Here is a 72,089-nt window from a genome sequence, read left to right as displayed (position 1 = left end):
AACAAGTGGCTTACACAATATTGAGAAGGTTATGAACGTACCAGCTTCGATACCATGTTAAACACACATGGACAGCACAGGAGATATGAAAGATAAAACATGCAGTACAATTTTATTAACAAGAGATTTACATTTATAGTACATTATGTGACTCTTGGGTTTCAGATCCCAAGGTCTCTTGGACTGCTTAGTCTATTCGGCTTCCACACTAACCCGTTTAGGATTAGGTGTCCAACAGAACTGAATTACACTGTAACTGAGAAAGAATTCTTGGCCGTGGTCCATGCACTGAACAAATTCCGACATTATATCACTGGATATCAAACATTTGTGCATACTGATCATGCTGCAATTAGATATTTAATGAATAAACCAGATGTGAATGCTCGTATTATTAGATGGTTACTTTTGTTGTAGCAGTGTGATTTGACTATCGTTGACAAACCAGGTAAAGAAAATGTTGTTGCTGACTTTTTGTCTAGATTGGATTTACCTGCAGGAGAGGATGGAACAGTGGATGACGAGATGCCAGATGAACATCTGTTTGCTATCTCAATACTCTCTCCATGGTTTGTTGATATAGCAAACTACCTTGTCTCAACACAGTTCCCTCCGCACCTATCCTCAAGGGAGAAGAGCAGGATCGTAAGGAAGAGTGCCTCATTCACTTGGATCGGGGGCAACCTGTTCAAGCTTGGCCCTGATCAGATCTTAAGGCGTTGTGTAAGGGAGGAGGAAGTCTTTGATATCCTCCTAACCTGTCATGACGAGCCTTGTGGAGGACATTTTGCAGCCAAAAGGACTGCCTTCAAAATCCTGCAGGCAAGCTACTATTGGCCCACGCTTCATCAAGATGTCAGAAGGTATATCAGCCAATGTGACCGATGCCAAAGGATGGGGAAACCGAATCCAAGGGACGGAATGCCTCTCCAACCTCAAGTGACTCTTGAGCCATTTGAGAAGTGGGGTATGGATTTTGTGGGTCCAATTACCTATTCCTTCAGCCTGTGAGAAAACATGTTGGACCAGTTGCATGCTTTCCCTTCACTGGCCAGTTGGTCCAACGTGATCACCTAACTCTTCAGGAAGGTCCCCATGCTCGCTTGGCCATACAAGCGACATGCAAATATGATCAAGTATTGATACGACTTCCGCAATATCTTCATCTTGCAAATCTGGCTGGATGTCATCCAAAATTTGGCCAACTCTTTCACCCAGATCTACAAGATATCCCTGGAGTTGGCATTGCTACTGGGTATGCTGAAGGGTGTCTCAATGGTGAGCACTGGCTTCGACATATGGTACATTTTTTGATAATCTCGTGCCCTGAAGGTAGTAATCTCCATCCCATTGACACTTCTCAATGTCATCGTCTTAGGATCAGTGTGTGAAACGATCCAATGTATCATGTCCGCACATGGGAACGCGGGGTACCTGCATGCAATCTGGTACAAGCCGGACTTGTGAATGTTCACATAAACATGGCGGTCTTCGAGGTCTTCCCAAAATGTGTCTAAGAATGCATCATTGACCTCTTGTCATTTCAGCTTGATGTCTTTGCCTACGATTATCTTAGTGTCTTCGTAGATTGGCAAACTTGTAGACACTCGCTCAACTTTTTCTCCAGTTGCGCTTCCGTCAGTGTCCTTTGATCTTGATCTCTGGGAGGCCATTGATCCTGAACTGATGAGAGATGGAAAAACACCTGCTAGATCTAGCGACATGGTGACATGCATGGAAAGAAATATGCCAGCTAAAACCAAAGAAAACTTGAGGAACAACATGCAACATACCTAGGGATTGACTGGGAAGGATTACATAATTTTCACTGGGAGGCGGGGAGACTGGCTGCCGGAACTATGCAAAAGGCAGTCTGGGCTATGTGGAGGTTGGCTAACTGCTGGAATTACGCAATGGACAATCCAGATTGGCCTGCTAGGTGCTGGGATTGTACAATGCGCAATTCCAACTGGCAAGTGTTGCAAACCCAGGTACTGCATTGCGTAATTTTCTGGGCCAACAATCACTGCCTCTCATAATTGCGCAAGGCAAGACTAGAGGATGGTCACTAGCCAGAAATGTGCATTTTGTGGGAGGAAGGTAGAGCCTTACCTCTTAGAATTATGAAATGTTGTCTTGGTGAGGCGGAGTTCAGGCCAAGGCTGCTCAAACCCGCCGACAGGAAACTGGAAGTAAATGAAGATGTGAATGCATGGTGACACTGAGTGTAAGTAGAGGTGAATGATCATGCATGCAAATAGTGAATGCAAGATTCAGAAAATGGAACAACATGCATGTGTGTGAGACGAGTCGCCTAATCGACGACTGTTCGTGCAAAATAGTGTCATGCACACGACATCTGTCAGATGCTAACAAAAACTGAAACGATCCTTGTAAAAGCTAATATGCATGTAAACGACAAAAAGAATTTAGAGAAATCAAGAAGACAACAGTCATATAAGCCAAAACACAAAAAGCGACATAAATGTTGCACAATACAAGTTAAGCGGACTTACCCGGAAATAGCTGAGCTAGATGTGTCGAAGTCTCTTGGATGTGATGTGGGATGTCAGAGCTCCAAGATCGATGTGAAGAATGAGCTCTGAAGTGTCAAATAAATAAGTTTGAGGCTCATGATGCCACAAATCTAGGAAAAAGTGACACTTGGAGGAAGGTTTCTAAAACAATCTTTGCATGTAACCTCCAGCTGCTAAAAATAGCTCCCTAAAATCTAGGGATTCTTTTTGCATGTTGTTTTTTTCTATTTCAGGAAAAATCAGCCCATGCATGCAAGTCAAATTTTCTCAGTCCCAAGTGGAATCGATCAAGCCGAAGGCACATGCAACAACCTGCTTGACTGAGGGGAAATATTGCACAGTTTCTGGGAGGAAGTTGGTTTGGCTGTCCAAAGGGATTGCGCAATTTCTAGATGGAACAACTGACTGCTGCCCAAAATTGTGTAATTTCTAGGTTGAGTAGTCTTGTTGGGTTAGGTTGTGTAGTTTTCACTGGGAAGGTTGACTGAAAGGATTGTGCAGTTTCACTGGGAAGGTTGACTGACAGGATTGCGCAGTTTTTGAGCCCAACAGGCTCCTAGTCAGATTTGTGCAATTTCTGGAGGGAAGGCTAGTTCCGCTCTAAAATTGCGCAATTTCTTGAGGGAGGTTCTCAGCCAGTAGCTGGACCAAGTTTGGAGTAGAAACCTATGAGGGGAGTGCAGCAAGCTATCATGCATAGGCTATCATGCTGCTAGAAAACCACTGAAGCTCATGTACTTGACAGTGCAAGACATGTTGTTGAGGATGTTTGGTAGGGAGGCTCCAAAACGAAGCTAAGGCAAAATTTCGAAGGGTGGTTATAGCCACTACAACACTTGGCGACACATTGTTAGAACTCCATCTCTTTGAATGGACCTTGTTCGTGAAACGCAAGTCTAACACCTCTGAAAGTATTGTTCAGTTCTCTGTTTGTCTTGGTTTCCGCACTTGCTTGATTATAAGATGTAGCATCTGCGAAGCTCTTGATTGGTCTACAAACATTCCAATCCAAGCCAACACATTTTTTTCGATTGGGAATGAGGGGTATATTGGAGCACAAGCAATATAGTCGTTAAAATTTTAGTTTCATCTCTGGTATTGCTCTGTTGCCAGTAGACCTGGACAATACCCTGGCGAAGTCACACAGGAACACAAGCATCCCTATGCTGCCAACGAGCCTGGTTAGTACCCTGACAGAGTTATTTTCATCACCTCTCTGTGTAGGAAGCCTTTGTCTTCTTTCACCTTATTCATTTTCATTTTTTCAAAAATTTTCACTTTTCATTTTTTTATTTTTTTCATTTTCATAATTGTGCATAGCACTTATTCATTTCAGAGGCAGAAGAGGGATCCCGACTTATTGAGAGCATAAGAGGTTGTTCCTTCAGAGAAGTAGTTTATATATACCTCTAACGTGCTTGTTAAGGTTTTCACCCTCACCTTACTCTACTTGACTGAGCTGCCAAGGTTTAACCCAAAAACAACCGACTAGAGTCGGTGACACTAGTTACAACATAAGCATTATGTTTTTAGCAAGGTTCACTTCCAACAGTACATATTTTCCATTGATGTATCATGGACTAAAGATAAAAAGTTCTTCATACAGAGGTAGGATGACAAATAACCAAGTATTGATAACTGCACAAGTCCTCTTGTACTTTAACCAGCTTGTTTCAAGAGTCACAAACGATTTCATGCGAAACTATCCTATGAACGTAAACAAGCAAACGAACACACACAAAAAGTGAAAGCAGAAGTAAATACGAAAGCAAAGCGAGTAAGCACACAAGAAATCAAACAGACAAGCATGTAAAACATGTAAGCAAACAAGCATTCAAGCAAACAAAATTCAAGCAAACAAACTAAAAGCAAACACTACTCCTACTCCTAAGCTAATGGCGCATGGGCCTGATCACATGAAGTTATACTTCCAATGCACCCACCAGCGCATTGGTCGACCCATGTTGGTGAAGCCATGGTTCGCGAACAACATGGCTATGCGAACCAGCAAACATGAAAGATATAACAATGAACACAAATACACTCCAAGTTTAAATGTGTCCACATAACATACATGAGTGCAAGTGCATGAAATGCAGTCCGTGGACTTATCACGGTGTTGTGTGACACTATGTGTAGTTGTTAAGCATACGCATACTCTTGACTGTGACATGCAAGCAAACGAAAGAAACAAAGACAACTTGCGTTGTGCACATGTGCTTGCTATTCAAGATTCTTCCAATGCATGAGCGATGGGATCGTGTAGTTCAAGTGGAGGAAGCATGATCTGTGTGTGAGATTGATATTCAATGCATACAAATGAGTGATGAGGAGCCTTGGGTATTTCAACAATTTCCTGATCAGAAGTGAAACTAACCTCGGGATAGCGAGGGCCTGACATAACCATCAACTCAAGCTGAAGTGCCTCAACAGTATGTGGGGTTTCAACTTCGTCGATAGATAGATCATCATAAACAGGTGGCTTCAAAAAATCAACTATGATAGAATCATCATCGTGATCGAATATGGGAGTAAATAGATAACGACAGCTACGATCAGAAAAATCAATGATTTCATCGGCATCCTCATGATCTGATGAATCAAACAAAGTGCTATATGAGAAGCTTAAAAATTCACCCTCTGTGTTTTTGGAAAAAGCAGATGAAACGTCAAGTGGATTTTCAATGAATAATTTATCCTCTCCATTGTCGGATGATGGACTGACATCCAGTTTGTGCTGTGAATGATCAACAATGGTTGCATCCAAAGGCGGAGATACACATGTGAAATCGTGGATGGCAGATTCACCAAAGAGGTCAGGAAAACATGGAGGAGGCTTGGACAGAAGAAAGTCATCCTTCATCGAGTGTTGATGCTCAAGCTCCAAGTCATACTCCTCATGGATGACAATGCATGTTAGTTGTGCAACACCAACTCCATCAATGGCTTGATCCTCGTTCACAACAAGTGTAGAGTCCATAATGGAAGAACACAAGACAGTGTCATCCATAGGATCATTTGAGTACAAAGACGGAGGTTGAGGTACCAAATGCATGTGACAACTCAATGGACTCACAACCAAATTTGCGTGAAAATTGAGAGAAGTGATGTCTGGAGGATGTGACGGTTGAACAGATGTGTGTGTGTTCTCTCCCGCGTCACTCTGAAGTGGTGGAGCTGTTTGATGAGGGGACGGTGGAAAGTCACTTGTGACAATGGTCGTTTTTGTCTGTGATTGTTCAGCTCCATCACTGAAGTATGTTGAGCGGGGCTTGGGCTCGAACTTCTTCTTGGGATTCACTGATTTGTTAAGACAATATTCGAATCTATCCCAAAGATGTGGAAATTTCATCTGGCTTTTCAGAGCTTCAAAATGCAAGTCACGGAAGCGCTTCCAAAAATCCATAGGCGATTCATGTGGGGCCTTCCATTGCTGTAACATTTTTTGGTCAAGAGGTTCTAGATAAAAATGATGGAAAGTAGATTCAATGAGATAACAAAACTTCTCAAGTGAGTGCATGCTGCCAGCAGGAAAACTACAGCACCACTGTTGTGGGATTCACGAAGTGTGTATGCAAGCAGCAGGTTGGCCTCTTCATCAGAACATTCATCTGCCTTTTCAAGCATGGGAAAGAATTCTTGTAAGAACACAAGCCAAGCCACTTCACCTTCACCATCATACGTGAATTCAGACAAGAGATAATAAAACTCCCTCGTGATGTTGAGAGGTTCAGCATGCGAAAAACATTGCGGAGGGGTGAGTATGATAGAATCCATGATAGATGTGAAAAGGTTCAAAACAGGATGAGAGGACACAACTTGTCATCTGGCCCCCCTTCTAGTGCCAGAAATGTTGACGGTGTTGGACCCACCAACATGTCGGGGGATCTCCCCGATAAGAAGTCCCAACTAGGCCTCAGATCGTTTGGTGTAGGAGTCCCAGCAGTGGGTCGTAAAATATCGCCTTGACCGCAATTGCGCACAGAGGCAAGTAAAATGTCCCTATTGGTAGCAAGGGTGTGACATATGCAGCAAGTCAAGGAAGGTGCATGAGCAGTTCTAACACACGGATGGTGATGTGAATGCACCCCTTGGAAACCTGTGAAAACATGGAGTTAAGAAGGGAACACACGAGAAAAGATGCATCACAAACTAGAAGGAAAGTAAGCTAGCAATCCAAAGTGATGGTTAAACCAACAACACATTTCAGTAAGATTCATACATACATACATAGGAAAGCCATACATGCATGCGTAAGAAAACAGATACATATACCATTTAGAGTAAATAAGATAGTTGAAATACAATACGACATATGCATGAATGTGTTGGCTCTGTTATATTAAGAAGTGAAAGTTCCAGTCATACAATACAACCATGACCAACCACTAGTACCGACAGCGGAATTTTACAGTCACTATCGCTTGCTCCTCCAAAGAGATATACTAACGCTACACCATGGAGAAGCCAAGGATCGTTACAATACTCTCCAACCTTTCTCTAAGATACACCTACCAGAATCTTAGCTGACCAAAATCCTATACAATGAGTTATGAGGTACTATAAATAGCAAATGGTGGGGTGACCCTTGACATTTCCCTTTGTGACTGTTCATCTACCCTCATGACTCTTCATCTACTCTATCACTGTTACATCCAACTATCGACACTTGAACTTCCACTTGACAAGACGTTACATACAATCTGCACATGTACCCATGTGAGACAAAATAGGCCTGAGAAAGCCATGCAAGACATCACTATGACTCAGACAACTGTGGGAAGACCAACTTTTCGACATCCTCATGGTGGTTGATGGTGGTGAATGGCCAAGATTGGTAGTTTGCAATGGTGTCCGTGCACTCTGTGGTGACATCTTTCTAGAAACGAACTCTTGCCTCCATCACATCCGGGTACATTGCTCGGACTCCTTTGTCCAACTCATCTGATAACATGCACATCATTGTCTTGAGTGCAACCATACCAACGACATACTGATGCATGGTGTTTGCACTAATCACCAACTCTATGTTAATGGCTATGTGCATTAACTCGTCAAAGTATGAGTCAAGCTCCACTTGGACTTGTGCCTTTGTCTTTGCCTCAATGAGTTTCCCAATAGATGTGATCACATGTGCGCGCACAACAACATCCATACTCCTAAATACCCATGCATGGGAAGCCTGCAAACTAGTGATGAGCTGCGGGAGATCTTCATTGTTCTATATTTGACTCTAGATGCGTGCCTTAAGCTCAACCTCTGTGGGCTTCATCATCTTTGGCAAGTGTAACGGGGCTCCCTTGTATCTCATTGTCCATGTTTGCATGTTGTCAATAGCAGTATGCACGTTTGAAAAGATATGCGCTCTCCTAGCACATCATTGCTGCCAACTGTTGAGATGGACAACTACCTTGTGCACGGTACCAAACTTGGAATATAACGCCCTCATTACTGTCTCAAGGGAAAATACTTCATCCAGTATTTCCTTCTTCAACTCTTCTCAGGCGGATGTTGTAACCAATTCTCCTCCCTACTTGGCCGTCTGTAACTCCTTAATCATTCGCTCATTCTCTACTATCAGGAAGCAAACACTCGAGCTAGTGGCTTTGGCATATGCTCTGGTATCATTGGCCAATGCTGTTGGATGCTTGCGCACGTCAGACACGATCACTCATTCCTCAAACTGCACAGGAGATGTGTTGTCATCCGGAGTAGACACTCTGAGAGATTGCACAACTCTATGTTGCGACTCGTCGAATGGTATGTTTTGCATCTCTCCTTCCAGATTGTCTCCAAGGATCTTAGTGTCTCCTTGGTCGCCTGGGACTTGCTCGATTCCAAATCTAGTGAAGCTGGTAGGTCGACCTCTTGATGGTAAGGGATGAGGTCGATGTCTCTTTGTAACTCTTATTGCTCCATATACATATCCATCTTCTCAAGTGCTTGTTCAATCTCTTGAGCGAAGTCTTGCTCCTGCGACTACTCAACCTGTCTGCTTGGTGCCAGTTGTACAGATGAGTCTACTACCTGTACAAGAACAATTTCATTTGTCTATACATATTGCGCCACCTCCTATACCTGTTCTTGTTGCACTTCCTTCTCCTATATGTGCAGTTCTGATCCAGGTGGATATTGGTGGCCACCTGCCAAGTCCACCTGGACCCCCACCATTGTTTCTCGCAGCGTTTTCAGTTTCCTTAATTATAGCGCAGTTTACTATTTTTAGCAGTTTTTCAGGTCCTAAACTTCCGGAGCCGTTTTGAGGCCTTAAACGATGTTTTTTGGGAAATCTAGCTCCACGGCTTTTTAGATAAAAAATCATCTTTTCCATCGTAGTCCTCGGAGAGATCTCATGCGCGTCAAACGGAGATCGTATGCCAAAGTTACGACCCCGGGAAGTTGATGTACCAATTTACCCAAACGGGGCCCATAGTTTGGCGTTTCATCTTCTAGGGTTAGGTTTTGGAATGTTAAGGGTTTTCCATTGTTTCTCAACAATAAATAAGCCTTCGAACCTCATTGTAAGACAGTTCAGAGGCATGTAGCCGACACATCTCTTCTCAGAGATAAGCTACCATCGCCCTAGCTGGGTTGTTTCCATTTCTATTTGTAAGCATATTTCAGTATTTTACAGTAATGAAATGAAGTATTATTTCCGCTGCATATCTGTCTTTATGGTTATCTCTGTATTTTATTGCGTTCCTGTGTAAATCCGGATCAGTGGTATCAGATCGGTCTGCTTTTTCTCTGTTTTTCTTTGCGTGTCCCCAACGAGGTAGGGATATAAGGAGTTAGGGCTTGAACTGGTCGAACCTTTGCGAGACCAGCCTCGCAAATCTCGACGGCCTCCCATGGCGGATGAGAAGAAAGACGAGGGGGCAGGAGATCCTATCAAAATCTTGCTCGAAGAAGCCCTCGAGCGACAACGGAACGCGATGATGGATAGTTTTGCCCAGATCCTTCAGCGGCTACCTAGAGGCGACGCATCGGCTTCCAGCAGCTACTCTGGAAATGCCATGCCCTTTAAGGTACAAGTTAATTTTGAAATCCCCATATTCGAGGGTCAGATAGACGCGGATGCCGTAGATAAATGGTTAAATCTGCTAGAGGGTTATTTTTCTGTTCATGAATTTTCGAGTAGGGAAAAGATTGTTTTTGCCCTTCTCAAAGCAGCCCCCCACATCAAAGACTGGTGGGAAACCTACTGCGAGCAGAAGGATGAAAATTCCGGCTCACTATTTTCAGCCGCACCCACCTGGAATTCATTCCGGGATGCCATCAAGGAGCAGTACTACCCTGTCGGAAGCTATGAGGATGAATACATAAAGTGGACCACGCTGCGCCAGGGAAGGGACCAAGACGTGCCGGAGTTCACCAATATTTTCCATACCCTTCGCACAAAGTTGGGAATCAAGGATACGGAGCAGCATTTGATACTCAAATAACGTGGCTGCCTGCATAAGTACATCCAGGAAGAAATAGAATTCCTGAACATCTCCTCGCTTGGCACAGCATATCGATATGCCGTCAAGATCGAGCAGAACTTTAAACAAAAGAAGCGAGACTTTGGATCTGCGAATCAGAAGCAAGGGAAAGGTGCCCCTAAACCACAGAACAAAGGACAAAGCCAAGGCGGGGCATCCCAAGACAACCCGCCAAAGCTGCAAGCAAAGAACAGTGTCGTGAAGCCGAAAAAGGACACGGGAAAATGGTGTGACTTCCATAAGAGCTCCACTCACAACACAAGTGAGTGTCGGGCCAAGCAGTCACTGGTGGCTGAGCTAAAGGTTTCAAATCAGATGCATGTTCCGACTCTGAGTCAGAACCCGACAAGGGGAATGACAAAGGGAAGCAGATCATTGATGCAGATCCCAATGCCACTGTTGCTACCGCCAAGGTCCAGAAAAATGAACCCGAAGATCCAGAGGAGGAGGAGCGTCTCTTCCACTCCCAAATGTGGGTAAAGGGCTCACCGCTACAGTTCATTGTCGATAGTGGGAGACAAAAGAACCTCATTTTGGCAGAGGTCGTGAAGCGGTCTTACCGACCACAGCACATCCACAACCGTACACCATCGGGTGACTTCACCAAGGACGGGATCTTCGTGTGAGCCAGCAGTGTCGCCTTCCATACAACATCAAGCCCTTCACGGATGAGGTATTGTGTGACATTGCTCCCCTTGAAGTTTGTGATGTATTATTAGGGCAACCATACTTGTGGAAGCGACATGCTGTGTATGAATCAAGGCCCCGTGCTGTTATTATTACACTGGGAAACAAGTTGTACAGGATACCAGAGGTAGCACCATCTACCGCCATCTCTTTGATTACTGCAAAACAATGCAGTAAGCTCATTTCCAAAACTGGGAAATTTGTTTTCCTGATGATACGCCCTTAAGGAAAGAAGAAGACGGTGGCCACAGCCTCCAGACAGGGCCCCTCTGCACGACAACTACAGATGGACAAGGTCGTGGAGGAATACGAGGACATCTTCACCTCCCCCGTAGGGGTCCCTCTGCACTGTCAGGTCAAGCACTCCATCGATCTGACCCCAGGTGCGCGCGCTACCCAATGGACCAATTTATCGGTGCTCCATTCTAGAGAACAATGAAATCAAGAGGCAGATTCAGGAGCTGCTGCAGAAAGGTCACATCCGTCCGAGTTCATTGCCTTGTGGGAGCCCGATCGTGTTGGTACAAAAGAAGGATGGGACTTGGAGACTCTGTATTGACTATCGGGCGCTGAACAAGATCACTGTCTGTAATAGGTACCCGATCCCACGGATAGATGACCTCCTGGACCAACTAAAGGGGGCAAAATATTTTAGCAAGATCGATCTAAAGTCAGGATATCACCAGGTACCAATCGAACCCTCTGATGTGTGGAAGACTGCCTTCAAAGCCAAGGAGGGCCTTTTCGAATGGTTGGTTATGCCTTTTGGATTGACGAATGCTCCTGCAACCTTCATGAGGCTAATGGATGACATCTTGCGGCCATTCACCAACTCATTTGTAGTGGTATACTTGGATGACATTCTGATCTTCAGCCAGAGTTGGGAAGAGCACCTCCACCACATCTGACAGGTTCTCCAAACACTGCGGCAACACAAGCTATGTGCCAATTTGGAGAAATGCACTTTTGGCATGACCCAGGTTCAGTATCTGGGATACATTATTGATGAACAGGGGGTGCATGTGGATCCAGCCAAGATCCAAGTCATTCGGGATTGGCCATCTCCAACCACTCTGACAGAGCTCCGCAGCTTTCTAGGTCTTGCCAACTTCTACCGCAGATTCGTGTTGGGGTTCTCTCATATCACTTGGCCCTTGAGTCAAGTCACCAAGGGAGGAGCGAAAGCAAAATTCTTTTGGTCTGAATCTCAACAGAAGGCATTCATAGAGTTGAAAGATCGCCTCTGCACGGCACCAGTGCTCGCGTTACCAGATTTACAACAACCATTTGAGGTCGAGACAGATGCCTCTGACTATGCTATTGGGGTAGTCCTTACTCAACATGGGCATCCAGTGGCATATCACAGTGAAACACTTTTAGACACAGTCCGAAAGTATCCCACTTATGATAAAGAAATGTATTCCATTGTGCAGGCCTGCCGACAATGGAAGCATTACATTTTGGGGAAGGAAACAGTCATCCACACAGACCACCGACCCCTCCAGTTCATACAGACCCAAGGGAAATTGCAGAATGATCGCCATCAGAAGTGGTCTACATACCTGCAGCAGTTCCATTTGAATATCAAGTATAAGAAGGGTAGCACCAATAATGTTGCGGATTGCCTCAGTCGACCACCGATCATGGCATTAACCACTGTGCTCAACTCTTGTGGGCACGAGACTTCTGATTGGCCACTTCTCTACAAAAGTGACCCAGAATTTGGCCACACATACCAGACACTCTTGGAGGGTCGGCATGTTCCAGATTTTCACCTCCAGGATGCCCTGTTATGCCACCTGGGTCACCTTTGTGTTCCTTCAAGCGAGCGTGCCAAGATGATTTGGGAAGCACACTATAGTCGGACTGCTGGGAATTTCGGGGTCGAGAAAACGGTGGCAGTACTGCAAACGTATTTCTATTGGCCGAATCTTCGATAAGATGTCGGGAAGTATATCAGATCATGTACTGCTTGTGCCATTGCCAAACCGACCATCAAGAAGCGAGGCCTCTATAACCCGCTGCCAAACCCTAGTCGACCTTGGGAATCCATCTCCATGGATTACATGTCAGGCCTTCCTTCCACTAAGCATGGAAATGACTGTGTTTTTGTGGTCGTCGACAGGTTCTCGAAGATGGCCATTATGGCAGCCTGCAAGAAGAATATCACAGCAGAAGCCACTGCTAAACTCTTCTTTGAACGAGTGTGGGTGCACTTTGGGATCCCACAGTCTATCATCTCAGATCGGGACAGTCGGTTCCTCAGTACATTTTGGTCCAGTCTCTGGTCAATGCTAGACACCAAACTCACTAAGTCCACAGCCTTCCATCCTCAAACTGATGGCCAGACAGAGGTTGTCAATAGGATGATTGTACACATTCTGCGCATGTACAACTCAAAGCATCCATGCACATGGGACGAGAGCCTCCCCTATGTTCAGCACAGCTACAACCGAGTTCTTCACAGCTCGACTGGCCACAGCCCTTTTCAGGTGGGCTTGGGATTCCAGCCACTATGCCCCATTGATGTGGCCATGCCACTTGCAGCTACTCACACAGATTCAGCTCATGTCTAGTTCGAAACAGACAAGGCAACCAGCTTCATTGAGCACATCCAACATATTCGCCAGCAGGTTCATGACATTTTGGAGAAATCAAATGCCAAGTACAAGCAGCGACATGATCAACATCGGGTGCCACACAAGTTTCAGGTGGGCGACAAAGTCTGGTTGCATTTGCAAAAGGAACGCCTTACTGAAGCCTATCGAAAACTGAGACAACTCCGATATGGTCCTTACACCATTACTAAGGCTGTGGGAGACAATGAATTTGAGCTCAGCATTCCCCCATTCCTTGGCCTTCACCCAGTGTTCAATGTGGACCGCCTTCGACCTTACTTTCCACCATTGCTAGACACATCTAACATTGCAGAACAGCTCACACCCACAGAAATAAATCCAGATTGCATGGAACAAGCTGCAACTGATCGGATCATGGACACACAAATCAAGAACACTCGCCAACAGAATATCCAATTGTATCGAGTTGTCAAAGCAGGCCAACTCCTTCACCAGGGCAAGTGGCTCACCAGGGATCAAGTTCAGCAAAAGTTTCCTCATCTCACGGAGGAACTCAACGCAATGGGGACCATTGCTTCCTAAGGGGGGAGGAATGATCCAGGTGGATATTGGTGGCCACCTGCCAAGTCCACCTGGACCCCCACCATTGTTTCTCGCAGCGTTTTCAGTTTCCTTAATTATAGCGCAGTTTACTATTTTTAGCAGTTTTTCGGGTCCTAAACTTCCGGAGCCGTTTTGAGGCCCTAAACGACGTTTTTTGGGAAATCTAGCTTTGCATCTTTTCCATCGTAGTCCTCGGAGAGATCTTTCCAACAGGATATCATGCGCGTCAAACGAAGATCGTATGCCAAAGTTACAACCCCGGGAAGTTGATGTACCAATTTACCCAAACGAGGCCCATAGTTTGGCGTTTCATCTTCTAGGGTTAGGTTTTGGAATGTTAAGGGTTTTCCATTGTTTCTCAACAATAAATAGGCCTTCGAGCCTCATTGTAAGACAGTTCAGAGGCATGTAGCCGACACATCTCTTCTCAGAGATAAGCTACCATCGCCCTAGCTGGGTTGTTTCCATTTCTATTTGTAAGCATATTTCAGTATTTTACAGTAATGAAATGAAGTATTATTTCCGCTGCATATCTGTCTTTATGGTTATCTCTGTATTTTATTGTGTTCCTGTGTAAATCTGGATCAAGTTCCTGTTCCTTCTGGAGTTGCTCCTTCAACTCATGCAACTCCTTCATTTTTTCCTCCATTCTCTTTTTTTCTCTCTGCCTTTGCGCATTCCTCCTGTCACATTGTTGCCTCTTCACCTCTATTTCCAAATATGCTTTTTGTACAAGTGGGTCTGCTCTTAACTTTCATCTTTGTTCTGCCTCCGCACTGTTGAAAATATTCCTCTTGCCTTTGTCGCACGTCGATATGTTTACCGCTACTGTTGTTGTTTCTGGTGCTCTCCTAGATGCTGCTTTACTAACCATTCCACAACGATGCTGACAGGTTCATTGGACCTGGAGAAGATGTAACAATATCTCCATGGGTCTTCCTCCAGCCAATGACATGCCCCTTGGATCCACTGAAACTGTAATCTCGTGCAGTGATATTTCACAAAACAATGCGGATCATACGGATTGAAGCTTCGGACATCGAAAGGATATTTCTTGATCTCCTATGCTTCGACATCCGCATGCTTGAAATTTCGTATCTTGTATAACCCGCTTCACAACAGAAGAGTGGGCTAAGGTGCCTTCTTATTCCAGTGCAACCTACCTGACAGGCCTACCGAGATGTGGTATGATACTTCTTGCATGATGAGATTTTCCATGGAAAAATTTGGCAAAACATGTGGAGGCTTCTCCGTGCCGTACATCTGTATGAAGGTGTCGGACGATGACGCATACCAATCCTCTATATCAATCAGTGCCTCCATTGATGCCTTCGACATGCAAGGTGGATCATGCTCAAATATCATCTTGTACACCAAGGTGACAACATGATCTCAAAGTTGTGTGATAACTCCTATGAAGTTGCATTCGGAAAACATTTTATAATAAGTATTCACAGAGATTTTCGCCGATGTCCATGCCCACTTCAAGCCCGGGAACTCCTAATGGGCATAGATTGCATCCAAGATGTAAGCAGACATGTATATTTCTGCTTGCTGACCTTTGGGTGGCTGTCGAGCTCCTGTTACCTGTTCCTTCAGCCTGTAAGCCAACATGTCGGACCAATTACATGCTTTGCCTTCACTGGCCAGTTTGTCCAATGTGATCACCCAACTCTACGGGAAGGTCTCCATGCTCGCTTGGCCATACAAGCGACATGAAAATATGATCAAGTATTGATACGACTTCTGCAATATCTTCGTCTTGCAAATCTGGTTGGATGTCATCCAAAATTTGGCCAACTCTTTCACCCAGATCTACAAGATATCCCTGGAGTTGGCATTGCTACTGGGTATGCTAAAGGGTGTCTCAATGGTGAGCACTGGCTTCGACATATGGTACATTTTTTGATAATCTCGTGCCCTGAAGGTAGTAATCTCCATCCCATTGACACTTCTCAATGTCATCGTCTTAGGATCAGTGTGTGAAACGATCCAATGTATCATGTCCGCACATGGGAACGCGGGGTACCTGCATGCAATCTGGTACAAGCCGGACTTGTGAATGTTCACATAAACATGGCGGTCTTCGAGGTCTTCCCAAAATGTGTCTAAGAATGCATCATTGACCTCTTGTCATTTCAGCTTGATGTCTTTGCCTACGATTATCTTAGTGTCTTCGTAGATTGGCAAACTTGTAGACACTCGCTCAACTTTTTCTCCAGTTGCGCTTCCGTCAGTGTCCTTTGATCTTGATCTCTGGGAGGCCATTGATCCTGAACTGATGAGAGATGGAAAAACACCTGCTAGATCTAGCGACATGGTGACATGCATGGAAAGAAATATGCCAGCTAAAACCAAAGCAAACTTGAGGAACAACATGCAACATACCTAGGGATTGACTGGGAAGGATTACATAATTTTCACTGGGAGGCGGGGAGACAGGCTGCCGGAACTATGCAAAAGGCAGTCTGGGCTATGTGGAGGTTGGCTAACTACTGGAATTACGCAATGCACAATCCAGATTGGCCTGCTAGGTGCTGGGATTGTACAATGCGCAATTCCAACTGGCAAGTGTTGCAAACCCAGGGACTGCATTGCGCAATTTTCTGGGCCAACAATCACTGCCTCTCATAATTGCGCAAGGCAAGACTGGAGGACAGTCACTGGCCAGAAATGTGCATTTTGTGGGAGGAAGGTAGAGCCTTACCTCTTAGAATTATGAAATGTTGTCTTGGTGAGGCGGAGTTCAGGCCAAGGCTGCTCAAACCCGCCAACAGGCAACTGGAAGTAAATGAAGATGTGAATGCATGGCGACACTGAGTGTAAGTAGAGGTGAATGATCATGCATGCAAATAGTGAATGCAAGATTCAGAAAATGGAACAACATGCATGTGTGTGAGACGAGTCGCCTAATCGACGACTGTTCGTGCAAAATAGTGTCATGCGCACGACATCTGTCAGATGCTAACAAAAACTGAAACGATCCTTGTAAAAGCTAATATGCATGTAAACGACAAAAAGAATTCAGAGAAATCAAGAAGACAACAATCATATAAACCAAAACACAAAAAGCGACATAAATGTTGCACAATACAAGTTAAGCGGACTTACCCGGAAATAGCTGAGCTAGATGTGTCGAAGTCTCTTGGATGTGATGTGGGATGTCAGAGCTCCAAGATCGATGTGAAGAATGAGCTCTGAAGTGTCGAATAAATAAGTTTGAGGCTCATGATGCCACAAATCTAGGAAAAAGTGACACTTGGAGGAAGGTTTCTAAAACAATCTTTGCATGTAACCTCCAGCTGCTAAAAATAGCTCCCTAAAATCTAGGGATTCTTTTTGCATGTTGTTTTTTTCTATTTCAGGAAAAATCAGCCCATGCATGCAAGTCAAATTTTCTCAGTCCCGAGTGGAATTGATCAAGCTGAAGGCACATGCAACAACCTGCTTGACTGAGGGGAAATATTACACAGTTTCTGGGAGGAAGTTGGGTTGGCTGTCCAAAGGGATTGCGCAATTTCTAGATGGAGCAACTGACTGCTACCCAAAATTGTGTAATTTCTGGGTTGAGCAGTCTTGTTGGGTTAGGTTGTGTAGTTTTCACTGGGAAGGTTGACTGATAGGATTGTGCAGTTTTCACTGGGAAGGTTGACTGACAGGATTGCGCAGTTTTTGAGCCCAACAGGCTCCCAGTCAGATTTGTGAAATTTCTGGAGGGAAGGCTGGTTCCGCTCTAAAATTGCGCAATTTCTTGAGGGAGGTTCTCAGCCAGTAGCTGGACCAAGTCTGGAGTAGAAACCTATGAGGGGAGTGCAGCAAGCTATCATGCATAGGCTATCATGCTGCTAGAAAACCACTGAAGCTCATGTACTTGACAGTGCAAGACATGTTGTTGAGGATGTTTGGTAGGGAGGCTCCAAAACGAAGCTAAGGAAAAATTTCGAAGGGTGGTTATAGCCACTACAACACTTGGCGACACATTGTTAGAACTCCATCTCTTTGAATGGACCTTGTTCGTGAAACGCAAGTCTAACACCTCTGAAAGTATTGTTCAGTTCTCTGTTTGTCTTGGTTTCCGCACTTGCTTGATTATAAGATGTAGCATCTGCGAAGCTCTTGATCGGTCTACACACATTCCAATCCAAGCCAACACATTTTTTTCGATTGGGGATGAGGGGTATATTGGAGCACAAGCAATATAGTCGTCAAAATTTTAGTTTCATCTCTGGTATTGCTCTGTTGCCAGTAGGCCTGGACAATACCCTAGCGAAGTCACGCAGGAACACAAGCATCCCTATGCTGCCAACGAGCCTGGTTAGTACCCTGACAGAGTTACTTTCATCACCTCTGTGTGTAGGAAGCCTTTGTCTTCTTTCACCTTATTCATTTTCATTTTTTCAAAAATTTTCACTTTCCATTTTTTTATTTTTTTCATTTTCATAATTGTGCATAGCACTTATTCATTTCAGAGGCAGAAGAGGGATCTCGACTTATTGAGAGCATAAGAGGTTGTTCCTTCAGAGAAGTAGTTTATATATACCTCTAACGTGCTTGTTGAGGTTTTCCCCCTCACCTTACTCTACTTGACTGAGCTTCCAAGGTTTAACCCAAAAACAACCGACTAGAGTAGGTGACACTAGTTAGCACATAAGCATTATGTTTTTAGCAAGGTTCACTTCCAACAGTACATATTTTCCATTGATGTATCATGGACTAAAGATAAAAAGTTCTTCATACAGAGGTAGGATGACAAATAACCAAGTATTGATAATTGCACAAGTCCTCTTGTACTTTAACCAGCTTGTTTCAAGAGTCACAAACGATTTCATGCGAAACTATCCTATGAACGTAAACAAGCAAACGAACACACACAAAAAGTGAAAGCAGAAGTAAATGTGAAAGCAAAGCGAGTAAGCACACAAGAAATCAAACAGAAAAGCATGTAAAACATGTAAGCAAACAAGCATTCAAGCAAACAAACTAAAAGCAAACACTACTCCTACTCCTAAGCTAATGGCGCATGGGCCTGATCACATGAAGTTATACTTCCAATGCACCCACCGGCGCATTGGTCGACCCATGTTGGTGAAGCCATGGTTCGCGAACAACATGGCTATGCGAACCAGTAAACATGAAAGATATAACAATGAACACAAATACACTCCAAGTTTAAATGTGTCCACATAACATACATGAGTGCAAGTGCATGAAATGCAGTCCGTGGACTTATCACGGTGTTGTGTGACACTATGTGCAGTTGTTAAGCATACGCATACTCTTGACTGTGACATGCAAGAAAACGAAAGAAACAAAGACAACTTGCGTTGTGCACATGTGCTTGCTATTCAAGATTCCTCCAATGCATGAGCGATGGGATTGTGTAGTTCTAGTGGAGGAAGCATGATCTGTGTGTGAGATTGATCTTCAATGCATACAAATGAGTGATGAGGAGCCTTGGGTATTTCAACAATTTCCTGATCTGAAGTGAAACTAACCTCGGGATAGCGAGGGCCTGACATAACCATCAACTCAAGCTGAAGTGCCTCAATAGTATGTGGGGTTTCAACTTCGTCGATAGATAGATCATCATAAACAGGTGGCTTCAAAAAATCAACTATGATAGAATCATCATCGTGATTGAATACGGGAGTAAATAGATAACGACAGTTACGATCAGAAAAATCAATGATTTCATCGGCATCCTCATGATCTGATGAATCAAACAAAGTGCTAGATGAGAAGCTTAAAAATTCACCCTCTGTGTTTTTGGAAAAAGCAGATGAAACGTCAAGTGGATTTTCAATGAATATTTTATCCTCTCCGTTGTCGGATGATGGACTGACATCCAGTTTGTTCTGCGAATGATCAACAATGGTTGCATCCAAAGACGGAGATACACATGTGAAATCGTGGATGGCAGATTCACCAAAGAGGTCAGGAAAACATGGAGGAGGCTTGGACAGAAGAAATTCATCCTTCATCGAGTGTTGATGCTCAAGCTCCAAGTCATACTCCTCATGAATGACAATGCATGTTGGTTGTGCAACACCAACTCCATCAATGGCTTGATCCTCGTTCACAACAAGTGTAGAGTCCATAATGGAAGAACACAAGACAGTGTCATCCATAGGATCATTTGAGTACGAAGATGGAGGTTGAGGTACCAAATGCATGTGACAACTCAATGGACCCACAACCAAATTTGCGTGAAAATTGAGAGAAGTGATGTCTGGAGGATGTGACGGTTGAATAGATGTGTGTGTGTTCTCTCCCGCGTCACTCTGAAGTGGTGGAGCTGTTTGATGAGCGGACGGTGGAAAGTCACTTGTGACAATGGTCATTTCCATCTGTGATTGTTCAGCTCCATCACTGAAGTATGTTGAGCGGTGCTTGGGCTCGAACTTCTTCTTGGGATTCACTGATTTGTTAAGACAATATTCAAATCTATCCCAAAGATGTGGAAATTTCATCTCACTTTTCAGAGCTTCAAAATGCAAGTCACGGAAGCGCTTCCAAAAATCCATAGGTGATTCATGTGGGGCCTTCCATTGCTGTAACATTTTTTGGTCAAGAGGTTCTAGATAAAAATGATGGAAAGTAGATTCAATGAGATAACAAAACTTCTCGAGTGCATGCTGCCAGCAGGAAAACTACAACACCACTGTTGTGGGATTCACGAAGTGTGTATGCAAGCAGCAGGTTGGCCTCTTCATCAGAACATTCATCTACCTTTTCAAGCATGGGAAAGAATTCTTGTAAGAACACAAGCCAGGCCACTTCACCTTCACCATCATACGTGAATTCAGACAAGAGATAATAAAACTCCCTCGTGATGTTGAGAGGTTCAGCATGCGAAAAACATTGCGGAGGGGTGAGTATGATAGAATCCATGATAGATGTGAAAAGGTTCAAAACAGGATGAGAGGACACATCTTGTCATCTGGCCCCCCTTCTAGCGCCAGAAATGTTGACGGTGTTGGACCCACCAACATGTCGGGGGATCTCCCCGATAAGAAGTCCCAACTAGACCTCAGATCGTTTGGTGTAGGAGTCCCAGCAGTGGGTCGTAAAATATCGCCTTGACCGCAATTGCGCACAGAGGCAAGTAAAATGTCCCTATTGGTAGCAAGGGTGTGACATATGCAGCAAGTCAAGGAAGGTGCATGAGCGGTTCTAACACACGGATGGTGATGTGAATGCACCCCTTGGAAACCTGTGAAAACATGGAGTTAAGAAGGGAACACACGAGAAAAGATGCATCACAAACTAGAAGGCAAGTAAGCTAGCAATCCAAAGTGATGGTTAAACCAACAACACATTTCAGTAAGATTCATACATACATATATAGGAAAGCCATACATGCATGCGTAAGAAAACAGATACATATATCATTTAGAGTAAATAAGATAGTTGAAATACAATACGACATATGCATGAAATGTGTTGGCTCTGTTATATTAAGAAGTGAAAGTTCCAGTCATACAATACAACCATGACCAACCACTAGTACCAACAGCGGAATTTTACAGTCACTATCGCTTGCTCCTCCAAAGAGATATACTAACGCTGCACCATGGAGAAGCCAAGGCTCGTTACAATACTCTCCAACCTTTCTCTAAGATACTCCTACCAGAATCTTAGCTGACCAAAATCCTATACAATGAGTTATGAGGTACTATAAATAGCAAATGGTGGGGTGACCCTTGACATTTCCCTTTGTGACTGTTCATCTACCCTCATGACTCTTCATCTACTCTATCATTGTTACATCCAACTATCGACACTTGAACTTCCACTTGACAAGACGTTACATACAATCTGCACATGTACCCATGTGAGACAAAATAGGCCTGAGAAAGCCATGCAAGACATCACTATGACTCAGACAACTGTGGGAAGACCAACTCTTCGACATCCTCATGGTGGTTGATGGTGGTGAATGGCCAATATTGGTAGTTTGCAATGGTGTCCGTGCACTCTGTGGTGACATCTTTCTAGAAACGAACTCTTGCCTCCATCACATCCGGGTACATTGCTCGGGCTCCTTTGTCCAACTCGTCTGATAACATGCACATCATTGTCTTGAGTGCGACCGTACCAACGACATATTGATGCATGGTGTCTGCACTAATCACCAACTCTATGTTAATGGTGCATTAACTCGTCAAAGTATGAGTCAATCTCCACTTGGACTTGTGCCTTTGTCTTTGCCTCAATGAGTGTCCCAATAGATGTGATCACATGTGCACGCACAACAACATCCATACTCCTGAATACCCATGCATGGGAAGCCTGCAAACTAGTGATGAGCTGCGGGAGATCTTCATTGTTCTAGATTTGACTCTAGATGCGTGCCTTAAGCTCAACCTCTGTGGGCTTCATCATCTTTGGAAAGTGTAACGGGGCTCCCTTGTATCTCATTGTCCATGTTTGCATGTTGTCAATAGCAGTATGCACGTTTGAAAAGATATGCACTCTCCTAGCACATCACTGCTGCCAACTGTTGAGATGGACAACTACCTTGTGCACGGTACCAAACTTGGAATATAACGCCCTCATGACTGTCTCAAGGGAAAATACTTCATCCAGTATTTCCTTCTTCAACTCTTCTCAGGAGGATGTTGTAACCAATTCTCCTCCCTACTTGGCCGTCTGTAACTCCTTAATCATTCGCTCATTCTCTACTATCAGGAAGCAAACACTCGAGCTAGTGGCTTTGGCATATGCTCTGGTAGCATTGGCCAATGCTGTTGGATGCTTGCGCACGTCAGACACGATCACTCATTCCTCAAACTGCACAGGAGATGTGTTGTCATCCGGAGTAGACACTCTGCGAGATTGCACAACTCTATGTTGTGACTCGTCGAATGATATGTTGTGCATCTCTCCTTCCAGATTGTCTCCAAGGATCTTAGTGTCTCCTTGGTCGCTTGGGACTTGCTCGATTCCAAATCTAGTGAAGCTGGTAGGTCGACCTCTTGATGGTAAGGGATGAGGTCGATGTCTCGTTGTAACTCTTATTGCTCCATATACATATCCATCTTCTCAAGTGCTTGTTCAATCTCTTGAGCGAAGTCTTGCTCCTGCGACTACTCAACCTATCTGCTTGGTGCCAGTTGTATGGATGAGTCTACTACCTATACAGGAACAATTTCATTTGTCTATACATATTGCACCACCTCCTATACCTATTCTTGTTGCACTTCCTTCTCCTATATGTGCAGTTCCTGTTCCTCCTGGAGTTGCTCCTTCAACTCATGCAACTCCTTCATTTTTTCCTCCATTCTCTTTTTTTCTCTCTGCCTTTGCGCATTCCTCCTGTCACATTGTTGCCTCTTCACCTCTATTTCCAAAGATGCTTTTTGTACAAGTGGGTCTGCCCTTAACTTTCATCTTTGTTCTGCCTCCGCACTGTTGAAAATATTCCTCTTTCCTTTGTCGCACGTCGATATGTTTACCGCTACTGTTGTTGTTTCTGGTGCTCTCCTATATGCTGCTTTACTAACCATTCCACAACGATGCTGACAGGTTCATTGGACCTGGAGAAGATGTAACAATATCTCCATGGGTCTTCCTCCAGCCAATGACATGCCCCTTGGATCCACTAAAACTGTACTCTCGTGCAGTGATATTTCACAAAACAATGCGGATCATACGGATTGAAGCTTCGGACATCGAAAGGATATTTCTTGATCTCCTATGCTTCGACATCCGCATGCTTGAAATTTCGTATCTCGTATAACCCGCTTCACAACAGAAGAGTGGGCTAAGGTGCCTTCTTATTCTAGTGCAACCTACCTGACAGGCCTACCAAGATGTGGTATGATACTTCTTGCATGATGAGATTTTCCATGGAAAATTTTGGCAAAACATGTGGAGGCTTCTCCGTGCCGTACATCTGTATGAAGGTGTCGAACGGTGACGCATACCAATCCTCTATATCAATCAGTGCCTCCATTGATGCCTTCGACATGCAAGGTGGATCATGCTCAAATATCATCTTGTACACCAAGGTGACAACATGATCTCAAAGTTGTGTGATAACTCCTATGAAGTTGCATTCGGAAAACATTTTATAATAAGTATTCACAGAGATTTTCGCCGATGTCCATGCCCACTTCAAGCCCGGGAACTCCTAATGGGCATAGATTGCATCCAAGATGTAAGCAGACATGTATATTTCTACTTGCTGACCTTTGGGTGGCTGTCGAGCTCCTGTTACCTGTTCCTTCAGCCTGTAAGCCAACATGTCGGACCAATTACATGCTTTGCCTTCACTGGCCAGTTGGTCCAATGTGATCACCCAACTCTACGGGAAGGTATCTGTGCTCACTTTTCCATACAAGCGACATGCAAATGTGATCAATTATTGATACGTCTTCCACAGTATCTTCGTCTTGTAAATTTGGTTGGTTTTCATCCTGAATTTGGCTGGCTCTTTCCCTAGTTATTCAAGATATCCCTGGAGTTGGCATTTTTGTTGGGTATGCTAAAGGGTGTCTCCATGGTGATCACTAGCTTCGACATATGGTACATCTGCTGATAATACTGTGCCCTGAAGGTAGCAATCTTCACCCCGCTAACACTTCTCAATGTCATCGTCTCGGGATCAGTGTGCGAGACGATCCAATGTATCATGTCCGTGCATGGGAACGGGGGGTACCTGCATTCAATCTGAGACAAGCCGAGATTGTGAATGTTCACATAGACTTGGCGGTCTTCGAGGTCTTCCCCAAATGTGCGTGAGAATGCATCATTGACCTCTTGCTATTTCAACTTTATTTCTTTGTCTACGATTAGCTTGGCGTCTTTGTAGATTGGAAAACTCGTAGACACTCACTCAACTACTGCTCCTGTTGCACTTCTATCAGTGTCCTTTGATCCTGCTCTCTGGGAGGCCATTGATCCTGAACTGCTGAGAGATGGGCAAACACCTGCTAGATCTGGAGACATGGCAACATGCATGGCAAGAAATCTGTCAGCTAAAACCAAAGCAAACTTGAGGAATGACATGCAACATATCTGGGAATTGACTGGCAAGGATTGTGTAATTTTCATTGGGAGGCTGGGAGATCGTCTCTTGGAACTACGCAAAAGGGAGTCTCGATTGTGTGGAGGCTGGTTGATTGCTGGAATTACACAATTTGAAATCTAGACAGACCTGTTACATGTTGGGATTGTGCAATGCGCAATTCTAGCTGGCAAGTGTTGCAGGCCCAGGTTCTGCATTGCGTAATTTTCTGGACTAGCAGTCACTACCTCTCAGAATTGTGCAAGGAAAGACTAGAGGACAGTCACTGGCTAGAAATGCACATTTTCTAGGAGGAAGGCAGAGGCTTCCCTCTCATAATTGTGCAATGTTGTCTTGGTGAGGCAGAGTCCAGGCCAAGGTTGCCCAGACCCAAAAATGGGCAACTGAAAGTAAATGAAGATGTGAATGCATGGCGATACTAAGTGTAAGTAGATGTGAATGATCATACGTGCAAACAGTGAATGAAAGATTCAGAAATGTAACAACATGCATGTGTGTGAGACGAGTCGCCGAATCGGTGACCGTCAGTGCAAAACAGTTTCATGCATGCGACAACAGTGAGATGCTAACAAAAACTGAAACGATGCTTTTACAAGATAATATGCATGTAAATGACAACAAGCGTTCACAGAAATCAAGCAGACAACACTCACACAAGCCAAAACACAAAAAGTGATAGAAATGTTGCAAAAGACAAGTTAAGCGGACTTACCCAGAAATAGCTGAGTTGGATGTGTCAAAGACTCCTGGATGTGTTGTGGGATGTCAGAGCTCCAATATCAATGTGAAGAATGAGCTTTGAAGTGTCAAATAAATAAGTTTGAGGCTCATGATGCGCATGCCATAAATCTAGGAAAAAGCGACACTTGGAGGAAGGTTTCTAAAACGATCTTTGCATGTAACCTCTAGCTGCTAAAAATAGCTCCCTAAAATATAGGGATGTTTTTTCATGTTTATTTTTGCTATTTCTAGAAAAAGCAACCCATGCATTCAAGTCAAGTTTTCTCAATCCTGGGTGGAACCGGTCAACCCGAAGGCACATGCAATAACCTGCTTGACTAAGGGAAAATTTTGCGCAGTTTTTGGGAGGAAGCTGGGCTGGCTATCCAGAGGGATTACACAATTTCTGGGTGGAGCAGCTGACTGTTGCCCAAAATTGCGCAATTTATAGGCTAAGCAGTCCTATTGGGTCAGATTGCACAGTTTTCACTGGGAAAGTTGACTGACAAGATTGCGCACTTTCTGAGCCCAGCAGGCTGCCAGTGAGATTTGCGCAATTTCTGGAGGGAAGGATAATTCCCCTCCATAATTGCGCAATTCCTTGAGGGATCTACTCAGCCAGCAGCTGGAACAAGTCCGAAGTAGCAGCTTGTGAGGGGAGTACATCAATCTATCATGCAGAAGTTGTCATTCTGCTAGAAAACCTTTGAAGCTCATGTACTTGACAGTGCAAGACATACTGCTGAGGATGGTTGGTAGGGTGGCTCCAAAACAAAGCTAAGGAAAAATTTCGGAGGCCGTTTGTAACCACTACAACAGAAACCTATAATGGATCTTGAACATTTTGAAACATAGGGTTAATGCATTGCACTGTGTCCCGAAGAAACATTATGATGAGGGAGTACGACCTTGTGCCTTTGCATAATCCATGGTATGCAGAGTAGTGCAAGGAAGTCAATTTACAAGTATAGTGTGATATGGGCAGAGGAGTGTGAATGGAACAGGTTCTAGTGCACTTATGAAGTGAAGATGTATAGACAAAGTTGTGGACACTTGTAGCAGTGTATGCTTTTGACAGTATGAAGGGTAGCTACGATGGTGAAGTTAGTGAGGAGAATCTAAGATTGATGGTGTCAATAACAATATTAAAATGAGGTTGCCTGCGTTGGAACATAGATCTAAATGGAAAAGATAGAGTCTATATACTATTATACTGGCATGTTGTGTTTGCAGGGGTAGTTATAGTGTAGCTAATATGTTTTGTACGGTTAAAATGTTTGTATTGCAGAGTGAATTGCTTAAGCATAATGCATGTGGCTGAGTACATTTTTTATGGTGTTATTGAGCTTAAGTTTGAGTTAGAGTGTTGTCTTCTATAGTTATTAGTAGAGTATTGTATCATTGAGAGAGGGTTGAGTCAGAGAGAACTTTAGACTATGTAATGTTGCTAAGTGATTGTATGAGAGAGATTGTTTGTAGTGAGGTTATTTGTATTGAGTTATTGTGATTGAGGTTGAGATCATTATGTTGGTGATCATATTGAATCAGAATCTATGGTAGAGAAATGAGAGGTTTGTGATATGATAATGCATTTTGAGCTTATATGCATAGTTGTTGTGTTTTGTATGCAGAGATCATATTTATTGCATAGAGGTTTTTGAGAGGAGAGTTTTAGACAGATATTTGTATTCAGTTGATGCTACTGAGCTTTGTTTGATTTGGTATTGGTAAGAAGAGGTTTTGTATTATGTTGAAAGTTTTTATTGAGCTATAAATTCTAAGTGGGTCCAATTTAAAAATGGACGAAATATGGCCTATGATATTTTGAGTTCATTGCAGGTGGATCCAGTGTGAAATTTTCTGAAATGACGTCCACAAGTATGTAAGGGTTGGAGACTTCAATAAGGGAGTGGTATCTTCCTTCCAGGTGGTGGCTAAATAAATTATACAAGGAGTGGTAGCTTCCTTCCAGTGGTGGGTGAAGAACTCGTATAGGGAGTGGTAGCTTCCTCCCGGTGGTAGTCGAAGAACTTGATCATGGAGTGGTGACTTCCTTCTTGTGGTAGCTGGAGAAAAAATTGGAGGTGGCAGCCTCCTTTAGGTAGGAGATTGTGCATTGGTAGAAACCTGCACTGATGTAAGATGTAAAAGAATATTTTCTTTATAATAAGAAGAAGAAGACAGAGACAACAAGAACAATGGTTTTCCCCAATTAGGTTTTCCACCTAATATATGGTGTCGTGTGTGCTTGATGATGTGCTTGTTGTTGTACTTGTTGACGTTTATTATTTATGGCTTATGATTGATAATTTTCATGTATAAATATTCTCATTATGTTTATGCATATTATGCTAATGGTTTGCAAAGAGGAGTAAAATACGATAAAAATTGATTCATCATGAAAAATTGATTCACCCCCCTCTTAGTATTTATAACAAAGTATTCCAATATCACCATAGTTTTATTGAGTTAAAAGGTCAGGAAGCTTCATAGTGTGAAAAATATTTTGAAATTTAGATCTAATCTAAGTATAACCAAGAAAATATAAGTGAAAGTATTTTTAATCTTCAACTCTCTTAGTGTCACAAAGGTGACAAAATCTTTCATCCGATGTTGTTTAGTGAATTGATCAATGCGCAATTTCACTATCAAGCTCATGAGAATTTGTTATTATTTTAGAAATGTTTATTTTCTTCCTTAGACTAGTCAAGATATAGAGGTACTTTTGATTTTCAATATTTGGATTGATCATGTTCTTATAATATATTAGTTTCCTTATCCACTCTAACTCTTTATCACCCCGCAATTTCTCCTTAAATTTTGATGTAATAATATGTTTAATATTATCCTTATTCTAGACAATGGTCTCCTCACTTATCCCACAATCGTCTAGCCAGGACTGGTCATCCTTGTGCCATCCCCACTTTAGCTGAAGGTTATTTTAGCTAGAGTTAGAAGAAATTTCAGAAAACCTCTTCTTGCATGTTTTTTAACCTCTTCGTGTACATAAGATACCTAGTCATAACCATGCTTACAATGGGGGGAAGGCTTCCTTCAATGAGGAGGATAGTATATGGTGTATGTCCTTTAATATTGAGATTGTAGGTTATTAAACACTTTTGGATGTGTTCTATCTTCCTCAACAAATCTCTAGAGATATTTCATCCCCAAACCTAACATCGATATAAAATACAAGGGTGATGAGAATTTCAAAGAGGAGTTTTTTTTAATCCCATACCTAAAAATATGTTGACTTACAAATATTTTCAGTCCATAATAAGATTTTTTCCTCAATTTATACTTTTCTTAGTGATATAATTCAAATTGAGCTTGTGATGGATATCCATTTCTCGATATTTGTATGAAGGAACATCCTCCAAGCTTTTGTTTTCATATATGAAGGTATCGCATGTGATTTTTTTGGATTTAATTTTCATGACTTTCATTTTTTCACTATTAACAATCATACTCATCTCAACACAAATCTAGGGGGATTCTTAGATGCATTTCAAGATCGTAAGGACTCCTCACCAAGATAATAATATCATCAACTGATTCAAGTGGAAAGTGGTATTTACCCATGATATTTTGATCTAAGTGGAAAGTGGTATTTACCCATGGTATTTTGATTTGAGTGGAAAGTGGCATTCTCCAATGGTATCCACCCATATTAAAAGGATGTAACTCAAGGAGGCATCAAAAACACTATAAATATCGGGCTTCACCTTTCAAACGGAGATATTCTTCTTCACATTGTAGCGGTATAAGGCTATTTCTCCCAATCAATAAAGAATTTGGTTTTTATCATATTGCCTTATTCTCTCTCTTTATTTTCAATAATTTAAAAAACCATGTGTGCCATGTGGCAGTGCCTTGTTGACGTGGCAATACTTTAAATGGCCATAATTATTGATCCGAGAGTCGAATTTCGATAAAATTTATATCACTGGAAATCCCTCGATGAGCTGAAGGCGATGGTAATATGTATTTTGAGATTTAATAAATTTGGTAAATAAGAAATTTATAAGACCATGTTTCCATGATAGGATTATGGAGGTTAGATTTAATAAAAGTAACACCTTCTAGTGCCCAAGAATGGTACATGGATATGGATGAGGATGTTACAAAAAAATTAAAATAAAGGTCACAAAACTATGCCACATTTTTGGTCATCAAATGGACATGTGCTAGTGTTGGTAGAAGAGGAAGTGTACATAGACTTGGATGCAAAATCATTGTAACTCCTCTTAAGATGGGGAAACAAAGTGGTAGTTGCTATCTTCCTAATTTGTTCATCTATGTTGCAAAGAAGTAGTATTTCCACAACTTCCCTCGTGGAATTCCTATTGATGGGCAAAGTACTTGTGCATATCAAAGCCAACCCTAACACTAACATCATTTCTTCTCCATACAAGTGTGTTACTTGTGAATCCAAAACATTATTAATATCGATGTGAATCTGATTTCTAATCCACTTAACAATGTTTGAGTCATCTTCAAACTCTATATCATTGGATTTCGTGTTGTTCACAAGCTCCAACAGGATCACACCCAAGCTGTATGTGTCACTTTTCTTATTCACTTTACAATTGTAAAAATACTCCGCACACATGTCCTTCAATTAAATCATTTCAACTAGAATTGTTTATTTTTTGTTGACTGACACATTAGGTTAATACACACATATATTCATAGACACTAATTGTTTGACTGTAAGTACTCACATGGGGAAATATATCCATATAACCCAACAACCATTGACATTACATTCTCCTGATTCGGCTACTCTATAGTTCTAGCTAAACCAAAATCAGTAATGTGGGCCTCTAATTCAAAATCCAACAATATATTATATGATTTGATATCCCTATGTATTATTGGAGGGGAACAACCATGATTCAAGTAGGATATTCCCTGACCCAAATACATAGGCACACCGACCTTAAAACATATTTTCACACACAAAGGTATATAACCCAATTCACTAGCATAGTTATCATACACACAATTACATTTACAATTGGGGGGTCTAACTAGGGGTATTACATTCCCCTCCCATTTATTTATGTATTGTCCTCAGTGCATTTAGATAGATTTTTGCTTAAAATTATCACTAATTGCAAGTATTATTGTTTCCCAGCATCTTCAGTCTCCCGCTGGCATCTTCAGGATTGTAACATAACCATTCAAGTTACAATTCTAAATGGATTTGAAAACTTTATCTTAGAATGCCTTAAACCTACTGTCCATTCTGACTCATCAACAAGATCTGAAAATCATTTGCATGTTCCATATTTACAGTCAGTCCATATGGCATGACCATCATCATACCTATAAAACAATGGAGTGAAAGAATTAGCACCTTTAGCCTTGGAATTTAAACACAATCTCACAAGTAATCAAAATTGATATTAAAGTTTTCAGGACTCCTTTGTTGGCAAGTGCATTGGAAAAAACCCAAAACTAAGCACTTTTAACTCCATGGTTCTAGATTTCTCACTGAATGATGTACTTAATTACCACCATTATTTGTCCAAATAAATTTTCCCTAGCTACCATCTAGAATTGATTTAAATAAGACTTCTTGTAATAATATCCTAAAGACATAGGTTGTTTCAACTTCCTTGCTTACAAATATTACACATGTTCTCTTCTCTCTCTATCCTATTTGGATTTCGACAAACAACCCACTTGTTGAAGTGTCTCAACTAGAACTCTTAGAACTTTCTCTTAGCATAGCTCACAAGTGTCACCACTCATTTTGGAAACAATTGATGGTAGGACTACACTTTGAATTCTCTTGACTTACAGTAGGTCTTCAGAACATACCCTTATTTTGCTTTTAAATGAACCACTTCCAAGAATCACATATTTGCTCCACACTACATAATTTGGAGAAACTCAAAAATCCTTGCATAAAGAAATTTTAAATGCTATAGTGCAATTTTTAGTCAATGTCCCAACTTCAAGGGTTGAGAAAAGCTTAATTACTTGATAGAAAATTATATTGGAGGAGCTATTCTAGATTAAAAATTTTACTCAAAGCTATCCTCTTGAGATTTATGATTTACTTGGGCCTCCTCTTGAGAAAGGCCAAACACAGTGTGCATGTGGGAGTAACATTTGGTCCCAATGATTTTCCATCTCAAAAATAAAAAACCTGCCTCGGTTATGGTAAAATTTCTAGAATTTGCAGGTAATCTTAGCAGAAATCCATTGACTCAAAGTCTAACAAGCTATATGCAAGTAAGTTGTGCTTATATTCGTCACTTTGGTGCAGAAAAACCATGTTGGAAATATAACCTAGAGGTGAGATTAGAGAGTATACTACAATAATTTAACAAGAAAACACCCAAAACAGTGATGCCATCATAGTGCACCTCACCGTGAAATTGCAAGGAAGCTATAACAACCAACCCTTCTTGGTGGAAATTCAAGATGCTCCAAGATAAACAAGCCTCCAACATGTCATAGGAATACAATTCCAAACATGAGATCAACATTTATCATAAGTCTCTGTGGACCTGAAAGTTCCATTGCTTTCAAAACCAATGATGAATCTTCATCGATAAAGTTAGAATGCCTCTCGGATATGATTTCCATCCCCTTGTATTTTAGGAGTTCCAACCTTCTGTGAAGCTTCCCACCTTTCTGCCAATCCATCACCTTCCAGCATACTAATTGCTTAGGACATCTTCTGGAAATGACCAAGGTTAAACTGAGTGCATAACAGTGCTACTTGCACCATCTCCTCAAGTTCAACTCTGTCATAATTGGGTTTAATATTCTTGTCTATCAATATGTCAATCCTACTCTCTGCATGTATTTTTTTTTACCCAATCGATCATCACTCCTTTCTAGTTTGTTGCTCGACCAAAATCCAAAGCATTGTGCCTCGTTATGGGTTCCAATAATAATATGCCAAAACCAAATACATTGGTCGTCTAAGAGGATTGGTATTTTGAGAGGTACTCAGGGGCTATGTGCCCAACAACACCCCTAAAATTTGTAGTCACATGTGAATCCCTGTGATAAAAAAATTTTGTTGATCCAAAGTCACCTGTAATAGCGTCAAAATATTCAACTGAGATGTTGGATTATTTCACATCACGATGAATTATCTTGGGAACACACTTCTCATGTAGGTACATAAGTCCCCTAGCATCTGCCAAGGATATCATGTTCCTTGTATCCCAATTCAATGTATGTTTTCCATGAATAGTATCTCTCAAATGAGATGCAACACTTTCGTTTAGCACGTGTGGACAAACCGATAGTCTTTCTATGGATGTCATACAAAATCCACATAATCTCAGCGAATTCCCATGCACAACCAAGATAATCATCTCAACTTCTATCTGAAATTGGACTTCTCCCCCTATAGCATTAGTATCTTTCAATCTCTTTATGGTTACAAGAGTGCCATATTGTAGGCATCCCTAGTACACATTCCCAAATCCTCTTGAAATTATAATATTCTTGCTATTAAAATTATTAATTGCAACCTAAAGATATTTGAAATGGAATCTCTTTAAATTTCCCAAGACAAATTCTGGATCAAGCTTCTCATTCACATAATAATAATAATAACAACCCTTGTTGATTGTGTCTTTCTCTCCACTAAAGGAAAATTTCAATTACAAAACCAAGACTCGCACCTAAAGCTCCAGACTTTCTATGCTTTCTAGAAACTCCAAACTGCTTTGTAATAGTTTCTTATTATTAGTAGTCAAAGACATGGGTGTCAGAGCTTCTCCAGGGCAAAGGTGTACAACGCCTAGCCCACATTGTAAAGGGTTTGTGAAATCTAGTCTCAAAATTATTAAATATGATTTCATAAAAGGGTTTATTTGCTTGTTGTTGATGCATATTTTAAATGCAACAATATACAAAATTCAAATATGATTCTTAGTAAATTTTTGAGCAAAAATAAATTCCCTTTGATATCAATCACATAATATTGATTGGTGGGTGTTGTGACCAAAGTAATATGGTAGAGACTTCAATTATTGTGGAGTATAGTCTTACTCTGTATCTTGATAAGCATAATGACTTAATTGATGCACACTAAAATCTAAAAAGATTAATTTAATCATTACAAAAAAAACTATCAAGAAGATTATTGAACTTACCCTTCTGGAGGGGTTAGCTCCATTGATGTTGGCTCTTGCAATGTTGGGTCATCACCCTTAGCCTTGGAATCACTAAAATTAGACCAGAATTTTCTCAACAAATGGAATGCAACGAGTGCGGTAATGGAAAACTAAAAACACCACGTGATACCACTACATGGGCTTTGATATTGATCGTATTGGGATGTGTGTTGAACCTGCCAATGTTCGAGCACTTTCTGAATGGTTGATTCCTCCATCGTTGCTGCCTCAAAGAGTTTTCTTGGGGGCATGAATTTTTATCGACCCTTTATTCATCATTCTCTCACATCCTCCCCCTCCATTAGTGATCCAACTAACCTATTTTTTCTTGGCCACAAAGATTGGATAATTTTTTCTAGTAGTTAAAGGCAACACTTTGTTCTAAGCTTGTTCTACACCTGTGAGCCGAGCAACAATCCAAGCAATAATACAAAGCCATATGCATTTCCCATTTGGGCGGTGGGCATTTTTCTTAATCTTTCCTTTGTATTCTCTCTCAGTCGTCTGTGGAGGTCCTTTGTTCATCGTGGAGAGAGGAATATATTTGCAGAATCAGTGGTCCATGGACTTGTATGGATTGGCCATGGTTTGCTAGTCAACATGTCAATGTTCATGGATTTTCTTGGAGTCAGAGATATAGATTAAAGGTGTGACTGGATTTTTGAATATAGTAAAGTGGTGCACCGTGTGATGCATCAATAAAAGTAAAATTGACATCATCCCCCCTTTTCCATCACATGTTCCATAACCGCATCCTTAATTGCAAGAAAGTATACGATAAAGTGTCAGACGTTAATTATTCAACTATAGAAGCTAACCTAGGGCAATATATCCATATGAGCCATCAAACGCTGACATTACATTAACATCCCTATGTATTATTGGACAGGAACAACCATGATGTGGGTAGGAAAATCCCTTAGCAGCACCAAAAGCAATCTTATAACAAGTAGGCCAATCCAATGTTTCCCTTTACTATGAATTCGTTCATATAGGCTACCGTTTGGCATGAATTGCTACACTAACAGATCGTAATCTGAACTAGATATGCAACAAAGTAGATTGGAAACGTTGACATGCCTAATCTTCCCTAAAGTCTCTGTCTTTGCTTGATATTCTCTGTCTTAGTTCTAGTTGTTCAAGGTCCTTTTCACAGAAACAATATCATCATTTTCCAGTTTTGCCTAAGGATAATGACTAAAATCGTGAGAAGAGATGTTGTGACCATTCTCGATCTTATGGCCATGATGATCATTCATGCTCACAATTTCATAGAGGTCAAAGCCATGGGAAAAGTTGGAAGGGAGGGAATACTCTCTACTAAGTGATTGACTCAATATGCAATGTGCATATATTATTGAGGACTTATTTACTAACTTTGAGTTACTTCCTCAAGACACTGACTTAATGAATTTTCCCTTTGAAAATTTCAAGGAACATAATTTACTAAATTTAGATGAAACTCTCCCCCGCGCTCCCCCCTCCCGGTTCGTTTCACTGATATTCTCTATTGAGGACTTTTTAGTTTGTTTCTCGGGTGTATGCAATAATTTTATCAGGGATGCAAACCTTTCAGTATACCTCGGCACAATTTACTTCCCTAGAGGGTTTTTATTTGGCATGCAAATGATTCTGGAAGTCTAATGTAATTATGAGGTCAAAAATCATTGTTCATCTCATTGTAAACTCTTAGAATATGGCAACTTGAGCATGTCTGTTGAATAGCCCAAAATTTTGTATTTTATATGAGCACTAATAAAATCAAATTTTATATCTATATATATATATATATATATATATATATATATATATATATATATATATATAACAGACACACATTTTAGTGTCCAAGAAAAAACAGTGATATCTTTATTTGAAGAAGAAAGGGTGAGGTATTATAATGTAAGTGACGAGGAAACACAAATCCACTTTACACACTGTACTACACCATAAAACCTAGAATTAAATCAATTCATAAGCTTGGGGTTTAATAGAACATCACCAAAAAAAAATTATACATCACAGTGCATATTCACCAACAAATATCAAAGCCAGAAATAGAGTGTATAACCAAATAATCCTTTTAGAGTCATAAACACTATAAACCAACCAGTGTCCAAGCTAAGTATATGTGACAATGTCTACATACCATATCATCCAAATAAGGTCTAGACAAACCACTTTTTGTGAGGTAGAGATGAGATTGCATCATCTTTAGTGAGTTATGTCAAGAACTTAAAAACTTTGAATTTTTGAAATCAAGAATAACATAACAGTATAAAAATGAAAGAACAGAAAAATAACACGTGAGAGATTATATATATAAGAGTTGTAGATTACATTTTAACATGAGATGAGAGGAAGTATTGTTGAAATTCCACAACCTTGGGTCTAAGTTAGAGTCTTAAAATCACTAACGCTACCAAACCAAGAATCTCAACCATAAACTACTTTTCACAATGGAAACATAAAGCAGTAAATCATATATGCACAAATATACACACTTTTTAACAAAATTGTACAATAATATACATTCACCAATCTTTGTTATATTAAACCAAATCTGAATAATACAATTGTCTATGGTATACAAGATACAATGACAAACTTTGATGCAGCTTCTATGTCGTATCTCGTCCTTCCAGTCCTTCGCACCCATACTGCTCACCAGTAGTGCCTTAGTTCATCAAGACCACTACACATCGAGACTCCAGGAGGGCTTCCACCTAACAATGTTGCATGTCACTTCTACTGCAAGTACATAGGCTCATAAATCCGTTCTCTGGGTAGGCCTAATTCCTGAGCTCCAATTTTCATTCTAGTAGCCTCTTTCATCCATCAAAGAGATACTCTTTAGGCTACAAAATTCACCCAATCACGTACCAAACAACGTTCTTCTTGTATGCTACTCTAGAGCTACTTTAGGTAGCCAACACACTACCCTCCAATCAGATCAATGGCACCCAATCCAATCATTGTTGATTATTCTCCTATGAATACTCTTCACCTCTTTAAAAGACCCTCCACATGACATCAACAAGCTACAGTGATCACGATCCAAACTGGTCAACTCCTTTGACCAACATCCCTCCACAAAACATTGTTGTCATTTGTTTGGATTGTTGTTTTTTGTACTCTTGGTTAGGGCACTTACTATAGCCTTAGTTTCACCCCACAATCAACAAACTATCCCTTTAAGGGATGTTGTTCACCTTGGATAGCCTCCTCTACACCCATGTTGCCTCCTTAAGGTACCTGCCGCCCTTGACAGCTCTCACGCAGCCTCTAACTGTGTGCTATGGCCTGTGGCCTAGCACAATAGCTTGTTATAGCAACATACCTCTTAAAATGGTACCAAAACAAGTCTAGAACAGCAGTGTATTGTTCCTTCAGTCCTTGACCTAGCTACCTACCCTCTAAGCCCTTGAAACAACCCTCAAATCCTATGTCAACCCTTGGGCAGTCACCCAACCCAGATCCGCACTTGCCTCAGCCACTCAACCTCTTGTAGCAGACTTTGGACCCTATCTTTCACGTTGTCCAAGACCCTTCTTGTTGCAGCTATATTAGAGCCTTCCTTCTCTCCATCGAGTTCTTGTCTTGGAGGATATGTTTCTCTCTTGGATGATGAAAATTACATGCAATCACCCTCTTTTTATAGCCTAAAGAGGGGCTCCAACAAATAGATGAAGAGACACATCTATTGGACTAATTTTTACATCAATCCTACATGACTTGAAAACAATAATTACATGTCAACTTCAAAAAATCATTTCTCCACTTCTACAACTTGGAATTTGATGATTCTTGAAGAGTTGGATTCTCCTTTCTGCCCTCTATAATCTCATGCCATCACATGTAGAAATGTGCCTCTGTAGTTCCCCCCAACACGATTGGGTGCAAAACCTCATCCTTGGGTTCCAAGCCCAGAAGTGACCCTTATGGTGTTTTTCCCTCCAAACCATGAACCCTAGGGCTTGGAGCACCTCCCAAGCTACACAAATCAACACTCCCTCTTAGCGAGGGAGGTAATTCCAAGACTAGGAAGTACTTCATCATTTTCATCACTAATCACAACACTTGCCCAAATACTGGTGCTCACAATCGCAGCAATCCCTGTACAGTGAACTATGCCCTTCTTGGAAGTTTGGTTTTCACTATTGGAAGCACCCTACTTCTTCTTCTTATCCATTAATGTCTTCCACTCTCTCCATGATTCCTTCTTATAAATTGTAGAAGCACCTTTCTCCCCACTGACCACATGCTCTTCTTGTACTACAAGGTCTCCCTATGAAACTGCAAGCTCCATCTCGAACAAGGATCCCTTTGAGAGTCTAGAACCTAGACCTTATTGTGAAGGTGTACCTTCTTCTCGGGAACTTGTACCTTCTCCTTTGAAGCCTACTCTTGCTTCTCTAGAACCTACACCTACTCCACCTGCCTCTTTCCACGATCCACAGGCTTTCCTGTCAACCTGTAGAGTCCATGCTCTCTAACTCCAAGCACGATCCCCTTGGAGCTAGAGCCTCTAGGCCTGAGTCTTGCCTTCCCATCCTGGAACAAGACCTCAAACACCTTCCTCTCGATCATCGAGATGGAAATCAAGCTATATCTGAGTCCTGGTACAAATAGTACATCCTAGACCCGGATCACACATCATGTCTCCTCCATTCTGAATGGCACAACTCCCGATCCTTGGATCTCCAACTAATTCTTGTCACCCAACACCATGTGAAACTTCGAGTCCCATTCATCTAGGGTCTCAAAAACCTCCTGTGACCCTATCATATGTTGCACCATTTCCCGTGTACCATTCATCCTCATCGACTATACCCTACGAGAAATGAGAGATCATAGGAAAGTCCTTCTCCTCCAATCTCTAAGAGAGATCATCTATCTCAACTGAAGTGGCAACACCGACAACTTGCCTTCCTTTCCTCTTCGCATCATCTCCCTTATTCTTCATCGAACATGTTGATGAATAATGACCCATCTAGCCACAGTTGAAACACTTGACTTTACTCAAGTCCTTATTTTTCTTATCCTTCATTCACGCTCCAAGTGCCACGTGATCATCTAAATCCCTCTTCTTCGAATGAAGATCCTCGTCTCACAAATCTTCTTGAATGAATTCATCCCACAGCCTATCCCATTCAAGGCAATCCTTACCATATCTCCATCTGAGGTAGACACATTGATGGCAGCAAGCTCATCTTTGACTTGAGACAATCTCGTCATATACGAGGTCACGCTTTCACCCTTTATCATCTTGGTGGACTTCAACTTATCCTCCAATACAAGTACCCAGTTCTCGTTCCTATTCTGGAACAAATTTTGAAGAGCCATCAACATCTCATGTGTATTGTTCTTCCCAAACAAATGAGGTATTAGGGCATCCTTCACACCATCTAGGATGATCAATCTCGACCTCACATCCAAATATTCATATATTTCCAACTCCTTAAGGTCGGTTGGCTTTTGGATCTCTTTCTTGGTGAACTCCTAGAGCCTATTGACCTATAAGACCAACTTGATCCTTTCCTTCCAAGTACTATAGTTAGACAACCCCTCCAACCTGTCCTCATACCGAAGACATGCCTACAACTTCGACATTGTAGTGAGCCCTTCACTTACAATGTGACTAACTCCCTCTCACGCTATACTTTGATGTGCACAACTCTGATTTACATACTTCCAAATTAGCTCAAATAGGATTTGATACCATGTTGAATTTCCACGACCTTGGGTCTAGGTTAGAGTCTTAAAATAACTAACACTACCAAACCAAGAATATCAACCATAAACTACTTTGCACAACAGAATTATAAAGAAGTAAATCACATATGCAGAAATATACACACTTTTTAACAAAATTGTACAATAACATACGATCACCAATCTTCATTATATTAAACCAAATCTGAATAATACAACAGTCTATGGTATACAAGATACAATGACAAACTTTCTTGCATCTTCTATGTTGTATCTCGTCCTGTCGGTCCTTTGCACCCATACTGCTCACTAGTAGTGCCTTAGTCCATCAAGGCCATTACACATCGAGACTCCAGGAGGGCTGCCACCTAACAATGTTGCATGTCACTTATGTTGCAAGTACACGGGCTCATAAATCTTCTCTATGGGTAGGTATAATTCTAATCTCTAATCTACCTTCTATCAACCTCTTTCATCCATCATAGAGCTACTCTTTAGGATACAAACTTCACCCAATCACACACCAAACAATTTCCTTCTTGTGTGTTTCTCTAGGGCTACTTTGGTAGCCAACACACTTCCCTCCAATCAGATCAATGGCACCCAATCCAATCACTATTGATTCTGCTCCTAGGAAGACTTGTTTCCTCCTTGGAAGACCCTCCACATGGCATCAACAGGCTACAATGATCATGATCCAAACCAGTCAACTCCTTTTACCCAACATCCCTCCACAAAACATTGTTTTCATTTGTTAGCATTTTTGTTTGTTGCACTCTTGGTTAGGGCACTTACTGCAGACTTAGTTTCACCCCACTGTCAACAAACTAGCCCTTTAAGGGCTTCGGTTCACCTTGGAGAGCCTCCTGTACACCCACGTTGCTTCCTTAAGGTATTGTCCACCCTTAACAACCCTCATGCAACCTCTAGTTGTGTGCTATGGAATGCGGCCTAGTACAACATGTTGTTGTAGCAATAGACCTTCGAAAATGGTACCCAAACAAGTCAAGAACAACAGTGTATTGTCCCTTCAGTCCTCGGCATCGCTGCCTGCCCTCTCAGCCCTTGAAGCAACTCTCGGATCCTGTCTCAGCCCTAAGATAGTCACCCAACCTAGATCCACACTTGCCTCAACCACTCTGCCTCCTTCAGAAGACTTCGGACCCTAGATTTCACGTTGTCCAAGACCCTTCTTATTGCGGCTAGACTAGAGCCTCCTTCTCTCCACCAAGTTCTTGGCTTGGAGGATATGTTGTCTTGGAGGATGATGAAAACAACCTGTCATCACCCTATTTTTATAGCCTAAAGAGGGGCTCAAGCAAATAGATAAAGAGACACATCTATTGGACTAAGTTTTACATCAAGCCTATATGACTTTAAAACGAATAATTACTCGTCAACTTCAAAAATTCATTTCTCCACTTCTACAACTCGAAATTTGATGATTATTAAAGCGTTGGATTCTTCTTTCTGCCCTCTATCGTCTCATGCCATCACATGTAGAAATCTGCCTCTGGAATTGCCCCAAACATGATTGGGTGCAAAACCCCATCCTTGTGTTCCAAGCCCACAAGTGACCCTTGTGGTGATTTTCCCTCCAAACCCTGAACCCTAGGGCTTGGAGTACCTTCCAAGCTCACAAATCAACAAGTACATGATTTTTTAGCATCCTCTCTAAGTTGTATTGCATTTCAGCATTTCAGACTCTAGTAAGGATTTAAAATATTGTATCCTTATTGCCATAAAAAAAGTAATAAATTTGTATGTCTTCTATATAAGGAATCCCACTGCAGAACCAGAGAAAAAAATAACCACATTGTATTATTTTTCTTGTTCATCAATTTCAATCACCCAATAACCAGGTCAAGGTATGTTCTCATCTAGAATTGCACTAGGCCCAGTATTCATGGATTCCCCGAAGTATAAGCTTTTTAATGCAAATTCTCCAGACCATTCCAACCAGCCAGCAGGATGAATGAGGTAACCTTAAAATGATTGTATGTTGTTAATTTTAGTTAACAATGGTATGTTCTATGCTTTAGCACAATTACATCAATGTTATTTAGCAGCGCAATTAAAATTTCCAATTTAGTTTCCAATAGAAATCACATTAACCATTAATTACATTGACAATAACTATAGATAGAACATGAAATAACAAAATGCAGAAGACAAGCCAAGACAAGAGGACACTAGATTTGGTAGATGTTAGGGAAAAACCCCAAGATGGGGAAAGCCCTTTGATCAATTCTTCTTATTATTATATTAAATGTTCAACAGAGAGAGAGAGAGTACAATAACATCAAAATTTACTTGCCAAACGATGATTAAATCAGCCCTGTTAAATCTAAAACTTTCAACAGCAGTCAATATCCATAACCAGAAAGTGAACGCTGGTCAAAGTAGCAGAAAAATGTCCTCAAAATAGCTTGGTCATACCTAGTGAAACTCATCCTGAATAGGTGGTCAAATTCAGCCCAAAACAATCCCAAAGTTAGATATCAAACTTGGTCAAATTTTGCCTTGGAAATTTGTGATTAACCTACAATTTATCTTTGCGGTCAAAGTGCTCAGATCACCTCAATTTTTGTGCCAAATTGTACAACCTGCCCAAACAAAAAACTGCCCAAAATATCAAACTTAAATTCTGCCTGGAAAGTCAAAGTCAACACTGGTCCAACTGTAGGAGAATTCTGAAAATTTTGGCCTTGTAATTATGTCCTAAAATTCATCCTCCTTGCCACACGTGTGAGAGAAAAGATATGCCCAATAGCTATACGAACCAATGAGAGAAGGAGAGAGAAGAATGTGTGTGTGAGTGAGGTTCCAAATGAGGTTGGAGGTCACTCTTATTTATACAAATCATTGAGGGTGAAGTGACATGACTCTTGGGCTTAATGAGCCTACATGATAATATGGCCAACCTTGACAATTTGCACATGTGTGGACTTAAATTCAAAAACACATTTTTGCTTGTCCAAATTTGATGATCTTTAGGTCGATTTTGGTCCTCTCGAAAATAGGAATTCAATGCAATCATCATCTCCATCAAATGAGTTGTCCAAAGTAGAATTTGGCCCTAGTTTCCAATTCTAACACTCCCTCTCAACTAGGGAGAATTCCACCTGCCAATCCATCCATCATCATCAATCATCATGCCATCTTGATGTCATGAACCATATCTATATCTCTTCTCTACTATGTTGAACACTAATATAGATAATTAAGAATAATTGTTCGAGAGTGAGTCACAAGACCTTACCATTCTCCACTAACAAAAATTAGTCCAGAGGTAGAACGTTAATCAGACTTGATCCGATATCAATTTGTTGAGCATCATGCATCCTAGATGTAGGGAGTACGGTAGTACATGATGCATCCATCTGTAGTGATATGGTCCCTATCCACTTTTCCTAACTCATTGTCCAAATGAGAGGTACTTCCCATGAGTCCCGGACTACATGGGTAGGATGTATGTTGGGGAATCCGTAGGAGAAGGTGAACCACTCATCCTTCTCATATGCCATAGGATAAGGTGAACCACTCATCCTATGCATATATCATCAATCGTAGGGGAAGGTGAACCACTTACCCTACACATTTATGTCAAAAATCATAGGGGAAGGTGAACCACTCACCCTGTACATATCGCACCTATAGGCGAAGACTCACCCTATGGTCACTCATAGCTCCAAGAAGTACCCCAAGCCCCTAGGAGCTCCCAGAGCTCAATATCTAACTCAAGTGGGACCCTCGTGAGAGGGTCCTTCCACGACCCCATATCTCTCTTGGAAGGCTAATAATTTTACCTCCCCCAAGGGATTCATGAGGATTTCTGCAACCTGCTCATCAGTCCTGATGTGTTGGAGCCTTACAGCTCCCTGTTGTACCATATCCCGGATAAAGTGGTACCTGATATCAATGTGCTTGGAGCACTCGTGGAACATCAGATTCTCTAAAAGGAGAATCCCACACTGGTTGTCACAATATATCATGGTGGTATCCCACACGTTCTCAAATAGCTCACTAAAGAGCTTCCTCAACCAAATAGCTTCACAATAGGTCATACTAGCTAAAATGTATTCAACATCGGTAGTGCTTAGAGAAACCAATTTATGTTTCCTGTTCATCCAAGAAATAGAAGCAGACTCCAATGGGAAGCAACATCCATACGTTCTCTTTCTATTCACCACACTTCTAACCCAGTTAGCATCAGTATATCCATGTAGCCTCAAATTCCCGGCAGTGTATCTCAGTCCATAATTGATTGTGCCATGGAGATATCTTAAGAGATTTTCAGCAGCAATCCAATATATGTGATGAGGCTCAACCATAAATCAACTCAACATATTCACAGCGAAGCACATGTCTAGTTGGGAGTTTACCAAGAACATTAGGGCCCCCACAAGTTGTTTATATTAAGAAGGGTTTGCCAATTTGGGCCCAAAAACACTTCCACATAGCTTCTTGAAGTCAAGTTCCATTAGAGTTGACACCGACTTGCAATCGACCATCCCACATATCTCTAGCAGCTTCACAATGTGTTTTCCTTGAGAAAGCAAAATCTTGCCTAGATTTTGCTAGACCTCCAAGCCTAGGAATAATGCATCAGACCTAGGTCCTTCATCTTGAACTCATAAGTCAAATCCCTCTTGCATTATAAATGAGAGAGTCTGCACCAGTCAAAAAGAGATCATCAGCATAAATGACCGAAATGAGAGGCATGTCCTTTCAACCTTGAAGTATAGGTTTGGGTTAGCATAGCTCCTTTTAAATCCTAGCTTCATAAGATAGTCATCAATCCTCTCATACCAAGCCCTAGGGGCTTGCTTCAACCCATAGAGGGATTTCTTCAACTTGCATATATGTGCCCTTCGATCTTGAACTTCAAAATCCAAAGGTTGTTCCAAGTAGAATTCTTCCTTAAGCGAGCCATGCAAGAAAGAAATCTTAACATCCATTTGATGTAGGCTCCATCCTTGAGAGGAAGCAAGAGAAATAATAGATCATATAGTGGTATATCGGGAAATTGGTGCAAATATCTCATCATAGTCCACTCCTTCCTTTTGAGAGAATCCTCGAGAAATGAACCTGGCTTTATATTTTTCAACACTCCCATCAACTTGGTGTTTAACTTTGTATAGCCATTTTGAGGTGACTACAGACTTGTCCGTGGGTCTAGGCACCACTTCCTAAACATCATTCTTCATGATAGATTCAAATTCCTCATTCATCGCATTCTTCCAGACTTGGTGCTTTACGACTTCTTCAAATGTGCATGGTTTTGCTTGGCCAATAGTACTAATATCAACCAAGTACCCTTCATATCTATTTGACTTCTTAGTTTCGCGAAATGTCCCTCTTGGAGTAGTATGTTTTCTAGCATCTTCGAGAGTATCTTTGAGCCACAAAGGTATTTTCCTTGAGGAAGATGGATCACCAGGAGGTGGATCAATGGGATCCATCGGGCCTTCAACATTGGGCATAGGCTCATCCGATGGAGGTTCATCTTGTTTTTCCATAGCATCGTCATCATCCTTCCTTAGGATAGGGAGATTTCTGGCTTTCCCAAGGGAAATATCTTCATCAAATGTGACATCACGACTTACCTCCACATCTCTTTTACTAGGCACATAGATTCTACATGCTTTTGAATTTTCACTGTAGCCAACAAATATACCTTTCTTCTCATATGCTTCCAACTTGTTTCTCTTCTCTTTAGGCACATGAAAATACACAGGACAACCAAATATTCTAAAATGAGAAACATCAGGTTTCTTACCAGTGAAAACCTCCTTGGGTGTCTTGAAATACACGACAATGTTGGCAGCTTTCCCCATAAGAACTTTGGTAGACCTTGATCGTGGAGCATGGCAGGGTGGCTTCCATGATTGTTTGATTCTTCCTTTCAGAAACTCCATTTTTCTCAAGAGTGTATGCAATATTTTTCTCCCTCTTAATGCCAACCTCTCTACAAAAGTCAATGAATTCATTTGATTCATATTCAGTTCCGTTGTCAATCCTTAATATCTTAATCTTCTTCCCTGTTTGATTTCCACCAATGCTTTGAAAGAATAAAACCATTTGAACACTTCATCGTTATTCTTTAACAAATAGATCCATGTTTTCATGAAAAGTCATCTAAAAAGATTGCATAATATAAGTATCCTCCCAGCGATGTTACAGGAAACATCCGAGATAGTTCAGAATGGATCAATTACAGAATATTTGATGTTTAGCTTTCTCTAGAAGGGAATAGTCCCTCTGTATGTTTCCCAATTGCACAACCATGATAAACGCCTTCATGATTCAAGTTAAACTTGGGCATACCTATGACCATCTTCCTTACCCTAGGTAAGGCTTTGTAATGTAAGTGGGCAAACCTCTGGTGCCATAGCTCAAATTGAAGAGAAGTATTGCTAGCCAAAGCTCCCAAAGGACTTCCTCCAACTTGATAGAGACCATCAACCCTAAATCCAAGAGTAAATGCATATTTAAGGTTTCTTTGCCAAGTACGTACTTTTCCATCAATGGATGCTACCTTGAAGCCTTTATTTTCCATTGCAGAAATAGACACTAGGTTCTTCTTCAAATCGATCACATATAACACTTCTTGTATATGAATGGTTTGACCTTGATTCAAGTGAAGAGTGACGGTACCTATCCCTTTCATGGGGTAGGTGGAATTATCTCGAAGTATGATCTCCAAATTAGTCTTGTTTTCAACCAAATTTGAGAGGGCCTCCTTGTACCTAGTGAAGTGCCTTGAGGCTCTAATTTCAATCAACCAATGATCCAAAGTATCTGGAGGAGTGGTAGTAGATAGAGTGGAAATAAGATAAAATCATTTTTTTTTCTACATTAATTTCATCATACCTGGTATTTCTCATCCTTTTGGGAGGTTGACCATTTCCATTTCGAGTGGCGGGCGAATTCCTCTTTCCTTTGTTATTGAACTTGTTATTCCTTTGATTTCCATTTCCTTCGAAATTGTTTTTGTTTTTGTTGTCATCCCTTGGAGTATTCTTCTTGTGAGGACACTCTCTAGCGTAGTGGTCGAACCTGTTGCAATTGTAGCACCTTCTTTTTCTTCCTTCTTTGAATCCCTTATTAAATCCTTGACCTTATCTCCTTGGACCAACATTATTTTTCCTCTTTGCATGAGCGGAGAAAGCAGTAGGTTCATTTCCATTTGAGGGATTATCTCTCTCCATCATCCTCATCTCCTCAAGTGCATCAAGCCAATAATTCATTGATACCAGGTACCCTGTCATTATTGAGAATGGTGGTGTTAAATACATCCCATGATCTTGGAAGACCTCCAAGTGCAATGAGAGTGAGCTCCTTGTCAGCAATAACTTCTCCATTAGATAGTAATCATTCTTGATTTATGTTATTCCGATGAAATAGGATTGGATAGACTCCCCTTCATCCATCTTGATGTCCTTCAACTTGTTCTTGAGAAAGCGGATTTGATTTGCATTGTTCACTTTGAACATCCCAAACAGGTTATCATACATCTCCTTAGACGTTCCCAAATCAGAGATATAGGCAACCAAATTCTTTTGAATGGAGTCTATGATAATTTTCTTAGCTTTGACCTCACCTTTCTTATACTTCATCTTCACAGCAACAGGTGCATTTGAAGGAACCTCCACCACTCTTCCCTACACATAGTCCATTGCATCATGCTCTTCTAAAGTCAATTCCAAAGTCATCTTCCATGCATGATAGTCAGATTTTCTTTTGAGCTTATCCTCAGTTTTGAAGTAAGATGTAGAATCCATTGAGGCTTGTCCAATAGTCTATCCAACATATCTCTCTCAGTGATTTCTTTTCTCTCTCTTGATTGGGTTTTTTCTTCACCTGGGCTCTGAAACCATGTTAATTTTAGTTAAAAATGGTATGTTCTATGCTTTAGCATAATTACTTCAATGTTATTTAGCAGCCCAATGACAATTTCCAATTTAGTTTCCAATAGCAATCACATTGACAATAACTATAGATAGAACATGAAATGACAAAATGCATAAGACAAGCCAAGACAAGAGGACACCAAACTTGGTGGATGTCAGGGAAAAACCCCAATATGCGAAAAACCCCAATATGGGGAAAACCCTTTGATCAATTCTTCTTATTATTATATCAAAAGTTCAGCAAAGAGAGAGAAAGTACAATAAAGTCAAAATTGACTTGCCAAATGATGATTAAACTTAACCCTAATAAATCTGAAACTTTTTGCAATAGTATTATATCAAAAGTTTAGCAAAGAGAGAGAGAGAGAGAGAGTACAATAAAGTCAAAATTGACTTGCCAAATGATGATTAAACTTAACCTTAATAAATATGAAACTTTTTGCAACAGTCAACAGCCCTAACCAGAAAGTCAATGTTGGTCAAAGAAACACAAAAATTTTCTCAAAGAAGCTCTGTCATACTCAGTCAAACTTGGCCTAAACAGGTGGTCAAAGTAAGCCCAAAACAGTCCCAAATTCAGTGGTCAAACTTGGTCAAATTCTGCCCTGGAAATCTGCGATTAACCTACAATTAATCTCTACAGTCAAAGTGCTCAGATCGCCTTGGTTTCTGTGCCAAATGGTATTTCCTGCCCCAACAGAAAAATTCCCAAAAGATTGAACTCAAATTCTACCTGGAAATTCAAAGTCAACACTGGTCATCACTGGTCAAACTACAGGAGAATTCTGAAATTTTTGGCCCTATAATTTTGTCCTAAAATTCATCCTACTTACCACACGTGTGAGAGAAAATATATGCCCAATAGTTGTACGAACCAATGAGAGAAAGAGAGAGAAGAATGTATAAATGAATGAGGTGCCAAATGAGGTTGGAGGTCACTCTTATTTATACAAATTGTTGAGGGTGAAGTGACATGACTCTTGGGCTTCATGAGCCTACATGATGATGTGGCTAACCATGACAATTTGCACATGTGTGGGCATAAATTCAAAAAGACATTTTTGCTTGTCCAAATTTGATGATCTTTAGGTCAATTTTGGTCTTCTTGAAAACAGGAATTTAATACAATCATCATTTCCATCAAATGAGTTGTCCAATTGGAATTTGGCATCCATTTTCCAATTTTAACACATGTAAACAGTTAGAGAGTACAATTTCCAAGTCCTTTCAAGGTATGTTGAATAGAATTCCATCAAGGGAACGACATCATTTGTTGTTGTAACTATACAATTATGTATTGAGAAGGGATCATTCCTACCTTGGGCAATGATTGTGTTCTTTTGATTGGGCATGACTGGTCAACCATAAATGTTACATCACTTTAAAACCACTACCACATTGCCAAAAATGAAATCTATTGTTCCAAAGATGTCACATTCTCTATAAAACTCCCTAAGAGAATGAACATAAAGAGCATCTTGGTAACCAACAACACTGCAATGATAGTTCACTACAAAATTAGCCCCCACCCGTCGGCTTATGCTTCTCAGGAACTGCATTATTCATAAAGGTCATGTCACGTGCAACAAATATTGCACTGGTTACAACTATAATGTAGGGATTCACTAGTTAGTGATTATTAATTGACCTTATCTCCATACATACATGTCATGAAACATGGTTGAAAAACCAATTAACCAGCTACAGAGAAAGAGAAAGAGTATTTCAAGATATTGGATTAAACAATCAAACAAAAATCAATGCGGACATAAAGGTTTGGAAAAGTACCAAAGGTAGCGGAACTGAAAGTAATAGAGCCCTCCTTCACATTTTTGTTGGAGACAATAACATTCTTTCCCTTTCCATAGCCAACAAACATTATGTTGGTTTTTCATTTAAAAATTCTAACAGTTTCATGGTATTGTTCGGCCTAAGAATTATCCTTAAAAGACATCCACTTTCACTCCATTCAACATCCACTTTCTCTCCATTCACACATTTTTTCACCTCTATTCCACCACCTTGTCACCACATCAGCTTCACTTTCATCATTAAATGGGTTACCATTGTGTTTTCCAAAACATTATTAATTCTTAGTATTTTTAAGTGAATTTATGGTTAAACTTTAGAAAATAATATCCATACACTTATACCTAACAATTAGAATCTGTTTGTTGACATGTGTAGGTACAAAGGAAGCTTCTAAGGCACCCTTATGTGGCACTCTATGTTCAAATTCGAATTTGAGGAGATCATGGACCTCATGGATAAGATCATGAACCTCATGAAGAAGATCATGGAGGATAGGGTTATGTGTCACCATTGGTTGAGAGATATGTGGATTTGAAGAGGGAATAGTGGATACACATTTATGAGTTTGTTATCATAACTTTTGTATAAATAGGAGTGTTATCTCCTTCATTTGTAACTTTAGAATTTAGAATTTAGAATTGAGAAGTTAGAATTTAGTACCTTAGGATCTTATAAGATTATAATGAGAAGTTAGAATTTGGAATCATTGTAATGGAGATTTTAGAACCTCTTGGAATGTAGAACTTGTAATTGCAAATTTAAATTGAAGATAAATAAAATGGAGCTTCTTTGATCTTCTACATTTGACTTCTCTTTTGATGTGCTTGTGAATCCTTGAAAGGGACCCCATTGTCTAGCAAGTACACTTTTGTTTTGGTAAGCTTTTATTTTATGTTTGTTTCTAAATTTCATTAGGTTCATATGTTTGAAATATTAACGAATGACCTTTCATAAGAAAGTATTAATGTTTCTTTCAATGAATCTGATTTGTTATTTAATGTTTAATTTCATTAGTTTAAATAGTTTGTTGATTAAGATGATTAGAAATATTAATGAGCAGTCTCCTATAAGGGATCTTTAATATTTCTTACACTTGTCACAATGTCTTTAGATTTCATTTTGTTAAATGACTAAATAGGTGTTGGAGATCCCAATGAAAGACCTCCTGTAAGGGAGCTTTGACATTTCTTCACCTAGCTCCATTTAATTTGTCTCTAAGTCCATATATATTGGATGTTCCTCGAAGTTTTACTTTCCCGGGTTGATGGTAAATGGAACTCTAATTTGCATCCGCATTTTAAACCCAACATTTTGGTGCCATTTTCGGGGAGGATGATTTGGAGATAGACTTAGGAAGTTATTTTTATTGCAATTTATTTTTATGGACTAACTTGTGAAACTTGGTGACAGTAGGATCTTCATAACGGAGTTCAAGTTTGAGCATTTTTTATTTTCATACTTAGTTTAATTTCAAATTCAGTCTTTTTAAGCCCCCCATTTGTTACTAATCCATCTACGGATGAGAAATTTGAAGATGTTAAATAGGTACTTCTTGGAGAGCAAGGACAATATCAAAGAGTGGTTTCAGAAGAACCTTGCGCCAACTCCAAGAATAAGACAAGTTACTCACATGCTTGCAAATCATAAGGTAAAAATTTTAAATCTTGATGTGAGCATTTTTGAATTCTTTGTCCATAGGTGGCTTCACTGGAAGCATTCTTTTACCTAGGAATAAAAAAAAAAACAAACAAACAAACTTTCAAGTTAAGGCAGAATAAATTAGAAAAATAAAACGAGATCTCGTAGAGTTTTATTTAAAAAATAAATAAATAACATCATCATTTTTCATGAATAAGCTACTCCATCCACGCTAACCCGCAAAAATAAAATAAAAACAAATAAATAGGTTAGTATGCTCTCTTCCTGTGCTTCGAGCGATTAGGAAGATCAGAAAATCTATTGATTTATTTTCAAAAATAATATAAAAATCTCTTGCTCGGAAATTGCACAAATCATTAAAACTACAACATTATAAGAAATCGAAATCATTTTATTTTTTAATTCGTTTATTTTTTATTTCAAATTTAAAAATGAAATCTATAGTTTAGTGATTTGATAAAAAACCATATTTCCTCTTAGGCTAGGTCTTGTATGCGCTAGGACCATTTCTTCAAGCAAGCCAAGTCTGCATATAAACAATTCAAACAGGAGGTTGAAACTTCTCTACATTTACTTTGTTCTCGGCTTCTGAATTTTTGGAGCTCATAATTTCTGTAATAATGAGATCCTTCTTTGCATTTGATCTTAATTGTGAACAAAGTGTGCTGTGTTGGGTTGCACGGCTGGGTCTCTTGGATCCCTTTCCCTTCATCCAATTATTAATCATGCTTGATTTCCCGTTTCTATGGTCAACCTCAATCTCAGCATCATTCTCACTTTCTTATCAATCTTGTGTCTCATTTTGCTGTGACTCTTCCGTATGGGCATCGCTGCTATCTCGATGGGTTTCAGAGTGGCATTTCATGTGACCAAATAGGCCTTTCGATGAACTGAATTCCTTCCCACGTAGATCACAATTTATAGAAGAATCGATGGGTTTGGAATCGAGTCGTGACCTAACTGATTTGATTTTGTTACAGCATTACCAAAAGACACAGCATTTTTAACACAGCGTTTTGAAACATGTTTTTTTATCAAACCAAAACAAATCTGGAAAAAAGAAGATAGGGTTTTTTCTGAACGGAATGAGTTGCATAACCCAGAAATCGTTTCCTTGGATTCCTAATGGTTTGAGAGGAAATCGCAGTTCTTTGGGACCCTGTTTTGGTGACTACGTGAGGAAAAATGGTTTTTAAAATTAATGCACAGAAAATTACGGGTTTTTCTAGCAGTGAAGCAGATTTCTATGGCCATCAAATCCCTTGCTATCAGTCTAAATGGATTCTAAATTGAAAACAAGATAATAATGCATGGACAGCTTAGAGATATGGGAAGAGAAATCGTCGAAGCTTCAGGATTGGCCCATCGTATTTGGCGTTGGACAGAGAACATTAATGATCTATTGGAGCAATTCTCATACGCTATCAAGGAAGTGCGTGGAATTAGGCGTTTGGTGTTGATAACATAGATAGCGATGCCGAGAGCTCACAAATATCAATGGTGTTGCAATTCTATTAAAACTTTCGTAGTACAGAAGCAGGAAATAGAGCAGAGCAGAGTGTGGGAATTTTTTTTTCTTATTCTGCCAAATCAGTCTCTCCGAGGCCATGGTTGCCTCTGATAAATCAAGAATTGGCGTTAGAGATGCATTCGGCTCCGTGTTATCGACGATCATCCTCATTTTAGTGGCCATTCTCGCGTTTTCCATCTGGTTTTTTTTTCGTTTGCATCCAGCTGCTTTAGCACTGCGTGAGGAAGATTTGCCAAAATACACCTTATCGGGCCATTGCTGCGAAGAAATAGGAGACAAAGGATCTCATGCTCTAAGATTTCTTCCACGCAACCGTCCGTGATCAATTTTAAACTATATCAAGTAATATTTATTTGGTAATCGAGATATGCAGTTGCAAAGAGCATGCGAAATGATGATACAACAACTGAACAATCAATGCTTCATGAAATTCATTCACCCCGGCATGCTGCAAGAGGCCCTTTATTGGTGAGCATACGCTTGTGAATAAGGTAAAGATTAAAAATTTCTGGTAAAAGTTAAACTGTGCCAAGTTGTAAATTTTCCTATTACAAATTATCTAATAGCTAACGTAAGAAAACATAGTGTGCAGACTACAAAATTTGAGGTTTGCAATTTGTTACAAGAAGAAAGGCACTCCATTCAATAATAATAACTGCTTTGCAATATGTCAAAGATAACCACACGTAAACAATGACACTCCTGACAAAGACATCAGATTCAAATCAATTTTTAATTATTTTCCATGGAGATCCATACCCTGTTCGAGAGTACCCAACTCAACGCACGCTGAGAGAAAACATGCCAACATTTTTTTTCCAACACATTACATGTTTTCTCTATATAGCCACATTTGTGTGCTTTCTCTATACAACCACATTTAGCATTCATGTCTACGAGGGCACTCTGCACAAAGGCACATGAGTATCAAATCTAGTTTCACATATTTTATCATGGATTTCCAAACTTTGTTCCAATTCTGTCACTTTTAAAATGCCATGAAGAAAGTTGGAAATTTGAGAATCCAGGTTGGTTTTATTTCCAAGATTGATAAATCAAGTTATGCATTGGCATTTAATAGATTTCATTGATTATAAATATGCGCCATGCATCTTTTAAAAATTATGGAACACTTGGAAGCGAATTTGGAGGATTGATTTATCGAACATTTGGAGGATTATACAAAGGATGACTATCTTGTTTCGATAGCTTAGAGTTGGCATTAAAATTATAACTTCTTCTTGTTGTATGACGTACTAATCTATAGGACACAACAAATCTTTATAATGCCAAGCTTTTTGCCATGCACATTCCATGAGTCATCTGACACAAACAGGGAGTAGATTTATTTTTTTATGGATATTTATTAAAAATGGATTGTTATCGACATTATGAATTGGACTAAAATTACGCTTTTGATTCTCCTTAATCTGTTTTATTTGGCATTAATTTTTGTGTAATAATCATCAAGGAATTGGCCATTTCTTTTTTAACACACTTATGTTCTTTATGCCAAGTTTTTTTTGCAGGTTTCGGATGATCAACTGATCATTAAGGAGATTAAATTGTGACGACAATTGGTCTTCGAAAGACTAATTTCATGAGAAATTCAAAAGAACAAGTCCATGATCATTAAATCCATTATCCCTTTCTTCCCTTGTTGAAAAATTGTAAATCCCACCACTTGCCAAAGCATGCTAGATATCACATTTTCCTAACAAGAGTCATTATCCATTTTTCATTATCCACATACAATTCATTACTTCTATACATTCCTAACCCACAAATAAAAGCAAGTAGCTCACTTACAAGCTTTTTGAACCCTGTTTCTATGTAAATCATTGAGTCCATAGTCCTTGATTCTAAATATTTTTCTAAAAAACACCTTGAAGCTTGCATGCCTTAATGGCAAGCTATCATGCTAATGAACAATGGGAATACATCAATGTCCCTTGTTCGATGGATCTTCTAAGTATTCGACAACAATAAATTCATTCTTACTTAGAAAGATGTGTTTGGGGCATTTTGACTCTCGTCACTGAACTGAAAGTAATAGAGCCCTCCTTCACATTTTTGTTGGAGACAACAACATTCTTTCCCTTTCCATAGCCAACAAACATTATGTTGGTTTTCATTTAGAAATTCTAACAGTTTCGTGGTATTGTTGGGCCTAAAAATTATCCTTAGAATATATCCACTTTCACTCCATTCAACATCCACTTTCTCTCCATTCACACATTTTCTCACCTCTATTCCACCACCATGTCACCGCATCAGCTTCACTTTCATCATTAAATGGGTTACCATTGTGTTTGCCAAAACATTATTAATTCTTAGTATTTTTAAGTGAATTTATGGTTAAACTTTAGAAAATAATATCCATATACTTATACCTAACAATTAGAATCTGTTTGTTGACATGTGTAGGTACAAAGGAAGCTTCTAAGGCACCCTTATGTGGCACTCTATGTTCAAATTCGAATTTGAGGAGATCACGGGCCTCATGGATAAGATCATGGACCTCATGGAGAAGATCATGGAGGATATGTGTCACCATTGGTTGATAGATATGTGGATTTGAAGAGGGAATAGTGGATCGACATTTATGAGTTTGTTATCATAACTTTTGTATAAATAGGAGTGTTATCTCCTTCATTTGTAACTTTGGAATTGAGAAGTTAGAATTTAGTACCTTAGGATCTTATAAGTTTGTAATGAGAAGTTAGAATTTGGAATCATTGTAATGGAGATTTTAGAACCTCTTGGAATGTAGAACTTGTAATTACAAATTGCAATTGAAGATAAATAAAATGGAGCTTCTTTAATCTTCTACGTTTGACTTCTCTTTTGATGTGCTTGTGAATCCTTGGAAGAGCCCCCATTGTCTAGCAAGTACACTCTTGTTTTGGTAAGCTTTCATTTTTTGTTTGTTTCTAAATTTCATTAGGTTCATATGTTTGAAATATTAACGGATGACCTTTCGTAAGAAAGTATTAATGTTTCTTTCAATGAATCTGATTTGTTATTTAATGTTTAATTTCATTAGTTTAAATAGTTTGTTGATTAATATGATTAGAAATATTAATGAGCAGTCTCCTGTAAGGGAGCTTTAATATTTCTTACACTTGTCACAATGTCTTTAGATTTCATTTTGTTAAATGACTAAATAGGTGTTGGAGATCCCAATGAAAGACCTCCTGTAAGGGAGCTTTGGCATTTCTTCACCTAACTTAGTCTAGTTTGTCTCTAAGTCCATATATATTGGATGTTCCTCGAAGTTTTATTTTCCCAGGTTGATAGTAAATGGAACTCTAATTTGCATCTGCATTTTATACCCAACAAGTATACTCCAACTTTTACATAGATTGTGTCTTTTCTACTTCTTAAATGTGAGGGTGCCTTATTGACAGCATCAGCTATGCTTACATAGTTGCCACTACCATCCTAGGCCACAACAACATCAAGGTTTAATTTTGCAGGGGAAAGCTATAGGATTAAACGATCAATTTCTGATAACCACATAGGGAATTCATTCATGCCATATCCACCCAACAACCCATAATGCTAATAGAATTCCTGATCCAGACCAGCGTTATTTTTTGCTAACATCTGTCGAGGGTTTTGTGTAATTGCGAACTTATTTGTTTATTCACCAGGTAAAGCATTATTTTCGAAGCTGGATTGGAAGAGTGCCAAGAAATTGTTGATCAATTGGGAGAACTTTTTGGATTCTTTTTGTACGTCTCTGGCGAAAGTATTACTCGCATTTCCTCCAATCAAGTTATGGAAACCCTCGAGGCATGTATCCGAGCAGCACTGAGCCAAGTTTTGACATAGGAAATGAAGAGAAAGATTGAAAAAAAATTCTTCTTTTTGGACATGGCCTTCATGTGGACCAGTGTGGCATTCAGATGATATATTGTATCGTGGAGCAGCTCCACACAATCCTGCTAGGCCACACCTTCGTCTCCCCAAACACGAACAGGGGCTGCAACATTCAAAGAGTACGATTTAAAAACATGAGCTATGGTGGCTCCAATGCTTGCTGGAACAAGATCTTTGGGTTCCATCAGTTGATCAACACCTGGATATGTGACCAGCATAGACATGCACAACTCTGGATGGAATGTTTGAGAGCAAGCGGTATGTATAACCTCGGAACACTTTTCATTGGATTTCAAACCTCCTCCTCATGTAGCATTAGGGCAAGGGCTAGGGCTAGGGTTGGACCTGATTCTCTGAATTACAATCTCAATATAGAAACCAAAAGAAGGAGGCAGGCAATTACCATAATTACCATCACCATCACCATTGATCTTCTCCTCGCCCACTCATCGCCGGGCGTCATCGTGGCAAGAAAGGGACCATTCAGAAATCTCTCCAAGATTCAACCAATTCTCCTTGCCAGCATTTTCTTGTGCGAACAATTCAACGGGAAAACAATTTAGAATGTGCGAACAGTTTAACAGGAAAACAATCCAGAATGTGCGAACAATTTAGTAAGAAACAATTCAGAATGTGTGAACAAGAAACAGAAATCAAGAAAACAAGAAACAAAGAGAAGCCACCAAGAAATAAAATAATGCAATGGGAAAATGATTTCTTTGGAAAAGTCAAATGTAATATTTGACCAACCTCTCAATTTCTTTTGTGATTTTATAATATTAGTTAAATTCTCAATTTTTTGTGTTCTAATATAATTAATTTAATTTAATCTAGCTATTTTTTTTGTTTTTTTTTTTAATTTTATTTGTGTTACATTTACCGAAAATCATAAATCATAGATGGAAAGGGAAAGCCATGTAATTACATTGGCTTATAGCTAGTAGCAATTAAATCAAAATCAAGGTCTTGGTTTGAAAAGGTACTCAAAGCCAAATTCAAGTTGGTGCCTAAGAGATATCAAGAATTCATTGGCTCCAAGAATACAATATCATGCCCAATTTAATTGTAAATGCTACTAATCCAAGCGGCCTTGGAGAAAGCAAGGTAATATAATTCTTCAAGGCGGGATGGAAATCAACCCGATAGGATATTCATCAAATCCGATGAAATGGCTTGGGCTTCTTGTATTTTTCTCTTCACTTTGTTATGCTCTCTTGTAGCTTGATCAAATTTTTATTAACTTCTTCATATCTTAGTCATTTTGCATCTCAAGCTTCTTCAATCTACTAAAAATGGATCCCCCGTTTCTAAGAACTGTTTTCTGCACTTTTCAACATTTCTTGTAACTTTGATGAGGAATTTTGTATCACTAACTAGTTCAGTTTCTAACCCTACATTTTCTCTTCTAATTGTTTAACTATTTTCCTCAACATTTCATCCTCTCCTTGAATTTGTTGGTTTATATCTTGCAAATGTTATAGCCTTTCTCATTGGAAGGCTCTACCAATGGTCGTCTCAACTCTCCATAAGACAAAAAAGGACTCCAATATGAATAAAATATGTAAACAAACCATCAATATTCCATAAAGAAACTCATCAACATAGATCCAAACATATCGTTGTAGAGACAATGAGATTATACTTGATTGCCTAGTGATTACTTAGATTAAGCTCTACTATCAGTAGCATACCATTTTCTTTGTGATGAATAAATGAGTGAATAAGTGCATAACTACAATAGTGGAGAGATTACACCATTAACATTTTGAATCCAATATGTACATTCGATATCTACGAGGGTGAAATTCTAAAAATGGATGAACATTATGCCTTACTATTTTATTTTTGAAAGTTCTAATGCAAAATACAAAGAAAGATTGACTCACCATGGAGAAAATAGACATGGTGGCCTGCCTTGGGATGCTACAAGTTGTTCTCTTCTTTTTTTTCTTTACTTTGATATCACTCATTTGCATTGCTCAACTATGGAAACAAATATCATTACAACAATTATGAGGTCAATTTATTTCCTCGTGACTTCCTTTTTAATGTCTCCTTATAGCTAATAGGGTTAGGACTTTCTTCCTTTCTAAAATATTGGTCTTTTCTTGCTTATGATGTTGTGGGTACCTTTTTATTGCACCGTAAGCTATAAAAATATAGGTGTTAAACTTGTGTGGTCATAAGCCTACAACACTTGTTCTCACATGGAGAAACTTTAGGTCAAGTAAAGATGAAGTGTCTAGGATATTGATCCATTTTATGGTTTTAGATGTTGTCTTTATAGAGTGCTTGAGCTCTAAACATAGATAGGAACGAGTAGTATTTCATACCATGTACCTATTCTTCTTCAAATTCGAAAGGATGATAGAATGAATCCAATCCCATTTAAGCTCAATTCAAATTGGGTAAAAGATTAATAATTCATAAAGTTAGTGAAAAAAGAGCGCACGAGATATGAACCAACGTCTGAAGGTTCATTGATGTTCCAAATCAATATAAACCTAAAGAAAGTGAAGAAATCCATTATGGAATGGGAAAAAAACAAAAATGCTTCTGACAATGTGTTAATGAGAATAAGGTGGAATTTAAATCAATGGAGGAGGGGAAGAGGAACTTGTTATAACAGGAAGAGTTAAAGTGGAGGTCGATGCAATTTTTTTCATAAAAAATGTGAAGAAGAACTTAGTAGAAGTGAGCTATGCTATTTAGAATACCCTAATTTTTCAATGTCACCGCTAGGTTTAGACACAGTTATCAGCCATGCCTGGAGTTCTAAGTGGGAGCGAAGATCCCTCCTATAGCAAAGTGATGGCAAGGGATAGGTGCCCCAAATATTCAATGACTCCAAACCCTTAGGTATCTACAAAAGATGATGGATCCAACTAGCAAAAAGATGCAGCAATCCCAACATCAGTTAGTTGTAGACATCTTGGAATTTTCCTTCCAAAAGAAACCACAGACCCAAAGTTTGAACTCAACTCAAATCGTATTGAGGAATATATCTAATACATGCCAAACCACACCATAATAAAAAATTCCTAGGAATTTGGCCCGTGGAAAAAATCCCCCTCTTAGTGGATCCAACATAAGTGGAAACCAAAGGGCCATATTAAGCTAGAACTTGGAGCTAAAGGCTTCTTCACCATTAGTTTTTCCAACATAGAAGAGCGAATGAGAACATTTGAGAATGGCCCATATTATTTTAATTTTGTGGGATAAAGCTAAACACATAAAAGGCACAAAAATGTATCGATTGCAACAAATATTAAAACACAAAACTAGCTCAAGATATGGAAAAAGGGGAAAATTGGAAATATACTCCAAGCTAAACATGACTTAGAAGCCCAAATGGATAGCATTCAATAAGAAGCTATACACTAGGGCAGGTCGGATGAAATAATCAAGGAGGAAGCTAGAATCCTCACCGAACTTGAGTATCGAACAAAACGGGACGAAATCCTTTGGAATCAGAAGTCTAGAATATGTTGGTTGAAGGGGAGAGAAATACAACCTTCTTCCATAACTCGATGCTTCAACACTGCCATCATAATTAAATCTCATCCATGAGAAATTAGGAAGGCTCAAGGATCAGGAAGCGTGGCTGTGGCACAAGAGGTAGTGCATTTTTACAAATATTTATTGTCCGACCCTATGCCTCATTGAAAGGAAGCCACATAAAGAATCGTGCAATGTATATCTTCACTAGCCACCAACATGTCGAATCAAGCCTTCTTACATGAAATCACCATTGAACAAGTGGAATTAATAGTTGAATTAATGCCAAAAAATAAATCACCTAGCCCAAATAGTTTTATAAAAGAATTTATCAAGGATTGATGGACAATAGTCGATAGTGATCTATGGGAAATGGTAGAAGAATTAAGAAAGTCAAAATATATATCGAAAGCTTTGGATGCCACCTTCATCACCTTAGTCCCGAAGAAAAATAGAGTGCGGGACCCGAGCAGATTTAGCATATTTTCCTATTCAATTTCATTTATAAGGTGATCGTTAAGATCATTTCTAGTCGATACGAGCTGCGCACGCTGCCTAGGGTTATTGTTGCGCAACAGATCGGCTTTCTGCCTATCGTTCATTGACCATGGCCCCTCGGAGGCTCCACCGGAGGGGGTCGACATCAAACAAGCATTCTCCAATCTGGTAAATTCATTGCCGCCTCAGCGTCCTCGTCCTGCTGTCTCAAAATTTGTCAAGAAATTAGACGGCCTTCAAGAAGTTCTTTTGCCTCCTGCCCTACCTCGCTTGGCCGCTCTTTCGCTGGCAGAAAAAGGACTCATCGGTCAGTTTACGGGCCTCTGGCCCTCCCCGAAAACCGTCCAGAGATGGGTTGAGAGAAACTGGTCTGATAAAATACAAGGGAAGATATCCATCAGATTCTGCGGGAAAGGGTACTTCACATTTCACTTTGAATCCAAAGAAGACAAGGATTTAATTTTCAGAAACAGACCCTATTTCATGGATTCCAGGGGCCTGTATCTCAACAAATGGACCCCTGATTTTGATCCTGAGCTCGATGTCCCCAGTGTTGTCCCGGTCTGGGTCCGGCTCCCTCATCTTCCCCTTCACTGCTGGGGGGATGATTCAGTCCGAGCCATTGGGAATGCAGTTGGTAAATATGTAGATCGAAGCGAGCCAAAAGACAACATGCAAGCTTGTGCCCGGATTTGTGTTGAAGTGGATCTCGGCAAAGGCCTCCCGGAAGCCATCAAGCTCAAAGTGGACGACTGGAGCCATATTCAGCAGCTGGATTACGAGCAGATCCCGTTCAAGTGCAAGGTATGTCACGAATACGGCCACTTTGCAAATCGATGTACTAAGCTTATTAATGTAGAAAACGGTCTTCAAGAGGAACAATGGGAAGTGGTTAAAAAAAAGAAATCGGCCTCCCTGGCTAAAGGTACCTCTGAAGCTGATCCATCGGCCTCTGCAGTAGGTCATCCTTCCCCCTCTTCTCCTGCACCCTCCAAATCTCCCCCCCGCTCCCCTCCTCCGCCTCCTTCATCTAATCCCTTCTCTATCCTTTCTCTCCCTGAAAGCCAACCCCTAGACCCTCCCTCTCATGAAAGCCTCCCCCAAAGCTCTTCCAAATCCACCTTGCCCCTGATCATCTCCTCTCAGCCCCCTTTGGATCCTCCCTTAAACAGAATCACCAGGAGCTCTTCCAAAGACCACGGAGGATCTAGTGAAACCTTCAAGAAGCCTGGACCGGGTAGGAAATCTGCCAAGCAGCATCGGGATGAGAACACGCAGAAAGATATAGCTATGGGAACTCAGACACCCATAGAATCTTTCATCCTGGGTCAGCATGACAAAGATACAGATAACAAGGAACAAGGGGGGCGAGCACCACCCCAGACATCACATTTACAATGATAAAAATATTGTCTTGGAACAGTAGGGGATTTGGGCACCCCTCCAAGATAGCAGCCCTTAGAGATCTCATTCACCATGAGAAACCTGGAATCATTTTGCTGCAAGAAACAAAGCAAGGTCAGAGGGAAATGAACAGTATCATAGAACAACAGAATCAGTATAAAGGAAGTATCAGTGAAGCAAGAGGAGCTTCAGGAGGAATAGCCACTATCTGGAACCAGAATATATGGAACTGTAATTCGGCAACCATCAACCAACACTGGATCAAAACAGTCTTGGAAAACAAAGAAGATAGGAAAATTGTAATCATTTACAATATTTACGTGCCCAATCACTACAGAGATAAGGATTGCTGTTGGCGCGATCTAAAGTCCAGCATCGATGAAGAAGGGAGTTCCAACATTATTTTGGGAGGCGATTTCAACCTTATCCTCCATGCCAACGAAAAGAGAGGCGGCAGTTTCACTTCTGACCCCTATAGAACACATCTGGAAAACATCATGCAAGAATCCGAACTTGTGGACATTGTACCCAAAAACCGGCGTTACACATGGAGCAATCGCAGGATTGGCGCAGGTAATATTATGGAGAGATTAGACAGAATCTTAATCAACGTTTCGCTACTTTCCACGTTCTCTGTTGGATACGCCAGCATTTTGACATGCCCTGTCTCAGATCATTTCCCTGTCACGCTAACGCTGGAAAATCACAGCAATCTCGGGCCTATTCCCTTCAGGTATAGCTCCCTTTGGAATGACATTCCAGCAGTGGCTGAAATCGTCCTCAGTACCTGGAGACAGCATGTCGAAGGGTCCCCTGGATTCATATGGGAGTCCAAATTAAAAAAAAACCAAACAGGCAATTAAAGAATGGGCCAAAACGAGCTACAAAGAGCCTGAAGAGGTAAAAAAGGAGCTTAAAAACAACCTCAACAGCACGCAAAGAGCGATAGAGGAATTTGGCCTCTCCCAAGAAAGCAAACAACAGGAAAGTGACCTCTATTCACAATTGTGCCAAGTTAAGAGAGCAGAGGAGTTAAAATGGAGGCTAAAATCGAGGCAATTGTGGCTGCAGGGAGGAGATAGGAACTCAGCTTTTTTTCATAAACAAACAACAGCCAGAAAGGTAAGGAACAGCGTAAGCTCCATAATAGATGCTGAAGGTAACAGGCAAGTAAACCAGGATGCCATCCGGAGGACAGCAACAGAGCATTTTCGAGACCTCCTAACAGAAACTAAAGAACAGGAGGATTATACTGAGCTATTGCAACATTTGCCTGCAGGGATAAGTAAACAAATAAATGACAGTTTAACCAGAGAGATTGATGAGGAAGAAGTCACCAGAACGGTATGGGCTTTTCAGCCTGACAAAGCCCCAGGCCCTGATGGTTTTCCCATATGTTTCTATCAAACATTCTGGGGAATCATAAAAAAAGACCTGATAAAAATGTTAAAATGGATCCAGCGAAAGTGAAAAATAGGGGGGTACACCAACGCCACTCATCTGGCCCTCATACCCAAAGAAAACCGGCCCTCTTCATTTGCCAGATTCCGTCCTATATCCCTTTGTAATTCCTCCTACAAAATCCTGTCCAAAGTCATCGCCTCTCGCCTCAAACCCTTTCTTCCATCCCTCATTTCTGAAAATCAAGGGGGGTTCTTAGCAAACCGACATATAACTGACTCCATCCTCCTAGTACAAGAAGCCATTCACTCGAGCCAGTCCAGGAAGGAGAAAGGATTTGTTCTCAAACTTGATTTGGCCAATGCTTTTGATAGAGTGAGGCACTCTTTTCTCTTAGCCGTCTTGAAGAAGATGGGTTTTGATGCAAGCTTCCTTAACCTCATCAAAGCCTGCATCTCCGGGCCATGGATCACCCCTCTTGTAAATGGCAGACCAGGTGAAGCTTTCCAATCCTCCCGTGGTCTAAGACAAGGTTTCCCTCTCTCACCTTATCTTTTTATTCTAATGGCTGAATCATTTAGCAAAGCGTTGGATTTCCATCGGAGGGTCGGTCTCATAACAGGAATAAAATTTGGGAATGGAGTCAAGAATATAAATCACTCTCAATTTGCAGACGATACCTTGCTAATTGGAGGGGCTTCTATCACAATAGCCAGGCGTTTCAAAGTTCTTCTGGATAAATTCATGGATTACTCTGGCGGTCTGGTCAATCAGCAAAAAAGTTGTATTTACGGCTGGAATACAACATCGCAGGTCCTTCATAATATTGCTGCAACATTTGGGGTCTCATATCACTATGACTGGACTCATTTTTCATATTTGGGCATTCCTGTAAGCGTAGGGCCATTGAGGGCAGAAGTCTGGGACACCATAATCGATAAGATGAAAAGGAAAGTACAGCAGTGGGGTTCAATATGGCTTAACCCAGCTGGTCGCCTCATCCTTCTGAAATCTGGTATATCCTCTTTGCCTTTATACCAATTTACTCTCCTTCAAGCCCCTGCTTCCTTCCATCACAAAATGGAAGGCATCCTCCGTCATTTCTTGTGGCAAGGAGGGAAGCAAGACAAAAAGAAGTTTAATTTGATCAGCTGGAAGCAAGTAATTCAGCCCCAAGACCGAGGTGGCCTTGGCATCAGATCCCCCAGATATCTTAACTTAGCTTTTGGAGGAAAAATGGTTTGGAGATTCATAACTGGTCTTCCTGCATGGTGGAAAAGGGTATTGGAAATTAAATATCTGAATTTTCCAAGGCATCAGCTCCTCGATCAAGACATCCCCAACAGAGACTCCACCAAAATCTGGCGCTTATGCAAAAAAGAAATTCCTATAATTGCCCAAAATACTTCCAAAATTCCTAAGGGAGGAACAAGCATCAATATTGGAACAGACAAAATCATGGGACAGCAACCTATTAATACGCAAGCTGGAGTCAATCCCATCCTCTCTTTTTTTGAAAGAACTGGCATCCATCATTTGGATCAGATCTCTCAGTGGGATCCTTCATCCCTACTATGGTCTGGATGGTCCTTCCCTGTTATACCCAATGATCTCAAAGATAGTTTGTCAGCTCTCCAATCTCACTTGCATAGTATAGCCCCTGTCAAAAAGAATACCTCAGATGGATTCAGTTGGGACCCTTCTGGATCTGCTTATACCATTAAGGCTGCCCATCAATTCCTCTGCAGCAGCAATCATCCCATGCCAATCTGGAATCATTGGAAGGTTGTTTGGAAGTCTGAGGCCCTTCCAAAAATCAAATTTTTTATATGGACTCTTCTCAAAGGGAAAACTCTTACTGCCGAAAACTTGCAAAAGCGTGGAATCATCAGCCCCTCTCGCTGTCCCAACTGCTTGGCTACTGAGGAATCCATCCACCACCTCTTTATTGATTGCCCCTTCGCTACTGAATGCTGGGGAAACCTGTCTCAGAACAATCAGACTCCGTGGACCAGCCAAGATAACATAGGAGAAATTCTGCATAAGTGGAAAAAGAATTACCCCTGGCAGCGAAGGAAGAATAGCATTGCGAAGAGGGTTTGGGATATTCTCCCTTACACCATGTTATGGAATATTTGGTTGGCCCGCAATCGAAAAGTTTTTAAGGACAAGGGTTCGAATACCAGAAGTCTATGCAGCAAAGCAAAGGGTCTCGCCCTTGAAACCATATCAGCTAAGAACCAGAGGAATGTAGACATCACCGAGCTCAGTGTGGAAGAACGAAGCTTTATTGGTCACTTGTTGGACAAAAACAACAGCAGGCAGATAGGTAGCACTGCTCGCAACAGGCAAAATGCTGTCCCTCATAATTGGAAAATTAGACTCAAAGAAAATGAGTTTGTTGCCTGGATCCAAAATTGCAATAGGTACTGTCTTTTTTTCGACGGAGCTTCAAAGTCGAACCCTGGGGTTGCAGGGGCTAGAGGAGTGATACTTAATGCTAATGGAGACATTGTTTTATCATATGAATGGGGTCTTGGCCACATTTCCAACAACAGGGCAGAAGCACTGGCCCTATACCAGGGACTTATTCAGCTTGGGAAGCTTGGTACAGATGCAGCCTTCATCTTCGGAGATTCGACAGTTGTTATTAGTTCAATGGTCCAGAAGAGAGACTCCATAAATGTGTTTCTCCAACAGATTTTAAGTCGCTGCCACATTCTAGCTCAACCTATGGAAGATCTGCGCTTTCATCATATTCTGCGCAGCTTAAACAAAAATGCTGACAAACAGGCCAACAAGGCATGTGCCAGACCTCAGGGCTGTCTAGTTTGCAATGGAGTGGAGACTTATCACCATTTGCCATGACTGTGGAAAGCTTTTCCCTCATTCAGCTTTGCAACAAGCTCGTAAGTCCTGACATGATAGAAGATCCGATGAATTATAAATCTCTCACTGTGACCAAGACAGACAGAGGGATCTGGCGCACTCAGGTAATCCATTTGCACGAGATATCAGTCAGTCGACTGTTCCCTCTCTCGCATCAGGCTCTCCCTCACCCGCACCCCTGTTTCAGCCCCTTCTCTCCCTTAATTCTACCTTTTCCCCTTTCTGTTCAACTGAACACCCGGTTCCTGCGGACCTGTCTAAATCTTATGTCTCATGAATCCCCTTCCTCTGGAATTTTTGGACGCCCCTTCTTCAACGATCCTCCCTCCGGGCAGCATATTCCACTTGCATCGCTCAAAGATCAGAGCCCCACGACAGCGCTCCCGGCCTCTTTTTATCAGGATCTGTTCTCAACTATTTCATTGACGCGGGTCAGACAGGCACTACAAATAGGGATATCATATTTCTCTTCATTTTTTGGCGCAGATCAGCAAGGCGTTTCAAACAGGCACATCAGGCTTCTTTCCATTTATCATAGTCAGGCATATCATCCATTTCACTATTGATAGATAATGTTCTGCAAATGTCGTCTTTTAGCGCTCCAATTTGTTAGGATATATTCCAGTTTAACTTTCATTTCAAAGCCCAAGTGGCGGGAACCTGGAGGATCCTGTTGTTGTAAATCCTTCTTTCCTAGCTTCACTCGGCGAATAATTATGTACTACAAGGGAGCAGTTTCCATCTCCCTCTTTTTTCGAAAAGCAATATAGCAACCGATGATGTTAAAAAAAAAAGACCATTTCTAGTCACCTTAAACCTCTCCTCCCACACCTCATCTTGGATGAGTAAATAGGATATGTGGAAGGGTGACAAATTTTGGATGGAATCATGATTTCCCATCAAACCACTCACTCTTTGAAGACTTTCAAAAAACTATGCATCTTGCTTAAATTGGATCACTCCAACGCTTTTGACAAACTCAATTGGAACTATCTTTTTCAAATCCTTCACACTTCTGGTTTTGACCATGAATGGATCAACTTGACCAAAACACTCATTTCTTTCGATTTTTTACTCTATTTCTTTAAATGGATCTCCCATTAATCCTTTCATCGCCTCCTCAAGAATTTGGCATGTAGATCCTCTCTCCTTGTTCCTCTTCGTTTTAGCTATAGAAGGATTGGGTAGGGCTCTCAAAGCAATGATCTCAGAGAAAACAGATCAAAGGAATGTGTCTCTTTGGAGAATATCTCCCACTATCACACCAACAATTTGTGGATGACACCATGTGCATGGGAATTCCAACAATTCATGAAGTATAGGCTTAGCTGAAGTTTTGGAGGACTTCTCACTTGCCTCAATTATGGAAATCAATAATGCTAAATCTCAATCATGGAAGAAAGGGACAAATATGCCTTATTTAATTCAGAGATAACAAAACTCTCCAAGATTCAACGAACTCTCCTTGTTGGAGCGTACAATGTTTGATCTCTCCTTGATTGTGTGAACAAGAAAGCGAATGTGCTAGAGAGCGAGAAAACAATATAGAACTCCATGATTCAAGAAATAAGAACTCTGTAAATCAATTCAAATCTCCAAGATTCAAAAAATTCAGAAATCAAAACTCTGCAATTCAATTCACATCTCCACGATTCAAATAACTCTCCTTCACTCTGTGTACCATATTTGAACTCTCCTTTCCTGTGCAAACAAGAAAACAACAAACAACATGTGCAAGAGAGAGTAGTGACCAAGAAATAAAATGCAGCGGTAAAATGATTTTTTTGGAAAATTCAAATGTTTGACCTTCAATTAAAGCCTCTAAAATTTTTGTGGTTTAATATAATTAATTTAATTAGTTATTTAATGTAGTTGTTTTCTTTGTTTGAAAGTTTAGTTCATATTAAGGACATCTTTTGTTTTACATTTACTGTGTATAAGAGAATCATAGATGGGAAGAGAAAGCTATATAATTACATTGGCTTAAAGTTCAACAACCAAGATAGTAGCAGTTAAATCAAAATTGACATCTTGGTTTGAAAAGGTGCTCGAAGCCAAATCCAAGTTGGTGCCTAAGATATATCAAGAATTCATTACAATAGCAATGTGGCTGCAAGAATCCAATATCATATCCAACTTAATTGTAAATGGTACTAATCCAAGCGACCTTGGAGAAAGAAAGGTACTATAATTCTTGAGGGCGGGAGGGAAATCAACCCAATAGGCTATTCATCAAATCCCATGAAATGGCTTGGGCTTCTTGTATCAAGATGGAAGGGTGTGTATTTTGTCTCTTCACTTTGTTAATACTCTCTTATAGCTTGATCAAATATTTATGTAACTTCTTCATATCTTAGTCATTTTGCATCTCAAACTTCTTCAATCTACTCAAAATGGATCCCCCATTCCTAGCAATTGTTTTATGTACTTTTCAACATTTCTTGTAACTTTGATGAGGAATTTTGTATCACTAACTAGTTTGATTTCCAGCACTACATTTTCTCTTCTAATTATTGAACTCTTTTCCCCGACATTTCATCCTCTTCTTGAATTTTTTGGCTTATGTCCTACAGTTATAGTATTTCTCATTGCAAGGCTTTTCCAATGGTAGTCTCCACTCTCCATAAGACCAAAAAAGAGCTCCAATATGAATATAATATGCAAACAAACCATCAATATTTCATAAGGAAACTCATCAATGTAGATCCAAACATGTTATTGCAGATATAATGAGGTTATACTTGATTGCCTAGTGATTACTTAGATTAAGCTCTACTATCAATAGCATACAATTTTCTTTATGATAAATAACTAAATATGCACATAACTACAATAGTAGATAGAGTACATCATTAACATTTTGAATGCAAGACGTGCCTTCGAGATATATGAGGGTGAAACTCTAAAAAGAGATGAGCATTATGGCTTTCTATTTTATTTTTGAAATTTCTAATGCAAAATACAAAGAAATATTGACTCACACTAGAGCAAATAGACATGGTGGCCTGTGATGGGATGATACAAATTGCTCTCTTTCCTTTTTTATTTACTTTGATATCGCCCATTTGCATTGCTCAAGTATGGAAACAAAAATAATTACAACAATTATGAAATCAATTTATCTCCTTTAGACTTGCTTTTTAATGTCTCCTTATATCTAATAGGGCTAGGATTTTATTCCTTTCTAAAATATTGGTATTTTCTTGCTTATGATGTTGTGGGTACCTTTTTGTTGCACTATATGCTATAAAAATAGAGGTGCTAAACTTGTATGATCACAAACCTATAGAACTTGTTCTCACATGGAGAAATTTTAGGTCAAGAAAATATGAAGTATCCAGGATATTGATCCATTTTATGGTTTCAAAATTTGATTTTATGGAGTGCTTGAGATAAGGTGCACAAATCTAAATCCAAGTTGGTGCCTAAAAGATATCAAGAATTCGTTACAATAGCAATGTGGTTGTAAGAATCCAATATCATATCTAGCTTAATGTTAAATGCTACTAATCCAAGTGACCTTGGAGAAAGCAACATACTATAATTCTTGAAGGTAGGAGGGAAATTAACCTGATAGGATATTCATAAAATTAGATGAAATGGCTTGGGCTTCTTGTAATAAGATGGAAGGCTGTGCTTTTTGTTTCTTCACTTTTTTAATACTCTCTTGTAGCTTGATCAAAGTTGAAAATAAAAATTAATATATATTGGACAAAAGATTTACGTCAAAAATCTCATTTAGGGAAAAATCACAGGGCAGGGGATTAGTAACTTTTTACTATAATAACAACAAAATATTGCATTTCACTCACTTGTTTTTCACCCACTTCCTTTTACTCATACACTTGTAAAAATATATTTCATTACAATACCATGGCACAATACCATGGGTTACTGATACCATGGGTGTGGATAAATTTGAATTTTATTTGGTCTCACGCCTAATAATTTCCCACTTGAGACAAAATAGAAGGTTAGTGAACATTTTTACATTGTTTCTCTCTCCTTGCTACTAATCCTTTCCCAAGATGTCTTTCATCACATTTGCACTACTCTAGCTAAGGTTCTACAAAGATCCTGCTTATCCCTTGTGTAGAAATTTGAATAATATAACACTTATTCACAGAGATTATCCTGATTATACACTATTTTCGGAATGCATGCATATTACATAACCTCCTCTACCGTTGATCATCAATTTGCGGAATTAAAAAAACAATCGCATGCGCACATTGAAACATCAATCACACATATCAACACAGTATGTGATGGGGAAAGCATACAGTTGAAAACCCCCAACTATCTGTATATTATAATGATAGAGAACATGTAACAATACATAGTACAATACTCCTCACAAGTACTCAGTACTATCTCCACATGCTACACACAAACTAGCTCAGATCTGAACAAATCACGGGTTCAAATCTCCTCCACTGTTTGCCTACCTCTACTGCGCAATCCATGTTGAGAATAGATCTGATCCAAGTTCGAATTCCCTTTGGTTGGTACTGCGCAATCCTCATTGGCAATCTCAATCAATGATTGGGCAAATCTCATGCACAGCTATATTCACAACTGATAGTAGTCTCACCTTTTCACCCACCTCTAACAATTGTCTCCACTGAACTGTCCATGCACTGAGTTAAATGATGTATTCTTTAGTTGATTTATGAGTTAATAATTAGTGAATTAATTAATAATTAATTCACATCACTCATCACTAGTGTATTTAGCAGTTAGACTAAATACAACTAGTTCAACTAAGTCAAACTGAACACAACTCCATCAACTCCTCAATCAACTCCACCAAACTCAATCACTTGAGTTCTAACTGAAGTCCATCATGCAATAGCTCAACTAACCCATAGGAAAAGCATATTTCCTTTTGGCAGTTGCATGTGCCACATCCATATCTCGAACTGAAGTGTTGCAAAAGGATAAGATAATGTTTATAGTCCAAATATTATTAAGAGCTAATAATATTCCACTGTTCTATTTTTTGACTGGCAATCTAAGAATAGACTCCGCCCATATGTCTAAAAATAGAGGTCCATCTATTTTTACCAACATGACCAATCATCCATAAATAGCATCCTGCAACTCATAGACCATGATCCATATGTCTAAAAATAGACTTTGCGCCAAAAATAGCCTGCGGGCCCACTTAGTGAAGGTGACTTCTTTTCACTAAGCTCCATCATCTTGTTGCATTTTCAACACTCCCTCTCAACAAGATATGGATTATCTGCAACCCCTATCCTGCCTCTATGGTATTCGAATTTGCTCTTGGTGAGCGCCTTCGTTAAGATATCAGCATCCTGATCCTCCATGGGAATGTATGAAAGTAACATGATTCTCTGCTGCACACAATCTCTGATATGATGGTACCTAATGTCGATGTGCTTGGATCTATCATGAAATATTGGATTAGCCGAGAGTTTAATGCAACTCTGGTTATCACAATAAATCACAGTAGGCTCCAAGTGTGACCCAAACAACCCGACCAGGATCTTCCTCATCCATATAGCCTCGCATGCAGCCAAACTTGATGCCATATACTCGGCCCCTGCTGAACTGAGTGCCACGGATCTCTGTTTCCTGCTGTACCAAGAAACTGTTGTCGACCCGATATTGAAGATCCCTCTAGATGTGCTCTTTCTGTCCATTGGGCTCCCTGCCCAATCTGCATCCATGAAGCCACATAGCTTCACCTCATCCTCCTGTCTGTACCACAATCCATATTCCGATGTGCCTCTGAGATAATGCAATACATGCTTGCCTGCCTTCCAGAAGAGCTTGGTTGGATTAACCATAGCTTGTGAAAGTTTGTTAACGACATAGCATATATCAGGTCGTGTATTGACCAGATACATAAGCGACCCCACCAACTATCAATAAATAGTGGCATCCACTACCTCCGCTGAAGTAGCATCCTCCTTCCTCCAACCTCCAGGAAGAGGAGTATCAACAAGCTTGCAGCCATGCATGTTGAACTTCTCCAGTATCTCCCGGGCATACTTACCCTGAGAAACAAATAGTCCATCACTGCGCTGCCAAATTTCCAATCCCAGGAAATAATGAAG

At 40.3% G+C, this 72,089-nt stretch overlaps 1 pseudogene; it reads right to left on the bottom strand.

The window, feature by feature from the left end:
* Positions 1 to 32,110: 32,110 nt before the first annotated feature.
* LOC149191507 (protein CLAVATA3 INSENSITIVE RECEPTOR KINASE 1-like) lies at positions 32,111 to 60,891 on the bottom strand (annotated as a pseudogene).
* Positions 60,892 to 72,089: the final 11,198 nt, after the last annotated feature.

This window comes from Pinus tabuliformis, chromosome 2_2 (genome assembly GCF_031772625.1).
Source record: "Pinus tabuliformis cultivar Carrire ecotype Pingquan chromosome 2_2, CPIR1, whole genome shotgun sequence".
NCBI classification, from domain to species: Eukaryota; Viridiplantae; Streptophyta; class Pinopsida; order Pinales; family Pinaceae; genus Pinus; species Pinus tabuliformis.
The sequence above is the reverse complement of the archived record's forward strand: the minus strand, read 5'-3'. Positions and strand labels throughout refer to the sequence as shown.